The sequence below is a fragment of the Myripristis murdjan genome, chromosome 9, assembly GCF_902150065.1.
Source record: "Myripristis murdjan chromosome 9, fMyrMur1.1, whole genome shotgun sequence".
Lineage (NCBI taxonomy): Eukaryota > Metazoa > Chordata > Actinopteri > Holocentriformes > Holocentridae > Myripristis > Myripristis murdjan.
In genome coordinates, this window is record NC_043988.1 from 36,520,465 (window position 1) to 36,592,553 (window position 72,089).

The 72,089-nt window shown below is 43.2% G+C and overlaps 3 protein-coding genes and 1 long non-coding RNA gene across 5 annotated transcripts; all 4 read left to right on the forward strand.

The window, feature by feature from the left end:
* The first annotated feature begins 1,703 nt into the window (after nucleotides 1–1,703).
* On the forward strand, nucleotides 1,704–13,911 carry LOC115364885 (surfeit locus protein 4-like). Of its 2 annotated transcripts, XM_030059553.1 has the most exons (7): nucleotides 1,704–1,908; nucleotides 6,393–6,579; nucleotides 7,570–7,646; nucleotides 7,756–7,799; nucleotides 8,818–9,004; nucleotides 13,131–13,393; nucleotides 13,722–13,911. In XM_030059553.1, coding segments are annotated over exons 1-7 (807 nt in total). In that variant the 5' UTR covers nucleotides 1,704–1,860; the 3' UTR covers nucleotides 13,723–13,911. The 2 variants fall into 2 exon arrangements, with proteins under 2 accessions (XP_029915413.1, XP_029915412.1); XM_030059552.1 differs by lacking the exon at nucleotides 13,722–13,911 and having other exon boundaries at nucleotides 13,131–13,397.
* A 6,037-nt stretch (nucleotides 13,912–19,948) lies between these two features.
* Nucleotides 19,949–27,017, forward strand: LOC115365849 (interferon-induced very large GTPase 1-like). Its single transcript, XM_030061045.1, has 4 exons — nucleotides 19,949–19,954; nucleotides 20,151–20,262; nucleotides 20,973–21,025; nucleotides 21,122–27,017. The coding sequence occupies exons 1-4, from the start codon at nucleotides 19,949–19,951 to the stop codon at nucleotides 25,904–25,906; spliced, it is 4,956 nt and encodes a 1,651-aa protein (XP_029916905.1). The 3' UTR covers nucleotides 25,907–27,017.
* Nucleotides 27,018–48,332: 21,315 nt separating this feature from the next.
* On the forward strand, nucleotides 48,333–51,371 carry LOC115364904 (uncharacterized). Its single transcript, XR_003928737.1, has 3 exons — nucleotides 48,333–48,491; nucleotides 50,383–50,538; nucleotides 50,889–51,371. It is a non-coding gene; the product is annotated as an uncharacterized LOC115364904 (long non-coding RNA).
* A 13,985-nt stretch (nucleotides 51,372–65,356) lies between these two features.
* Nucleotides 65,357–71,295, forward strand: LOC115365850 (interferon-induced very large GTPase 1-like). The gene is made up of 2 exons (XM_030061046.1): nucleotides 65,357–65,383; nucleotides 65,497–71,295. The coding sequence occupies exons 1-2, from the start codon at nucleotides 65,357–65,359 to the stop codon at nucleotides 70,249–70,251; spliced, it is 4,782 nt and encodes a 1,593-aa protein (XP_029916906.1). The 3' UTR covers nucleotides 70,252–71,295.
* Nucleotides 71,296–72,089: the final 794 nt, after the last annotated feature.

Sequence of the window (72,089 nt, forward strand, 5' to 3'; positions counted from 1 at the left end):
TTACAGTTAAACCGCCTGAGTAAAACTCTTCAGCGTTATCGTCCGGTCTGAACATCCACTAGAAAAGTCGACTAAAAGTGATTACATTACTTTGTAACAGCTGCATTCCTTTTTTTTTTTTTTTTTTTTTTTTTAATACGTTATTGTGTCAGGAAATTCAGACATTACATCCAGATCTTATCATTTTGTACATATTTCATGTATCCTTTTTTGTTCTTAATGGACAAAACATTGACACTTTTTTTGTGCATTTGTGCTTCTATACCCTTCACCCACACGTAAAAATAATAACAACAATAATAATAATAATAATATTTTAAAATAATTGATAAAATAAAGTACAGATAACTGCTAATCAATCTCCTCCTTCATGTACTCACGTGCAAACAATTATGACTACAACAACTTAATAATAACAATGATAATAATAATACTAAATGCAGTAAAAAAAAAATAAAATAAGTTTATTAATAGTAACAAAAAAATATTCGATCATATTTGGTTTTGTTTGAAACAGCTGCATTACTGAATACATTACAAACAGGTGAACCACAGATCTGTCAGCTGCTCCTATGGCTGTGTGTAGGACAGCTTTAGCCTCTACAGCGCCCCCTGTGGGTAAAGTGAAGTTCATTTGGTGTTGGAGCTTTCACAGAACAAACGTCACAAAGTGCCTCACAAGAACACAATGTAAAAAAAAAACAAAACAAAAAAAAACACACAGGATAAGTGAGTTCTCTATCAGCGGTGAACAGAAGCGGCTTCATGTTCCCATCGGGCGTTTGTGTGTGTTTTAATAAAGTTTTACAGCCCCTCACCTGTCAGGGGAACAGGAAGTCAGGCAGACTTTATGAGACCTGCAGGACAGTTGGCTTGTGCTGCTCAGACGCCTTTCACATGAAATTATGACTTATGATAAATTTTACAGAATATATTGCAACTGTTTAGAGTGAATGTGCTGTTGATGGTTTATAATAAACTTGTTGAGCTGCTGTGTGTGTGTGTGTGTGTGTGTGTGTGTGTGTAAAAGAAGCAGGATCCTGTCAGACTGTCAGGTCAGCATCTCCCTGATATAATGAGTGTTTACAGCGGAGATCAGCAGCCTGATGGGACGGAACGGGGCGGGACGTCCTGCAGATGTATGCAGAAACAAACCGAACATTGCAAAGTCCTGAGAAGTTTGGAAATTGTACAAAAATGTGTAAGACTAAAAATCATGTGTAGTCCTGTTGTGGGGTTGAAAAGAAAGAAAAAGTAAGAAAATAAGTTGTGATGCTTGTTATTGATCAGAATAATCAAACTTTGCACCTCAGTCTGCAGCCCTGCTACATATCTGTCTATATACGTACATATTGATGTATAGATCTACTGTATAGATCTGTATAGACAAATGTATATGTATGATTTTATGTATGATTTTATTTTTGGCATTGATTTTAAACAACTGAATTGATTATTTTTTAAAAGAAATAAAGGGACTTTTGTGCCACTTTAGCTTCTTAGTGTGTTTTAAGCATCAGCTTAAATCAGTCACTCGGTTTACCTGCTTTGATTGCCGTAATCACACACACACACACACACACACACACACACACACACACACACACACACACACACACACACACACACACACAGAGCAGTCCACGTGGCATGCCTTCCCATGCCGCATCTACAGGCGGCGCCCTTCCTCTGGGCGCAGAGGATTGTGGGGCGGCGGCTGCGTAGCATCCTCAGTTGAGCGGCGCCAGGCGGACAGACAGCGGACCTGGACCTGGATCTGGATCTGGACCTGGACCTGGACCTGACCGAACCCTCACCTTCACCTCAGAGCCGAGCCGGAAGTGCCTTATCACCGCGGAGATGGTTCACGGAGACCTGATGAGCCAGGCGGAGGATGTAGCGGACCAGGTGAGCTCCTCTCCGCGGGGAAACACGCACCGTGAGCCGGCCAGGCGCAGGGCTGGAGCCGGGAGGGACAGGCGGCTCGGAGGCGCCCCTCTCCCTCCAGACTCCACTCAGAAATCTGACAGTTTCGTGTCGCTCTGTGCTTCCGTAAGCGACAGGAGTGGCACGGCCGTGATTGGAGAGTTCCTGCGGATGTGCTCTTGTCTGCGGGTAGACGGGTCTGACAGATGACTCACCAAACATCCACGTTCATCACACAGGAGCTAAACTTTTAGACTCGGCGCTGACTTCGCCTTGTATTCTGACGGAAGCGCACTGCGGAGTAAAACAGGAAAAGCCGCCCTGAAAGTTTAAATTGCAGTGAAATACGAGCTGCGTCGTTAATCAAATTCATGCCGATTTGAAGAGCGGGTCTCAAAGCCTCGGTAAAGCCCTAAAGTCTTGTTCTGCTGGTAGTCTGCCGCTGCCCATGAGCAAGGCAGTAGCGTAGTGCCGGTTTTCTGAACGGAGTCTGGTGTGGTGGGCGGACGGGTGGAACTTTTGTGGCTTGTGGAGCTGAACGGGCTTCTACTGTCCTCATCCAGAAATACTAACGTGTGTGTGTGTGTGTGTGTGTGTGTGTGTGTGTGTGTGTGTGTGTGTGTGTGTGTGTGTGTGTGGTTTTCATCTCTGTTACGGAAATGGTGCAATAAGTTAAGCGACGTGTTGCTTCTTGATGAAGCAGCGAGTGTTCCTGTCTGCCTCCTACATCCTGATGCCACATAGACAGTCTCTCTCTAATGAGGCTCATTAGCCTGGAGCTAGCTCCCGGCCTCATGAGCCACCAGCCGCCGGGTCTCCAGCTCACTGCCGAGCCGCACAGGAGCTCCAGGAAAAGTTCATTATGAGCCTCCAGTTTCAAGCTGTGGCTCTAATGAGCTTCCCCTCAGCCAATCAGCCACAGAACTAGAATGAACAGAGAGGATAGTCGTGCTGTATCCTTGAACTCACCGACCACAGGCAGCTGCTCCAGATGTGTAGATGCCAGAAGACAGACAGACAGACAGACAGATTAATTTAGTCCAAATTGGGGAAAGTCTAATGTTACAGCAGCAGATTATCCAGACAATAGCTGGCTAAACAAAATATACCTATCAGCACTAGGACAGGGAAATATATATCTCTAGAAAAATAAACACAACAAATGGCAAAATAAATGAAGTGGATCAATACAAAGATGTTTACCCTGTAAGAGTGATTAAAAATACACATACTAAAATATATCAATAGAGTACCCATAGACCAGGGGTGTCAAACTGGTGCCATGGAGGGCCAAGAGGCTGCAGGTTTTCATTCCAACCAACAACTCCACCAGGTGATTTCACTGATTAGTCCCGCCTCTCTGTTTCGAGGTATGGTGATCAGTGAAATCACCTGGTGGAGTTTTTGGTTGGAATGAAAACCTGCAGCCTCTTGGCCCTCCATGGCACCAGTTTGACACCCCTGCCATAGACCTTTCACCTTTGAATCCTTGCATTGACAATATGTTTAATGAAATATATCTGCACAGTATCCATAGAATAGAATATGGATTTGTATAAAACAGTCAGTCTCCTTGGTAGGTTGTCGGTGGCTTTGCCAGAGCATTTATCAGTAACATTATTAACAACAAAGCAGCTAATTAGGATTAGCCATCAACATCTAATTAGCTCATTTTAGAGTTAGATCCACCTCTGAACCCGGCCACGTCCTTGTTTTGTCACCATGCATGTCTCAATAAAGTTATTAATTATTATCTAGTGGCTACACTAGAGCGCCCCGTGCAATGCCCATTCTACTCAGTTCTATTTCTAGATAGAGAACTGGAGAGCCCATTTTCATTCACACATCTGGAGGTCAGATGTCAAGGGACCCCGCTGGAGACAGACAGGACACGCATTAATGAAAAGAACGTCCTGTTGGATGTTTCACCTCCAGCCTCGGCTCTGTTTCTTTTTGTCACATCATCACAGATCACATGAGGGGCTGTGTGTGATGTACACACCAATAACACACACACACACAGCACACACACTCCTGTGCACAATGACAGGTGAGGCTGAAGCAGCTGGACTGAAGTCATTTTTTTACTGAAAGAGATTTTGATTTAGTGGTCAGCACACACACACACACACGCACACATACACACACAATTGGGAAAATCAATAAGGTATAATTCGCCCCGTGTGTGTGTGTGTGTGTGTGTGTGTGTGTGTGTGTGTGTGTGTGTGTGTGTGTGTGTGTGGTGCAGCTGCTGCCCTTGGCTCTGATCTGCTGTTTATTAGTCATACTGAAGAAGAACTGGACAAAACCTGCTGGTTACTCTGTGTGTGTGTGTGTGTGTGTGTGTGTGTGTGTGTGTGTGTGTGTGTGTGTGTCACCAGCCTTGACGCAGTCCTTTCATGTCCTTGTCAGTGTCTCTCTTTCTTTCTCTCCCTCCTTCCTCCCTCGTCTCTGTAGTAAACAAACTACTCCGTCTCCACGGCGACGGCTCATTCATTCCCACTCTATCAGTCGGACTGACGCTGTAGTGACTCGCCGCGATGTGATTGGCCGAGACAGCCTGCTGCTGCTGATGTGGACAGCAGGTGGGAGGGGCTTAAGACTTGTAAAAACACGCTAACAGATGGCTGTGTGTGTGTGTGTGTGTGTGTGTGTGTGTGGGTCAGGTCTCCACAGGCCCTGCAAACCCCTGACAGTTTGTGGCTTTGACAGAAAGTGAAGGGAAGCGTCTCAGTGTGTTGGAAAATGAGCTCATGGCCCTGGAACTTTAATGTTTTTGTTTAATAAGATTTGTGGGAAAAATTAAAGCTCATTAACAAACCTCAGTTTCATTATAGAGACCTGCTGCAGTTTGATATTACAGTTACTACTACTACTAACTATTACTACACAACTACTGCTGTCTCTACTACTACTACGACTATCTATTACTACACGACGACGACTATCTCTACTACTGCTACTGCTATCACTACTACTACTGCTGCTACTACTACTACTATCTCTGCTACTACTACTACTACTGCTACTATCACTGCTACTGTTACTACTACTACTACTACTACCACTGCTGCTGCTACTACTACTACTACTGCTACTATCACTGCTACTGCTACTACTACTACTACTACTACTATCACTACTACTGCTACTCCTACTACTACTACTACTACTGCTACTACTATCTCTGCTACTAATACTACTACTACTGCTGCTGCTGCTACTACTACTACTATCACTTCTACTGCCATCACTACTACTGTTACTACTATCTCTACTACTGCTACTACTACTGTCACTACTACTACTGCTACTACTGCTACTACTGCTACTGCTATCACCTCTACTGCCATCACTACTACTGCTACTACTATCTCTACTACTGCTACCACTACTACTTATACTATCACTACTGCTACTGTCACCTCTACTACTATCTCTACTACTACTACTACTTCTACTATCAGTACTACTGCTGTCACTACTACAACTTTCTCTACTACTACTACCACTATCACTGCTACTGTTACTACTACTACTATCACTACTGCTACTGTCACTACTACTACTACTACCACTTCTACTACTTCTACACTGTTAAAAAGCTTCTATGTCTCGGTGGTGGCATCTGCAGTCTCCTCTGCAGTGTCTGCTGGGCTGTGAAGCTCTGAGAGGAAAAGACTGAACAAACTGGTCAGGAGAGCTGGCTCCGTCTCCGACTGTCCTCTGGACACCATCGAGGACGTGGGACAGAGACGGATGTTAGCCAAGCTGACATCAATCATCGACAACCCATCCCACCCCCTGCACGAGAGGGTGGGGGCCCTAAGCAGCACCTTCAGCAAGAAGGAACGCTTCCCCAGGTCCTTTATCCTCACTGCAGTCAGACTGTTCAGCTCCAGTACTGTGTAATGCGGCACTGTGCTGGTACACACCTACTGCTGTGATTTTTTGCAGACTGACTCTTGCACAAGATTACTGTTTTCTTCTTTGCACTACCTCATATTATGTATAGTGTATTATACTGTGTATATTGTATATTGTGTCCCTTGTTGTGAATCGTCTTCCTAATGCTGCTGCCTGTAACACCTGAATTTCCAGTGTTATCTATCTATCTATCTTATCTGCTACTACTACTACTACTACTACTACTACTACTACTACTACTACTACTATCACCTCTACTGTCATCACTACTACTGTTACTACTATCTCTACTACTGCTACTACTACTGTCACTACTACTACTACTACTGCTACTACTACTACTACTATCACTATCACCTCTACTGCTATCACTGAAATTTTTTTTACAGAAACAGGAAGTGGAGCCTTTGGAGGAAACACGCTCACATAAAGTTCAGCTGCCCTCATTTCCACATCAGCCACCACCTAATCTCTCTCTCTCTCTCTCTCTCTCTCTCTCTCTCTCTCTCTCTCTCTCTCTCTCTCTCTCTCTCTCTCAGTTCCTCAGGGTGACCAAACACTACCTGCCGCACGTTGCCAGGTTGTGTCTGGTCAGCACCTTCCTGGAGGACGGGATCAGGATGTGGTTCCAGTGGACGGAGCAAAGCGAATACATCGACTCCACCTGGAGCTGCGGACGCTTCCTGGCCACCATCTTCGTCCTGCTCAACCTGCTGGGGCAGCTGGGTAACACACACACACACACACACACACACACACACACAGTATACACTCACCTGACACTGTATTAGGTACACTTGCTCAACTTCATGTTAGCCCAAGTATGTAATCAGCCAATCACACGGCAGCAGCTCAGTGCGTTCAGGCCTGTAGACGTGGTCAAGACGATCTGCTGAGATTCAAACCGAGCATCAGGACGGCAAGGAAAGAGGATCTAGGTGACTCTGAACGTGGCGTGGTTGTTGGTCTGAGTGTTTCAGAAGCTGCTGATCTGCTGGGATTTTCACCAACAACCATCTCTGGGGTTCTCCAGAGAACGGTCCGGAAGAGAGAAAACCAGAGAAAAAAGTTCTCTGGTTCAGAACTCCTTGTTGATGCCAGAGGTCGCAGGAGAACAGCCAGACTGGTTGGAGCTGATAGAACGACAACAGGAACTCAAAGAACCTCTTGTTCCAGCCGAGGTCTGCAGGAGAACATCTCTGAAGGCAGAACCCGAGGAACCTTGCAGCAGACGGGCTGCAGCGACGTTGGGACGGTCGGGTCGGACTTTGGCGTCGGCAGCATGACGGCCTGGATCCGTCCTGCCTCGGGTCAGTGGCTCAGGAGCTGTTGCTGTGACTCTGTGGAGGAGGTTTTCTTTGTTTGAGCTCCACAGCCTGAGAGCTGCTGCTGACCACGTCCATCCCTTCAGGACCTCGGTGGACCGTCTTCTGCAGGGAACCTCCAGCAGGAGAACTCACCACGTCCCAGAGCTCAGATCATCTCAAACTGATTTCTTGAACATGACAGTGGGTTCACTGGCCTCACACGGCCTCCAGTCAGCAGATCTCAGGTCAATATGAGCCAAAATGTCTAAATCCTGACCAATCAGAGGTCGTTCCCCTGGGTCCTGTAACACACTGTAAACTGCTGGTCTAAGGGCCTGTACGTTTGAGAAAGTTGGTTTGTGTCTTAGTGTCGGTGTGTGTTCAGTTCCTGTCTCCTCTCTCTCTCCAGGTGGCTGTGTGTTGATTCTCAGCAGGAACTTTGTCCAGTACGCCTGCTTCGGCCTGTTTGGAGTCATCGCCCTGCAGGTAGAAACACAATACGCAGAAGCTACAGCAGCACGTAGACCTGCGACACATTCAGGGCCTAGAACAGCATCCGTCAGGTTGTTAACATGAGCATCTGTGTTCCCTGCAGACGGTGGCCTACAGCATCCTGTGGGACCTCAAGTTCCTCATGAGGTGAACCTTTTTTTTTCTGACCTTTGACCTCTCATCACACCCTTTATGGGCCCCCATGGGTCCTTTTTTAAGAAAATGTGTCATTTAGGGATCAACTGATACTGGACCAATATAGATTATCAGTAATTATAAGGATAAGTAATCCAGGACACTGATTTATAATGATTATAACAATATATTTTAATGTCAGGTGAGTGACGCTAGATCAGATTTCTTGTGTTTAAATCCAGTAAAACTGAGACAAAATTGTGACCTTTTGTGCTTAAGGCAGGTGTTTAGACGGAGAGGCAGAGTCTGACTGGTTTTCATAATAGAACTAACAATAGTAATTATAATACTCGATTTGTATAGCTCCTTTCATACAAGGGGTGCAGCTCAAAGTGCTTTACAATAAAGAGTATTAAACCCGCAATTTAAAACAAGTACAAATAGTGCACAAGAAAACTAGGCAATCAACTGAAAAACAAACAGGAGAGGCAGCAAAAACCAAAAGTTAATACAATATATAACAGATGAAGATGAAACAAATTATGATGTAGAAACAAAGGAAGACATAAAAATGCGAGACAGCAGAGGACATAAAAACAGTGTAAAAGAACAGAATAAGAAAATAAAACAAAGAAAGTGTGACAGTTAAAAATTATGTTGAGTAAATCAGTTTTCAGATATTGTTGATTTTAAAATGTTCACAGAGCTTGCTGCACCTCTTACAGTCTTGTGCAGGGAATTACATCATTTGAAAAAAAAAAGACTTTGCTGATGATTCTCCTTTTTATGTGACAGTTTGTATTTTAAAACCCGGCAGCAGAGGTTGTAAGAGGCTGTGACGGATTATAAGAGCCTGAAAACCAGCAGGAAACATTTAAAATCAATCCTACAAGACGCAGTACTGGTCCAAAGTCTGGCGGCAGAGTTGTGAATCAATATTTTGTCCGTCACTTAAATCAACATTGTGATATGAGTTGTGAGCAGTAAGCTGTGGGCGGGAGCTGACGGCGGTGTGTGTGTGTTCCTGCAGGAGCCTGGCTCTGGGCGGTGGCCTGCTGCTCCTCCTGGCTGAGAGCCGCGAGGAGGCGCGCAGCGTGTTCGCCGGCGTCCCCTCGCTGGGCCAGAGCTCGCCCAAACACCTGCTGCAGCTGGGAGGACGGGTGCTGCTGGTGCTCATGTTCATGACGCTGCTGCACCTCGACCTGAGCCTGTTCAGCGTGAGGCTCGCACACACACACACACACAGTCATGTTTCCATCACTTCAGAGGACATTACATTGACTTCATTTCCTGGAGATTTATCCTAACTTTCACCCTAACCACTACCTGCCTAACCTTAACCCTAACCTTAACCTAACCTGTCATTGTTTTTCCCCACAAGAATCAACTTGCTCGTTAGGAGCAAGTGGATGCACCTGTGGTGTCCACTCCCAGCTGAAGGTCTGATTAATCAGCAGGGCTGGGCGGATATAAAGGAGCAGTCGCTGCTCAGCTCAGTTGGGTTGTGAGTGTGTGAGAGTCAATACCCTCAGTTGGCTCTCTTGGTATTTAGTGAGGTTAAACTGACTTTGTGTGTTGTGTGGGGTTTTTTTTGTGTGTGTTTTTGCCTTCCCCTGGTCCACTGATTTCCACTCTTTTCTTTTACTGGGGTTTTTTTAGTTCTTCTATCATTTTGATAGATTTAGTGGGTGGCAGGAAGAAGTAACATTCCCCTGCCACCTTTTAGAACCCAAGACCCAGTTTTTTGTTACATGCAGTTTATGTTAGTTTCCCCTTTAGCAACCTTTGTTTTTCCAATTTGTGTTCTAGTTGGGAGGGGAACCGTAGCAAACCCTAAAGTTATCTTAGGAGGCTAACTAGTAGCCACAAAAAAAACCTAACAAATAGGACTCTAAAAAACATAGCAAAGTGGAGGTCAACCTAAACTTCACTAGCAAGGACCACACCAACAACAAGATACGATTGAACGATTTATTGCAAAGTGAATTGTGAACTTGATTGATAGTCTTGTAGTTCGGCTGCGTGTGGGGAAGCTTCTTAGGGAATCCGCCGTAGCTCAACCGACGACGCCGGTTCGCCAGAGGTGGACTCGTCCATCACCCAAGCCGAGGTCATCGGGGTGGTTTGTAAGCCCCTCAGTGGCAGGGCAGCGGGGGTGGATGAGATCCGCCCTGAGTATCTCAAGTCTCTGGATGTTGTGGGGCTGTCTTGGCTGACACGCCTCTGCAACATCGCGTGGTGGTTGGGGACAGTGCCTCTGGAGTGGCAGACCGGGGTGGTGGTCCCTCTTTATAAGAAGGGGGACCGGAGGGTGTGTTCCAAATATAGGGGAATCACACTTCTCAGCCTACCCGGGAAGGTCTACGCCAGGGTGCTGGAGAGGAGGATTCGGCCGATAGTCGAACCTTGGGTTCAGGAGGAACAATGCGGTTTTCGTCCCGGCCGCGGAACACTGGAGCAGCTCTATACCCTCTGGAGGGTGCTCGAGGGTTCGTGGGAGTTTGCCCAACCAGTCCACATGTGCTTTGTGGATCTGGAGAAGGCATTCGACCGTGTCCCTCATGATGCCCTGTGGGGGGTGCTCCGGGAGTATGGGGTCCGGGGCCCTTTGCTAAGGGCTGTTCGGTCCCTGTACGACCGGAGCAGGAGCTTGGTTCGCATTGCCGGCAATAAGTCAGACCTGTTCCCGGTGCATGTTGAACTCCGGCAGGGCTGCCCTTTATCACCGGTTCTGTTCATAATCTTTATGGACAGAATTTCTAGGCGCAGCCGGGGGCCGGAGGGAGTCCTGTTTGGGAGCCACAGTATTTCATTGCTGCTTTTTGCGGATGATGTTGTCCTGTTGGCCCCATCAGTGCAGGACCTTCAGCAGGCACTGGGGCGGTTTGCACCCGAGTGTGAAGCGGTGGGGATGAGAATCAGCACCTCCAAGTCCGACGCCATGGTTCTCGACCGGAAAAAGGTGGCATGCCCTCTCGGGGTTGATGGAGAAGTCCTGCCTCAAGTGGAGGAGTTCAAGTATCTCGGGGTCTTGTTCACGAGTGAGGGAAGGATGGAGCGTGAGATTGACAGGCGGATCGGTGCAGCCTCCGCAGTGATGCGGTCGGTGTACCGGTCCGTCGTGGTGAAGAAGGAGCTGAGCCGAAAGGCGAAGCTCTCGATTTACCAGTCAGTCTACGTTCTTGCCCTCACCTATGGTCATGAGCTTTGGGTAATGACCGAAAGGACAAGATCGTGGATACAAGCGGCTGAAATGAAATTCCTTCGTAGGGTGGCCGGGCGCTCTCTTAGAGATAGGGTGAGGAGCTCGGTCACTCGGGAGGAGCTTGGAGTAGAGCCACTGCTCCTCCGCATTGAGAGGAACCAGTTGAGGTGGCTCGGGCATCTGTTTCGGATGCCCCCTGGACACCTCCCTGGGGAGGTGTTCCGGGCATGCCCCACCGGGAGGAGGCCCCGGGGAAGACCCAGGACACACTGGAGGGACTATGTCTCTCGGCTGGCCTGGGAACACCTTGGGGTTCCTCCTGAGGAGCTGGCGGAAGTGTCTGGGGAGAGGGAAGTCTGGGCATCTCTGCTTAGACTGCTGCCCCCGCAACCTGGCCCCGGATAAGCGGCAGAAGATGTGGATGGATGGAAACTGTAAACCCTAACCTAACAAACTCACGTCAAAAGCCGCTCGTGTTACCAAAATTGAAGATGGGGTCAGTGTGAGATATCGATTTTATCGTTTCCTAACCTAACCCTAATCCTAAAAAACATAGAAAAGTGGAGGTCAACCAAAACTAAACTCTAAACCCAAACCTCAACCTCTAACCCTCACCTAATATCGTGCAATCGTGCAATATGCAATTTCGTTGAAACTACTTTTAGTACAATGACAATAAAGGATATTCTATTCTATTCTATTCTATTCTATTCTAACCAAAAACCACTTGAAAGGCGCAAGAGACCATTTCGTCTTTTCTGTTAAGGGGCCATCTTGTCAGGGCGCTATTTTGTAATTCACGGGAGGACGGTCATTTAGCAGCCACAAAAAAACTTAAACAAATAGGATTCTAAAAAACATAGAAATATTGGAAGTCAACCTAAACCTAACGCCAACCCTAACCCTAAAAACCTTAACTTTTACATAAAAAACCTAAAACCCTATTTTCAGTAGGGGGCTAACTAGTGGCCACAAAAATACTAACAAACATAGACTCTAAAAACATAAAAAATTGACGATCAACCGAAATTAAACCCTAACCCTAACCTTAAGCTAAAACCCAAAACTCTAACCCTAATCCTAAACCTCCAACCCTAACCTAAAACTTAACCTATTCCTGACCCTAAACCCTAACCCTAACCAGAGCCACTTTATTAGGGCTCAAATGGCCACTTTGCCCTTTCAGTCAAAAGGCCACTTTGTCAGGGAACCATTTCGCATCCTTGGATAGGTGGCCATTTAGAAGCCACAAAAAAAATTCAGATTTTTTTTTTTTGGCAACACAAAAAGACTGGGGGGGTGGCTGGCTCAAGTCTGACAGTTCCTGAATCCCAGTGCCGGGCATCAGGATCTGCCACATGGTTTCACACTAACTCTAAACCTGCCACATGGTTTCACACTAACTCTAAACCTTTGTCAAGGCGGGTTGTTCTTCAGGGTTTTGGTTGTACGGTAATGGACATGGATCAGTGCCTTTTCACGCAAAAACTCATGTCAAAAGCCACTTGTACTACCGAAATTGCAGATGGGGTCGGTGTGAGACATCAAGTGTATCGTTTCCTAACCTAACCTTAACCTAACCTTAACCTAACCCTAAAGTCATCTTACCTTTAAATCAAGTCTTCACCCTAACATTAATGATTTTCACTGAGGGGACTTGCTTTTTGTCCCCATAAAGGAGGCGAGTCCCTACAACATGACTGTGTAAACAGATTTATGTCCCCACAACATTAGCAATACCTAGACCACACACACACACACACACACACACACACACACACACACACACACACACAGAGGTATCCAAATCAGTAAAGGATGGATGTGTGTTCTGAACATCAGCACAAATCAGTACAAATAAGTGGAAAAGGGTTTTTTGTGTCTCAAAATGTTCTACTGTAACTCTCCTCCAAAGCCCAGAAGAAGAAAGCAAACATTTTGGCCTTCTTTGAGTGTGGACATCAGACTTCATCTTCCTCCTCTTCATCCTCCTCTAGCTCTCTTTGCTCTTCCTCTCTGTCCATTATCGGCCTCCATTGTTGTGTGAACATCCCCTCCTCCCCATTAAATCAGGAGAAGTGCTGAAAGCTGTGGTGAGAAGCCGAGCCGAGGCTGAGCGTGTCTCCTGTGGCCTGCAGGTGCTGCACAACCTGGTGGGCACGGCGCTGGTGGTGCTGGTGGCCGTGGGCCTGAAGACCAAGCTGGCCGCCCTGACGCTGGTGGCCTGGCTGCTCTGCATCAACTTCTACTTCAACGCCTTCTGGACCGTCGCCGCCTACAAGCCCATCCACGACTTCCTCAAGTACGACTTCTTCCAGACCACCTCGGTGATCGGGGGCCTCCTGCTGGTGGTGGCCCTGGGGCCCGGAGGGGTCAGCATGGACGAGAAGAAGAAGGAGTGGTGAGGGAGGATATAGGGAGCAGGGTGAGGGTTAGGGAGGAGGAGGAGGAAGAGGGAAACTCAGAATTTTCAAGATTCAAGTCACAAATTTATGACAAAAAACTTCTTCAGTTCTGAGATTGCTCACTCCTTCTACTCCTCCTCCTTTTTAAAGCGACCAATCAGAGATTTTCTGTGTCACCTGGTGTGTGTGTGTGTGTGTGTGTGTGTATGTATGTGTGTGTGTTGATGGATGTGACTTACAGACAGAAAACATTTTCATCCCTGATTCTGACCTCCTGTTTTTGTTGTTGTTGTTTCTTTCCTGCCTTCTCCTTTAAAACAAAAGAGGGTTTGAACCAACCAATCAGCTGCTGCCTTCACTGTGTGCTTTGGAGTTTGATTGACAGCTGAATCTGCCAATCAGAAATCCCCGTACTGCAGCTTTGGTTTACAGTGCAACACAGGCTGGAAAAACCTCAGCGAGAAATGAAAAAACAACGTTTTTTTTTTTTTTTTTAAATGACAGAGGATAATCCAACATGGCCGCCCTGCAGCCTGAGCAGTTCATTAAAGTGAGTTCAGCCTTGATGAGACGTTAGTGATGCCGCTGAGGGTGAACTCAGAGCCACGTGTGTGTCAACAAACAGGTTTTCAACTCCTCATTTACTGAACTTTCCCTTCAACTTCCTGAGTTCCTCCCAACTAAACTCTGGGAATAAAGTCAGACGTTTGAGATGAAAGTCAGAAATCTGACTTTTCTCACAAATTTGAGGAGAAAACATTCAGAGAATCAGAGAATTCAGGGATTGAAGTCAGAATTCTTCCTTTAATTCAAACAAATTTTAGAAAAATCTTGAAGATTATTCTAAATTCAATCCCCAAATTATTTTCTCAAAAGTAATTTTGAGGAGAAAAAGTTTGAATTCTGAGGAAAATGTTTCAGTCTCCCTTTGAAACCGGAGTCCCAGGCTGAGAAATTTCCGGAAAACTAATTGGGGGGGGGGGGGGGGGGGGGGGGGGGTTAGAGTTTCAGGTCATTTCTTTGCTTTTTTCTGATTTTTAGGTCGTTTCTGAGCTCATTTTCTTTCTTTCATGTTTTGGAAAGAAATCGAGTGAATCCGGATCTGAAACTTGTTTTTTAATCTTTCCAGAGAAATGAACCGTGTTGGACTTCTCTCATTCTGCTTTTTCTTGCTTGTTTGTTTGTTTGACATTTTCCAGCATGTCCACTGCTTTGTTTTGTTTTGACTTAATATTTCATTTTTGTACGGCTGCACGATCTGCCTGTTATTTATTGTTAATAATTGTGTTATTAGTATTATTATGATTATTATTTTCATCAGCATTATTGGTCTTCATCACTTTCCTGTGTTTTCATTTCGACTCTTAGATTTTCACACACACACACACACACACACACACACAGACACACACACACACACACAGAGTCACAGACTAAAGGACTATATTTGTATTTTTTATGTCAGAGATGAAATATTATTTTTGTCTAAGGTCTGTCTGTCTGTTCTGTTTCAGTGTTGATAAAGTTATGACAGATTCAAAGGATTTTCTATCATGTTTTTGGAGATGTTTAATAAATCCTGTCTGGCGTGGTGAGCTGCTCTGTGTCGTTTCTCTCACCCGGCCCGCTCACAAATTCACACAATAACAGAAATACATAAAAAATCATAAAATCAAGCAACTTAAAAAAAAAACAGGTATGTGTGAGCCTCAACATGCATTCTCATAATAGAACTAACAATACTAATACTACTACAATAATAGTAATGATAATAATGAGAATGATAATAATAATAAAAACAATAATGACAATAATAGTAGTAGTACTAATCATAATACTAATATTATTAAGGGGTTAAATAAATGACTGCAGGGGGTCTGATTACTTTTTCTTGATTTACTTTTATTCTCTTTTTTTCTTTCACTGTTTAAGCTCTTTATCACATTTGTATGTGAAAACCAAACTCCACTTTTATCTGACGTCTCCTGCTCGAGTGTTTTTAAAATAGGCTGTGTAAAGTTTCTTCTTCATTTTATAGTTATCATTATGATAATAATGATCATTATTCTTATTGACTCCAGGGGGCGCTGCTCTGCAGATGGCCCTGAGCTCTGACCAGGAGAAACAGGAAACTAGTGGGAATCAAAGGAGCTCAGAGAAATCAGATGACTGAACAGTTTTTATGGTTTCCTGATTTTGTCAAACTGTGTGTCAGTGAAGAGCTTTCTCTCTCACACTGACTCTCACTGTCTGCAGTTCAACCTGCTGAGTCAGCGTGTCATCACACAGTAAAACACTGATGGAGGCACAGAGACAAGCCGACTCCTCACTTTGGATCATGTGACTGCAAGATATGAACTCACTATCAGGGGTGGTGGACTTTCAGGCTAGAGGTTTTTTTTCTGTTTGTTTCTTTTTTTTATCAGCGATGATAATTTTCCTGATGACCTTTTATCCCATACTGCACCTGAAGGCATCTCTCCAGGCTGCCTCCCCTGCTCTGATTGGCTCCCCGCCTCTGGGCTTCCCTGTGTGTTGACCACAACTCAGCAGAGACTCAGCAGCTAAATATGTTCTCAAGCACTTTTCAAATTACAAATGAAGTTACTGTGGGGTTCAAATATAAAACAGAACATTTGTGGCTCTTTGCTAAAAGTCATGTGGCTTCAGGCAGAACCCACTTTCAAAAAGAGCATGAAATTTAAAAAAAAAAAAAAAAGCTAAATTCAAATCAAATCTTTTTTTTCTCTCTCTCTCTCTCTCTCTCTCTCTCTCTCTCTCTCACACACAAACACACACACACACACACACACACACACTAAAGACCCATGAGTTTGAGGCAAACAGTTCCTGAAACACAGCACAGTAACAGTTGTTTTATGGCTCATTTTTTACAGTGCAGATGTCAGGCTGCAGGTGTTTGTGCTGCTGCTCCCACATTTTTTACAGTGTTGTGTTTATCAGCAGCAGGAACCTCGCCTGAAAACTCAAACTCTGTGCACCTTGGACTTTTCAGAGAGGACACACCTAACAGGTGGGGGGCTGTGGTCTACATACAGGAATCAGCCATTTATGTGCACACACACACACACACACACACACCCTGAAACACAGAGGTATGTGCAGATGTAATCTGGGATGTGATAAATTCAGTCGCCAGGCTCCTTTCATTCATAAAATTAAAGTTCAAATCAGAAAACAAGAAGAAGAAGGAGCAGATAAATGTTCAGCTCAGGCAAATCTCTTTAGAAGAGACACATGAACCTGGTGATTTTCAGACATTTCTCAGCCCTTCATCTGTCAGCGTGGCTTTCACTGCAGTATTTAGCAGTTTACTTCACAACATTTGGAATGTGTTTGATTTCAGTTTTCATTTGATGTTTCTGTTTTTTTCTGCAGACAAACTGCAGACCAGCTTTCCTTGAAATCACGTGGTTTTCAGAATGGGATGGCGTGTGGGGATGTGGGGGGCGTGTGCTGTATAAATAGGAGGTGCTGTCCGGGGGGCAGGGAGGCAGCCTGCAGACGGTCCAGGCCTCACGCTGAGCACAGCTGACAGGACACACAGCCAAAGTGAGGAGAAGCTTCTCTTTACCGATCAGCTGATTCTTCTACATCTGAAATGTGAATTTTCAGCGCATTAAGAACCGGACAGAGCCCTTCCTGCTCGGCTCATCATGTAAGCATACTGTACCTGTTTATGGATTAAAAAAAAAAAAAAAAAACTTTCATTGGCTTTATTGATTAGAGTATTTTTTTTAATGGATTACTTAACAATGACAATACTGAGATTTTTATGTTTATATTACATAAATAGGCTACATTTAAATAGTATCCATATATTATTAAATAGTTATTATATGGTAGCAGTGTTAGTATTTATCAGATATCAAATATTATTTATAATATGTAAATGCGTTTTCTTATACTCTTATACTTGTAAATTTTTGACTTTATAGTTTTTCGGGGTTTTTCTCGTAAATTTACCTCTTTAATCTTTGAAATTCAGAGTTTTTCCTCTGATTATTGCCGCCTCCCTCCGTATTAGTCGCCGCCTGCAGCGGCTCTAAAAGCCGCACACAGCTGCTCAGCTGGGAGAACAGCTGGGAGGCTGACAGCAGACAAACCTTTGCCTTTGAGCAAAGGAATCGCACCAGCAGTCAGTCAGTGAGCTCCCGGCTGCAGGCGTGGAGGCGTTTGCAGCGGAGCGTCGTGCTCTCTGCTCGGCTCTCACTGAAGCTCCGTCCGGACTTTGTCAAGCTGCCCGGAGCCTCCGAGCCTCTTCCAGCTCCCTCTGAGCAAACTGCACACACAAACACACTTTTCAGTTCAACACGCAAAATGAGCAAATATCCTTCAGTGTCCTGTCATGTGATTTGGGTGCCTAAGCAGCTGTCCTCATGTCCTTGTCTTGCAGTCCGAGGTGAGCCGGGCAGAGTGCAGCTGGAGCCCAGACAAGGCAAGAGCTTTTCATTTTCCTCCGTCATCATCCAACCTCTCTTGTGTCCGTCTCAAACACGTTTGTGGCTCAAGTTACAAGCTGCAGTCTCTTCATCTGGTAGCTTTTTTAATCCCACCGTCCAGGCACATCTGGCTGAGCTTCAAAGAGTTCAGCATTCAACATTTTCTGTTGTCTGTTGTGTTCAGGCGCTTTGGCCCGGAGACTCTGCTCCACAATGAGAGCAACAAAGAGCAGAGTCAAATCTGTTAAAACAGTCAGACTAATGTGTGTCTGTGTGTGTGTGTGTGTGAGTGTGTGTGTGCGTGTGCGTGTGTGCGTGTGCGTGTGTGTGTGTGTGTGTGTGTGTGTGTGTGTGTGCGCGCGCGTGTGCGTGTGCGTGCAGGGCCGGCTCTTGGCATAGGAAGCATAGGCGGTCGCCTAGGGCGCCATCTGCTGGACGGGCGCCGCAAACGCCAGTCACCCTCGGGGAAACATAATAATAATAATAATAATAATAATAATAATGATAATAATTGGCGCCCTTCCTTTGTGTTCTGTCTTGAAAATAACAAATAAAATAACCAAATAAACAAAGAAATAAACAAAGACATGTTTGTCACTTGCGGGGCCGAGTCACATGACGTGTTGGGGGGGGGGGGGGGAGGGGGGGGGGGGCGATCTCAGGGTCAGAGGAGTCCTGGGGCTTCCACACAGCGCGTGCACGGCACAGACCTCGGCCCGCGAGCCATTCACTATGTATGTGATCGCGGCGCGCCGGTCTGTGATTTTTTTCTGCAATCAAAGACCAATACTGTTGTAAGCTGAAGCAAATGATTTGCTCAAGGCTGTAGGTTTGATTCTGACATTGGTGGGGACATGAAAGTGCTCCAGGTCGGCGCCCCTGAGAGTTGATGTGTTTTGAATTTAAGTCTGCAGTTTCACATCATGTAGAGCTGTTTAGAGCTGGATCAGCGTCCTGAGAAATAAAACAATATATGCAACTGGCAAATCTGTAAAAACTACTGCAAACACATATACAATCTGGTAATACATTTACACATGATGAGACCTCTTAGTACGCCAGTAGCCCTAATATAAAACTGCACAAAATAATTAGCCATGATTACTCTTATTATCACATTGTTATAAGCCAATGCTTCTTTGCCTGTGAGTCTCCTGCCTCTCTACCTGCATCTCCTCCTCCTGCCTCTCTACCTGGCAGCTTTGCTTCTGTCACCTGACAGAAGACACTGATGATGGTTTATGAACCTGAAGCTCTGATTTCAAAGCCACATGGATGAACCATTTATACAGATCATCATCACCCTAACATCTGTCACAATGCTGAATCTCACTACTAACATGTCTCTGTCATTATTCAAACTCACCTGTGAGCCTTCAACCTCTCCTCCTCTACCTCCTCCAGCCTCTCCTCCTCCACGTCCTCCAGCCTCTCCTCCTCCATCTCCTCCTCCAACTTCTCCTCCTCCATGTCCTCCAGCCTCTCCTCCTCATCTCCTCCTCCAGCCTCTCCTCCTCTCCTCCTCCAGCCTCTCCTCCTCCATCTCCTCCAGCCTCTCCTCCTCCATCTCCTCCAGCCTCTCCACCTGTAACTCTACTACCTGCCACCTGACAAAAATATATTGATGCATGACACATGAACAGTGGGACAATTTAGGATGCAACAACCATAGACTTTGATGGTATGGTTATAGTCTAGATATAGAAAAACAACAGGCAATGTGCCTGATAAAAGCTCTCATTTCAGAGAAGCATGCTGAACTATTGTTCTAACTGCCACCTGACAAAATAAACATTGAAGAAAAACATCAGTAGCTTAGTTGACTATTATTGTTATCACCATTATTATCAACTACACATCAGATATAATAAATAAAGTGGGCCTATTTTCTTTGAGTAACTTACACTTTGACTTCAAAAGCAACACACTGGAACGTCCGAGAGGCTGAGAGAACATGAGACAAACTGAACCATGAAGGTTCTGGAGTTTTGCCGAGTTTTGGAGAAACATGACTCTACTTTCTGGGAAGTTTATTGAAATGAATGATGTCAGGGGAGAAACACACTCGTTGGGTAAAGCCAAAGGCCCATGGAGGTGTGTTACAGAGGTTTGACTGGTGGCCGAGAAAAGGGTGTGGTCCTTGGAAAGACAGGGGAGGTTTATGCTATAAAAATCCTATGCAGGCATATGAATGTTGGTGACGTCTGCTGCAGCGACAACACACAGGTCTTTTCTGAATAAAAGATCTTTCAAGTGAAGAAGTCTTCTAATGTGTTTTATTCCTCCACAGAAAGTCTGGGCTCAGACGTGGGACTGGAAGGAGCAAAAAACAAAGAGGTTTCCTCTCGGCATCGAGGCTCAGGCTCGTTGGAGGCAGCGCTCCTTCCCACAGACGGAGAAAAGTAGCCACTACAAAACAAGGTAAGTGCTTTTGCTTATTTTTCTGCATGTGAGGGAGTTTCCCTCTCTCTTCACAATATGAGGCTTAAAAAGCAATAATAACCAAGAACCACTGGAATCACACTGTTGACAAAAAGGAGATTATTCTAATCCTCGTGGTTTTTGTGCAGGTTAGAAAACTCTTCTGCCCTCTAATGGCTGTTCTTTTAACTGCAGGCTGCACTCAAATCAAAGACTTGGACTGACCCATTTAAACAGAATAATTTGTTTTCTAGCTGTGATCCAGTGAGTGAACCTGGTTGGGTCAAACGCCCGGAGACTGAAGCTGCTGCTGCTGACAAGGAGAAAATCTGAGGTCAGTTCTGATGATGCATCTGCTACAAATGAGAAAAGTAATGGCGAACTGATAACTTGAATGTTTTTACAATTAATTAAACATGTGGTTGGAAAAACAGAAAATAAGGAAATGCTAATGTGTTAATATGCCAAAATATTAACAATAATGACAACAACAAAAAATAATACTCCTTCTGCTACTGTTTCTCACGCTGTGAGACAATAAAGGTAATCTTGATCTTGATCTTCTCTTATACAACTACTGACGCAAATACTACCCCAAATACTATGACAACTACTGCTACTGTCACTACTACTACTACCTATGATAATAATAATAATAAAAATAATAATAATAATAATAATTTATCAATAGGTACCATAGATGAAGACAGGACAGGTGAAGATACAGGTGAAGACAAGGACAAGGTAAGAAACTTGAAATTAAATGAAAAAGCTCTCCCTTGGAGGATACTCCTCATGCCTGAAGTCACATTTAGACAAATATGATTATTTACTTTAAAGGTTGGACAAAAACAGAACTTGGTGAAGACTCCTGAAGCAATCACCACAATGGAGCAAAGAAGCAAAGAAGTGGAGGCCCTCTTCAGCAGACTTCACCTTGAAAACTACAAAAGTCAACAGAAGCTGACACCTGCAGTTTTTCTTAAAATAGGGCCAAGTGTAAAACAGCAACATGAGACATCTGAGAAGGATTTAGCAGATACTTACATCCAGAGGTTGATGACGCTGGATCATAGAGCCAGATACATCGCTGTAAAAGAAGACCCAGCAGTCAGTCATCCAAACCAAGTTCAAACACCTGACAGTGCTGGTACAGATGAAAGTGTTTTTGATGCTTTTTTCAGCACAGAGCAAGAAACTGAGCAAAGAAAACAAAGTCATGTTCATCCAATGGATGTTCAGATGGCAGTATTTCACTGCTCAGACAGTTTTCTCAAGCTGGACATCATTTCCAAGTTATCCCAATGTCAGTATGCTTTACCTTTGCTTGTCCCTGACCCGTTTAAAATGGATATTGTGTGTCCTATGTGGACATTTAGACAAATAAGAAAAAGCTGGAAGCAGACAGATGACTCAAACCTTGTGACAATGAAGAGTGTGCCGATCTGCAAAGCTGAGACACCCATGGTGGCATTTCTCCGGCTTGGTTCAGTGTCAACATCTAAATCTCAGCTGATGAGCAGCTTAATCAATGAGCGTCACAACACATTCTTTCATAGAAACTGCCCAGGCAGCACCAAATCTCGCTACTTGATTGATGGCTTGGCTGAGATTGCCTGGTACTGCCCTTCTGGAAAACCCAATGATGTATTCACTGACTGCATTGCTTTCTGTAATCTCCATGGTGATGCTCTGTCATGTGAGACACAGCGGGACATACTGATTGAAAAATCCTCAGTCAATGTTATTTTGTTACCAAGTCTGGAAAAAAGTGGAAAAAGTTCTACAATATTGTCAGACCTTCTCAAGTCTCCAAAGCCCCTCATTTGTCTGATTGCTGATAATGCTAGTGCTGCAGTTGAGGTCAAAGAAGGCACAAGAAAGTACAAAATGGGTCTAAAAGACAAAAGTCTGTCAGAAGTATCTGAAGAGCTGAAAGCAATCATCAAAAAGATTTTGTCCAGTCAATACAACACATTCAAGCTTGAAAGCATGACCGAGGTCCGTGGGATCAGGATGGATGAAGATGATGAGGCCTGCCAGAGAGGGAAATCTGTTGCTTTGCAGATACAGAATTTGCTTGAGGAGAAGGACATCTCAAAGATCAAAGACACATTCCTCCAGTGTCAAGGGAAATTGTGGAAAAAGTGGTGCGAAAAACACAAAGGCCTGTATCGCCTCCAAGGACAGATTGAGAAGGAAAAATGTCAAACAGAAAAAGAACTGAAACAAATACGAGAAAAACAATGTGATGTTGCATCCAATGAACTTATGAACTTGTTTTTGAAGAACCTCCGGTATCTGCATTCACATGAGAAAAAGTATTTCCTGAAGTGGACTGGAATCTTGCTGGATGATCTCTCCACAGATGACCTTTCTGGGATTCTGCAAGCATATGATGAAAAGTGGACTGAAGTCTTGAATTTGAAAAAGAAAGATGAAAAAGGAGAGAAACACAACCAGACAAAAAAACAAAGTGTTGAAAAACAGAGAGCTGAACTTGAAGAATTATCAGCAAAACTGCAGTCAGCGACCTTTGGCTTGGAGCACATGTTTAGGGAAATGGGGCAGATCTATGAGGCCCATGCATCTGTCAACAGAACGACAGGAGAGCTGAACTGGTCCAACTACCCTGAACTGGCTGCAGAGCTGATGATATCAGGACACCCAATGGAGCTGATGGATGGTGACGCTGGTCACGTGCCTTTAACATGGATCACCTGTCTACTAGACGCTGTCATCAAGAAACTGGGAGACAAGCGAATTTTTGTTTTGTCAGTTCTAGGCATCCAAAGCAGTGGAAAATCAACAATGCTGAATGCCATGTTTGGCTTACAGTTTGCTGTCAGCGCTGGCAGGTGCACGAGAGGTGCCTTCATGCAGCTAGTCAAAGTTTCAGCAGAGATCCAGAAAGACTTTAAATTTGACTATGTTTTAGTTGTGGACACTGAGGGACTGCGTGCTCTTGAGTTGGCAGAGAACACCAATCTTCACCATGACAATGAATTGGCAACGTTTGTCATTGGTCTGGGAAACCTGACTTTGATCAACATCTTTGGGGAGAATCCAGCAGACATGCAAGACATTCTTCAGATTGTTGTACAGGCTTTCATGAGGATGAAGGAGGTAAATCTCTCTCCAAGTTGTGTGTTTGTTCACCAGAATGTTACAGATATTGCAGCTGGAGAGAGAAACATGGAAGGAAAGAGACGCTTACAAGAAAAACTGGACAAGATGGCCCAGCTAGCTGCCAAAGAGGAAGTGTGCAATGCTGACTGCTTTAGTGACATCATTACATTCAATGTACAAACAGATGTTCAATACTTTGCCCAGTTATGGGAGGGAAGTCCACCCATGGCGCCTCCGAACCCAGGCTACAGCGAGAGCATCCAAGAGCTGAAGAACATCATCCTCACAAAAGCATCAAAATCTGAAGGACTGACTCTCTCACAGTTCAGAAGCCGCATTTCAGACCTCTGGAACGCCTTGCTGAATGAACATTTTGTTTTCAGCTTCAAAAACACACAGGAAATTGCAGTGTACAGAAAACTTGAGGTCCAGTATGGGAAATGGACCTGGGCCTTGAGATGTGCCCTGTTGAACATTGAACACCAGCTTCATAACAGAATTGAAATTGGAAAACTTGACAAGGTTGCTCACAGTTATCTTGTTAAGGAGATGACCACTACTCAAGAAGATGTCCAAAAGGCCATGAAGACATACTTTGACGATGATGAAGATAAAGAGATGTTGGTTCAATGGCGAGGTCGATTTGAAAGCAAAATAAAGGAGTTTCATGATGAACAGGTGAAAGAAGTTAAAAGAAAGCTGGAGGAAGTTATCCAGCAGAGGAAAGCCTGCAAAGAGCTGGATGACAAAAAGGCCGAGTTTGAGAACAAGCTACTGCAAAAAAGCAAAGAGCTCGCTCATGAGTTAAAAGACAAGGCAAAAGATGAAAAGGAACTTCAAAAGCAATTCAACAGAATTTGGGACGCTCGAGTCAGGGAATTAGAAGCAGCTGCACCCAAAATTAAGGATATTTACATTGAAGATGATTTGTTTTGTATCCTTACTGACCTTGGCATTGAATGGTCTCTTATATTTGAATGCAAGAAACGGGGTAAATACAAAAACATGCCAAAGATAGGTAACTATTTTGGTTATGTAACCATAACCAAGGGCAATTTGGCAGCCAAAGCATGGGAGAATCTTAAGGCTGCCCTTAGAATGAATACTCTTCCTTATGAAGAGAACCAACAGATCAGATCCTTCATCACTGAGGTTGAGAGACAGTCCATAGAGAAAATTCAGACCAAGCCTGTTGCTAGTAGAGGCTACACTTCCACCTACTTGCATGAAGTAGCCAGTAATGTCAAAGACAAAGTCAAAGCTTTTGAATCAGAGACAAAGACATACACTTTCAAGAATGACTTTACAGTCGATCTTTTACTGTATGTATGTCACATTGCAGGGAATCAGCTATTAAAGTCTCATGAGGAATTCAAGACCAATAATGATCCACTGACTTATTTAGAAAGCAAGAAAGACCATCATTACAGGATATTTGTGAGCTATTGTGAAGGTAACTCCTCTGCTGCTGTGCTTGGTGAACTGATCTGTAACAAACTGAAGGACTCCACAGTTCAGGCTGTGTACAACATGACTGCCATGCAGCTGGCTGACGAGATGATGCACAGTTACCCACCCCTCAGTGGAAACAAGGCTAACTTGGAGAAACACATTTTAAAGTCACTGGCAGAGAAAGAGGACTTTGACAGCTACATAAACTACCTCAGGCGCCCAAGATCCCACATGGAGTCTTTCATAATAGAAGAAGTAGAGAAATACATCCTCACTGAACACAAGGACAAAGCACTCAGTGCTCTAGAGAAAAACGTGAAACGTATAGAGAAGCTTGTGAGTGATGCAGTGGAAACTGCAACTGAGAATGTCAAAACTCAGGGAGGAGACATTGACACGTGGCTGGAGGAGTTCTCCAGTTCTCTGGAAGATGAGCTGGCATTTTCTACAAACTATGGTCAAAATTTTGGTGACATAAACGACTTTGATTTTTTCAAGGAAGAGCTAGACAAAGGCATTAAATCCATTGTTGAGGAGATGAGTAGCCTCACGATAGTCAGTATGGAACAATTCAGTGAGAGGCCTGATCAACTGCTTATCGACCACAAATGTAAGACCTGCTGGACTCAATGTCCTTTCTGTGGAGCCGTTTGCACCAACACATATGAGGATCACAGTCCTAATGATCATATGGTCACTTTTCATCGCCCCGATGGGATCAAGGGGTGGCATTTTAGAGGTACAGTAGAACTATCCATTGATTTCTGCTCAACATTAGTTACAAGCAATCAGGCGTTTTACCCTAATTCTTCTTCAGATCAGGCTGTTCCTTATAAAGTGTACAAAACTGCTGGAGGTAAATATGCTGAGTGGAGCATCACACCTGATAATTCTACACTGGCATACTGGAAGTGGTTTGTATGCCGATTTCAAAAGGACCTAGAAGATTACCATGAAAAAAAATTTAAGGGCAAAGGAGAGATTCCCAGTGAATGGAAACGTTTCACCAAAGAAGACGCCATCAAAAGTTTGGAGAGCCTGTAAAACCTGTGAGTGACCCAGGGACAAAAAGAGCCCTTCTCAAAGTAACGAGGCTCTCTGATCTTCACCTGAAAACTCATGAGGGGAATTCTAACAGCAAGAGATTCATAAAGACTTCGTCACAGAGAGAGCGAGTGGTCGGTGAATGAGAAATGAGAACAGGCAGTAAAATATTACACAGGCGCTTTGGCTGTTGAAAAGAAATATTAGTTCTTCAATAAAATGACCAAATAATTCAAAAGAAGGCAAGATTAGTTCCTAAAAGGACTGTTAGATATTAAATGTGATTTTTCTTAAAATGAACTCACGGTGTTGTATTCCAGATCCATAAAGTGAGTCATTGTTATTAAGTCGTGGGTTTTCCTGAAAATGAAGCTGCTCTACATGGCAGCAAAACAGAAGAGAAAACTTTATCAATGTAAATGTTGAGTTTGTTGTCAATAAAAGAGAATGACAAAAAGTATTTTACACAGGAAAAAGAAGTCATGACATGTCCTTGTTTCTGTCCACGTGACAATGTGTTTTTTATTTTTAGCAAAATGGATAAAGTTTGTATGTGAAGTTTCATGCACAAGGAACGAGTGCAGAAGTTGAGATGTTCATTGTCTGAAATCACAGAAAGAGTTTCATTCACATCAAACAAGGAATGGAAGCCATGATTTCATTTGTGTTTTTTTTTTTTTTTTTTTTTTTGTTGCTTTTTTCTTTCTTTTCTTATAAGTGTATCGTTATCATACTATTACAACATTATCCACTTTGTATTTTAACATAACGCAACTGCATGATCTGATACATACAATTTAGTTTATGTGTTTGAAATGACAGACTGGCCATTTTATGTGTCCTCTTTTTGACTTGTATGGTTTTAGTAAAGAATTGATAAACCATGATGAAGAATGTAATGCTTTCTTTTAAATATTTTCAACTGTTTTGTCTTTCTCTCTCATTTGAACCAGCTATTCGGTTTATTGTAGTTTTAGGATTGATATTACTGCAACTCATGTATTTCTTTATTTGACATATTTTTCAGAGCCAGAAATGCACCATTTATAAAACTTACTCTTCAATGACAACATAACCAGATCATTTGAATTTGAAGTTGTTCTCATATTGTGCATGCTAAATAAAAATACTTTACTCAATTGCCATTGAAAGACTGGATTGTTCATTTCAGTGTCATAAATTAAGTCTTTAACTCAGGTCATCAATATAATATGAATGTAAACATCAGATGATCAAACTTCATCATCTTCAGTCCCCTAACAGATTTTGTATATTTAAGATGAGTTTAAAACAACTGGATGAAATTTTGATTTGGACAGTACCCACTGTTTATGTTTATGTTTTTTTTGTTTGTTTGTTTGTTTGTTTTAATTAATGAATTCTATTGGTCTACTGATCTATTGGTTTGAAATGCTTTTGCCTTTAAACAGAGGAAACCTGACATCCATCTAGGTTTCAAACGACGATGGCAAAACTCTGACTTTTTGAGGGAAATCAAACAAATCAGATTTCAGATTTCAAAAGTTTGGATTACGACAATATTTGTAATAAGAAATGTCCATGTAAAATACATACATATATATATGTGTGTGTGTGTGTGTGTGTGTGTGTGTGTTTATACACACACACACACACACACACACACATATATATGTATGTGTATACATATATACACTATATTACCAAAAGTATCCGCTCACCCATTCAAATGATCAGAATCAGGTGTCCTAATCACTTGGCCTGGCCACAGGTGTATAAAATCAAGCACTCAGGCATGCAGACTGTGAAACAAGACATTTGTGAAAGAATGGGCCGCTCTCAGGAGCTCAGTGAATTCCAGCGTGGAACTGTCACAGGATGCCACCTGTGCAACAAATCCAGTCGTGAAATTTCCTCGCTCCTAAATATTCCACAGTCAACTGTCAGCTCTATTATAACAAAATGGAAGTATTTGGGAACGACAGCAACTCAGCCACGAAGTGGTAGGCCACGTAAAGTGACGGAGAGGGGTCAGCGGATGCTGAAGCGCATAGTGCAAAGAGGTCGCCGACTTTCTGCACAGTCAATTGCTACAGAGCTACAAACTTCATGTGACCTTCAGATTAGCCCAAGTACAGTACGCAGAGAGCTTCATGGAATGGGTTTCCATGGCCGAGCAGCTGCAGCCAAGCCACACATCACCAAGTGCAATGCAAAGCGTCGGATGCAATGGTGTAAAGCACGCCGCCACTGGCCTCTAGAGCAGTGGAGACGCGTTCTCTGGAGTGATGAATCACGCTTTTCCATCTGGCAATCTGATGGACGAGTCTGGGTTTGGAGGTTGCCAGGAGAACGGTACATTTCAGACTGCATTGTGCCGACTGTGAAATTTGGTGGAGGAGGAATTATGGTGTGGGGTTGTTTTTCAGGAGCTGGGCTTGGCCCCTTAGTTCCAGTGAAAGGAACTTTGAATGCTTCAGGATACCAAAACATTTTGGACAATTCCATGCTCCCAACCTTGTGGGAACAGTTTGGAGCGGGCCCCTTCCTCTTCCAACATGACTGTGCACCAGTGCACAAAGCAAGGTCCATAAAGACATGGATGACAGAGTCTGGTGTAGATGAACTTGACTGGCCTGCACAGAGTCCTGACCTGAACCCGATAGAACACCTTTGGGATGAATTAGGGTGGAGACTGAGAGCCAGGCCTTCTCGACCAACATCAGTGTGTGACCTCACCAATGCGCTTTTGGAAGAATGGTCAAAAATTCCTATAAACACTCTCCTCAACCTTGTGGACAGTCTTCCCAGAAGAGTTGAAGCTGTAATAGCTGCAAAAGGTGGACCGACATCATATTGAACTCTGTGGGTTAGGAATGGGATGGCACTTCAGTTCATAGTATGAGTAAAGGCAGGTGAGCGAATACTTTTGGTAATATAGTGTGTATATATATATATATATATATATATATATATATATATATATATATATATACATTCTACAATTTAAATAGTTCAATTTCAATTTTATTTATTTATATAGCCCAGAATCACAAATTACAAATTTGTCCAAAGGGCTTTACAGGAAATACAACATCCTCTGTCCTTGGACCCTCACATCGGATGAGGAACAACTCCCTAAAAAACCTCTTTAACACGGAGAAAAATAGGAAGAAACCTCAGGGGAGCAATAGTTCCATTTGTAAAACATATAACTAGGCTGCTGTCTATATAAAATACTTTTGTGTCAAAGTTTTCAATATTTATCTGTTCTAAAGGCAAAAACACGCAGAGTTAAAAAGTCATTCACATTATTAGAGCACTTAGTGGACAGAGACTGGCAGCTAGGCTAAACAGTGTCAGGAAAATCATCTTAAATAAAAGAATGGAGTCACAGGCACAGCTTCATGCATGAATCAGTATCTTTATATAGAAAGAGGCACAGCTTGTCTACAGAGAGTCGGCCAGTGAAGCAGTGTAGCAGAGCAAAGAGGGCCCAGGAGTGTGTGAGAGCCACAGTCTTACAGTGGAAAAGCACAGGGTCTGGGTTTTCCCAGAGTGATGAGAAAAGGTTTACAGTGTGAGCTTTGTGTTCTCAAGCGGCTGCATGGCCTTGAACATTGTCTCAACTCTACTGCTGTTTAATAATGAACACAGACACGTCTTTATGAAAGGACATAGTCTTACACTAGGATAACATATAAGGTACATCATTCCCTCCTTTTATCATGAAATGAAACCCATAAGTGAGTACAAAGGGCCCTATCTTGTGCCACCCGCTATCCGCTGCCACTACCCGCTACCCGCAAATTGCGGATTTAGGAGCTTCCGCTATCCCTAAACGGTATCTTGCGCCACCCGCTACCCGCTATCCTTATGCCGACTCCGTCATTTGCGCCTGGAGGTGTGTCCGTGGGCGTGTTTCATGCGCTATCCCTAAAGTTGCTATCTTGCGCACACACTTTAGGGGCCCTATCTTGCGCCAGACTCCCTAAACCCGCTATTTGCGGATTTAGGATTTAGGAAGAGGCGTTCCCCCGTAAAAGTTGCTATCTTGTGCACCTCCCGCTATCCGCAAAACACCTCCGCTACCCGCTATATTATGTATAGGCGTGTTTTGGGCGTTACGCCAGTTAAACCAATCAGTGTGCCAGGTGCCATTGCCTTTAAGGGCAGGCTGCGCTATCCTAAATCCTAAATCCTAAACCCGCGATGGAGAGAGGGAGGTAGATTTTCTCAGGGCTTCTACTGAGGCTAAAGCAAGTTGGCTTTATATACATATTATATATTATATTATAGGCGAGTTAATTCGGGAGATGGAGCCACATGTGTCCAAGTGGACGTGTCACAAGGTTGTACTGATTGAGTAAAATCCCCGGGTCACACACCACACACAAGAGGCAGAGGGGGAACTATGTGTAAACTAATTTATTGACAAGGTAGATTGGGCAAATAAAATATTAAAATAATAATAAAAATATAGCACAGCTGCTGGCTTATGTTAAAACAATAAAACGTGCTGGCGTTAGTGTCCAATTAAAACAGTCTTTCCTCTAAACAGTCTATATGAGTAATATACTCAGTCCATTCCGGCGGCGTCCCGGTATCAGTCCGACCGTGTGCGTGGCGAGGCTCCGTCGGGGTGCGCATTGAAGCCGCCTGGGCGCGCTCTCCTAACAGCCCAAACGGTCAGGACCACCCGCTATCCCCTTTCCCTAAAGTGTGTGCGCAAGATAGCAACTTTAGGGATAGCGCATGAAACACGCCCACGACGCACCTCCAGGCGCAAATGATGCAGTCGGCATAACGGATAGCGGGTAGCGGGTGGCACAAGATACCGTTTAGGGATAGCGGAAGCTCCTAAATCCGCAATTTGCGGGTAGCGGGTAGTGGCAGCGGATAGCGGGTGGCACAAGATAGGGCCCTAGGGATAGTGGATAGCGGGTGGTCCTGACCACCCGCTATCCCCTTTCCCTAAAGTTTGGGCTGTTATGAGAGCGCGCCCAGGCGGCTTCAGTGCGCGCCCTGACGGAGCCTCGCCACACACACGGTCGGACTGATACCGGGACGCCGCCGGAATGGACTGAGTATATTACTCATATAGACTGTTTAGAGGAAAGACTGTTTTAATTGGACACTTAGGCCAGCACGTTTTATTGTTTTATCATAAGCCAGCAGCTGTGCTATATTTTTATTTTTAATATTTTATTTGCCCAATCTACCTTGTCAATAAATTAGTTTATACATAGTTCCACCTCTGCCTCTTGTGTGTGTGGTGTGACCCGGGGATTTTACTCAATCAGTACAACCTTGTGACACGTCCACTTGGACACATGTGGCTCCACCTCCCGAATTAACTCGCCTATAATATAATATATCATATGTATATAAAGCCAACTTGCTTTAGCCTCAGTAGAAGCCCTGAGAAAATCTACCTCCCTCTCTCCATCGCGGGTTTAGGATTTAGGATTTAGGATAGCGCATCCTGCCCTTAAAGGCAATGGCACCTGGCACACTGATTGGTGTAACTGGCATAACGCCCAAAACACGCCTATGCATAATATAGCGGGTAGCGCAGGTGTTTTGCGGATAGCGGGAGGTGCACAAGATAGCAACTTTTACGGGGAACGCCTCTTCCTAAATCCTAAATCCGCAAATAGCGGGTTTAGGGAGTCTGGCGCAAGATAGGGCCCAAAGTCTTCAGCACATCAACTCCTGCCCTCTCCTGCCCTTTATATAGGAACATCATAAAGCAGACGGCACATCATTCAAGGTCAATCATCTCAGACGTTGATAAGCTTGGATGATAGCAGTGTGGATAAAATGCATCAGCAGCTGTTTTGCAAGGGGCACAAAGCAAGCAAAAAAAACAATATGTCACTAAGTTGAAGTTTGTGTCTCACATCAACACGTGGATCTCCTGTGGTTGACTCTTGTATGGTTTCTAAAATCAAACAGCAATATTGGACTTTTTAATATTGCTACATGCAGACCTACGATTAAATAGTGGAAAAAAAGATAACGTGGGGCAGTCAGTGCTGATGATTGCAACAACCCACCACAAAGTTTGCTATGTGTGTTAAACCCTGGAGTCCCAATAAAAGACACAAGTGTCTTAAAGCAGATCAGTGGAAAAGGGAAGCGGAAAAAATGTAAAAATTATCAGGGGCTGCAGTGCTGCACCTGAGTGGGCACAGCGGCCGTATCTGTAATAGCACCTGTTAAATTCCTGCCTGATTAAACGACATCACACATGACACTTTCTGGTGAAAATGATAGAAATGTAAGCCACTTGGCCTTTTGTGTTGTTTGTGTTGGCCTTTTGTGTTGTCAGATCCCAGGGCAGCACAACCACCAAAAAAAGAGGATTAATAAATTACCTTGACAGTTAAGGGTGACTGTTTTTATTCTTTTATTCTTAAGTTTTTTGATATATAGGCCAATATCAATAAAGGATCCCATTACCTGACTGACTGGTAAACTACTTAATATAGGCTTCTACGATTTAAATAGTTCCATTTGTAAAACATATAACTTAATGCAACTTGAAGGAGTAGTAACATGGAAGGGCGCAAGGCAGGAAAAACAAGGGCGCGCAAAAATTGCACCCAAATCGACACATAACCCCCTCACTAAATTGGCCGTATCTCAAAAAGTATCCATCCGAGCAAACTAAAATTTTACAGTGTGCCAATTTGATACATAAGGAACATTGGAAAAGACCTGTGGGTAATTATAGAGAACCTAAACCTGAAATACTAAGAAAAATTTCCACTGTTACCCATCAACTCAACGAGGCGCCGTGGATTTGTAAGCGCTTTCATATACACTACCAGTCGAAAGTTTGGACACACCTTCTCATTCAATGTTTTTTCTTTATTTTTACTACTTTCTACATTGTAAATACAAACTGAAGACATCAAATATGAAGCAAGATATATGGAATTATGTAGCAAAGAAAAAAATGTTAAATAACTCCAAATATGTTTTATATTTTAGATTCCTCAAAGTAGCCACCCTTTGTGTTAAATCACAAGCATGTCAATCACCAGTAGACACCGCCCACAAGTTTTAAAGCTCCTCCCCACAGGTCAACAACCCCTATTTCCCTCCACACCAGGGGAACAAAGGAGAGAAATGGACTTTTTCCCTTTTCTGATTATTCATGTGATTTATTATCTATGGTAAAGCAACATTGTTTCCTTGTTTAGTACCAAGTACCAATACCTAAATTCGAAGAAGTGATAATATTCAGTTGGTGGATGCGTTAATGACGTAAGTCAAATAATATCCTATTTTTATTTGTATTATCTGTTTGATATTATAAACTGTAACACTTGTTTTCTTTATTTGAATTCCTGTATAGAAAAAACAACCTGATCTCACAGAAATCCGTGAAATGAGCACGACCTCTTAACAACGCATTGCGTGCTCCTGGCACATAACCTGTTATAATTACGTGTGGCCACCACAGAAACAGCGTCCACTGAAAGTCAATTAGGATCCGTGTCGTATGGCCACCACGCAAACGCTGTCCACTGAAAGTCAATTTCATGTGGGTGGTAGTTCATAGATCCCGGAAGTGCAAATTTAATCAAAATAAAATAATAAAATAAAAAATAAAAAATCGCCGGTTTTCTAGACTAGGCCTACCATATTGACCCGCATAAATGACGACCCTGATTTTAAGATGACCCCTCTTTTTCAAGACCATTTTTTGGAAAACAGGCTACTTTTTATATGGACAAAATCTTCTTTGAATAAAAAAGCCACCGGGCTGCATCAGGCGGGTCGGCCGCGGCACCGGCTGGTACCGCGCCCACCCGGTCAGGTCTGCGGGATCTGACAGGTGAGTGGTCAGTGCCGCGGTCGGCCCGCCTGGTGCCATGGTCGGTAGGAGTAGTATCTAACATGGAAGGGCGCAAGCCAGTAATTTCGCCTAGGGCGGCAACATAGGCAGAACCGCCACTGTATAGTTTATAATGTCATCATTTTCATATTTTTCTAGTCCACAAAAATCACATTTTAAGCCATTTTGAAATCAATGAATGAAATTTTATTTTAATCTGAAAAACACCGGCGTTACCAAGGCAACGCGCTTCATGCAACCTGATGACTCCCGGCTTCTCGGCTTCAAAGACGTCACACCGTGGGTGGTGGTTCATAGATCCCGGAAGTGCAAATTTAATCGGTATTCTGAAAAAAAGGTCTGATTATTAGCCATAACGTTGTAACCACCCAAGGCAGACTTACCACGAGCTATGAGGATGTGTAACGATGGCATGTGTCCACAAGTCCCGTATAATATCAACTTTATTTTAAGAAAACATGTTTTATTTGCGATATCATATCACGGAGAAGCACTAGGCCTACATTACCCATAATCCTAGTGTTTATCAGCGACGTGTCTGAATTGACAGCTTTCATCAATAAAGTCAATAAAATCTAATAAAGTGCATGAAAGTTGATAATATGCTGATATGTTACGCCATTGAACACAACCCTTTCAGTCAGCGAAACAGAGCGGGTGGAAAAACCGCAGAAACACGTCAAAATAGCACTAAAGATTTATATATATATATAGGCTATATATTTATTTTTCATAACACATCTTTATTCATGATATAAACATGGGCTACATGTTAAGGTTATGCTTTTGCTGTTGAAAAACTACCGTATGTATGGTTTTTAAACCTAAATTCACAATGTTTATCCTAACCCGGAAGAGGCGTACCAGAACTACAATTCGTGCAGAGTTGCAACACACAGAGCTGTCCTGCGCCATAGCTTTTGTAGTTCTAACATGTTATGTCTATTATATGAAGTGGTGATCACTAATTTTGCAATCTTAATCAAAGTTTTTGGGTGTGGGAAGAACGCCTGAATGGTCAGATTTTAATTTTTTTTTTTCTTAAGATAGTGAAATCATGTTTTTTCCATGTTTTGACACTAGTCGGTGGCGCCCCCTATTGGTTTGCCATCGGACATGATAGTAGAGGTCAAGAGCTTTCCAAAAATGTTGACCCCATGTCTGTGCCATTTTTTGTTGCTGCACTGTAAGCCTTTAAAAGTGTCTCAGGTGCAAGGTTCAAAGGGCACTTGTGGGGAGCAGGAACTGCCCACTGGTCTCACACTGAGATATGTTACTCCATAGGTCAAGACCTTTCAAACGATGTCTTCATTGTTGTTCTGTGACAAAGTTTGATTTTCATCATGCTCCAAGCCAAGGCTGTGTCAGGTGTACATCTGCAGACCTCTTTTAGGGCCAAGCTTGATAAAATCAGTCAAACTTCTTTAAGGGGGTATGTAATGGCCAAATTTATTTAGAATATTGATGTTAGTCATATACACAGTCATACTTTTCAATTTGGACCATTTCAAAGCTTTTTTTCCCCATAAAATACTCAATGTTTCATATTTCATATTTTCCCATTGACTTAATATGGCAACCTGAGACACTTTTAAAGGCTTACAGTGCAGCAACAAAAAATGGCACAGACATGGGGTCAACATTTTTGGAAAGCTCTTGACCTCTACTATCATGTCCGATGGCAAACCAATAGGGGGCGCCACCGACTAGTGTCAAAACATGGAAAAAACATGATTTCACTATCTTAAGAAAAAAAAAATTAAAATCTGACCATTCAGGCGTTCTTCCCACACCCAAAAACTATAATAAAGATTGAAAAATTAGTGATCACCACTTCATATAATAGACATAACATGTTAGAACTACAAAAGCTATGGCGCAGGACACCTCTGTGTGTTGCAACTCTACACGAATTGTAGTTCTGGTACCCCTCTTCCGGGTTAGGATAAACATTGTGAATTTAGGTTTAAAAACCATACATACGGTAGTTTTTCAACAGCAAAAGCATAACCTTAACATGTAGCCCATGTTTATATCATGAATAAAGATGTGTTATGAAAAATAAATATATAGCCTATATATATATAAATCTTTAGTGCTATTTTGACGTGTTTCTGCGGTTTTTCCACCCGCTCTGTTTCGCTGACTGAAAGGGTTGTGTTCAATGGCGTAACATATCAGCATATTATCAACTTTCATGCACTTTATTAGATTTTATTGACTTTATTGATGAAAGCTGTCAATTCAGACACGTCGCTGATAAACACTAGGATTAGCCTATGGGTAATGTAGTGCTTCTCCGTGATATGATATTGCAAATAAAACATGTTTTCTTAAAATAAAGTTGATATTATACGGGACTTGTGGACACATGCCATCGTTACACATCCTCATAGCTCGTGGTAAGTCTGCCTTGGGTGGTTACAACGTTATGGCTAATAATCAGACCTTTTTTTCAGAATACCGATTAAATTTGCACTTCCGGGATCTATGAACCACCACCCACGGCGTGACGTCTTTGAAGCCGAGAAGCCGGGAGTCATCAGGTTGCATGAAACGCGTTGCCTTGGTAACGCCGGTGTTTTTCAGATTAAAATAAAATTTCATTCATTGATTTCAAAATGGCCTAAAATGTGATTTCTGTGGACAAAAAAATATGAAAATGATGACATTACAAACTATACAGTGGCGGTTCTGCCTATGTGCCGCCCTAGGCGAAATTACTGGCTTACGCCCTTCCATGTTAGATACTACTCCTACCGACCATGGCACCAGGCGGGCCGACCGCGGCACTGACCGCTCACCTGTCAGATCCCGCAGACCTGACCGGGTGGGCGCGGTACCAGCCGGTGCCGCGGCCGACCCGCCTGATGCAGGCCGGTGGCTTTTTTATTCAAAGAAGATTTTGTCCATATAAAAAGTAGCCTGTTTTCCAAAAAATGGTCTTGAAAAAGAGGGGTCATCTTAAAATCAGGGTCGTCTTTTATGCGGGTCAATATGGTAGGCCTAGTCTAGAAAACTGGCGATTTTTTATTTTATTATTTTATTTTAATTAAATTTGCACTTCCGGGATCTATGAACTACCACCCACATGAAATTGACTTTCAGTGGACACTGTTTGTGTGGTGACCACACGACACGGATCCTAATTGACTTTCAGTGACACTGTTTGCGTGGTGGCCACACGTAATTATAACAGGTTATGTGCCAGGAGCACGCAATGCGTTGTTAAGAGGTCGTGCTCATTTCACGGATTTCTGTGAGATCAGGTTGCAAACACAGAAATGTTTAAAAAATATGAAAGAAATGAAGAAAAAGGAAGAAGTTTGAGGATGTCAGGGTGTGTGCCTCCCTCTAGTGGACAGTCTGGGCTCCTGCAGCTGACTGGACCTGCTGGCAGCACAAACCAGATTGAACCGGTTTTCCTGCTCAGCTCCTGTTGACGCTGAGGCTCTGTCATGGCGGGGGGGCGGCTGGACCACAGCTGAAGACAGAGGACGGCAGGTGAGTGGGCGGTCCTTCGGTCCGTCCTGGGTCACCTGTCTGTTTACACCTGTAATGCCATGTGGACAAAAGCGTCCCAGGCCTCAGAGTGTGTCCTGAGAGACACTGAGGACAAGGGTTGGGTACCGAAACACAATGCGAGTAGGGCACCGGTTCCGACGTAAACGGTAGTAATGAGACCAAATAAGAACAAAAATTTCGGTGCTGCCCCCTGGTGTTCCGGTGTCAACTTGCGGTTGTGGAACGTGACGTCAGCGCCGCTACTCAGCACACTTGTTGGTCAGAACTGATAGTGAGAGGATCAATAAAGATGCCGAAGGCAAAATGTTCTGAGGTTTGGCTCCATTTCACGTCTAAAGAGGCTGCAGACTCTGCGACATGCAACAGACGCCTTAAAGCGACGTCATGCAAGGGAGGTAACACGTCGAATTTAATGAAACATCTGGAGACACATGGGCTGTGTCCGAAATCACTCACTCCTCCCTACTCACTCTATAGGGAATTCAATGTAGTGGACTATATAGTGACTCAATAGTGGACTGTTTCGGACACGACTTCGCCCGTTGTTCGGCGCCGTTCCACAAGGCATGATGGGATATATTGCCTGGTTAGTGACCATCGGATGTCCACTACATTTTGCGGTGGATTGTGGGATACATCTAGTGGACTATATAGTGAACATAAATAATCACTAGACATTCGGACACCCCTACAAAATGGCGTAATCACTATATAGTGCACTATATAGTGGTTAGGGAGTGATTTCGGACACAGCCATGGAGTTTATTTAAAAGCCCCACAATGCACCGTGTTTGATAATCTACATCAGCGGTCCCCAACCACCAGTCCACAGACCGGTACCGGGCCGTGAGACATTCCCGACCGGGCCATGCAGCCCGACTGTAACCCCCCTCACCCCACCCCCCACCCCCCACGGTTGTGCACAAATGGCACGACTTTATTATTACCATGTTACTTATATTTATATTGTTTAAATATTTTTTATGAGCACTGCAGCACTTTCCATGAGCACTGTAGCACTTTATACACTGTATATCTTTGGTTTCGTTGTGTTCCTTAATCCATCTTAGCACAACTCCAGCAAGAAACCCTGCTCTGGTCTTTGCATTGCTGCATCTCCATCTCATTTATCCATCCTTGACAGTTCATCTTGGCCAATTTTATTTAACTGCATGATTGATGTCTCTCTTTTAGTGTCATTGTCTGCCGGTCTCTGTTTCCTACATGGATATGTTGTATTTTTACTGTAAATTTTATCTCTCCTGTGTCCTTGTTTTTATGTATTATGACCCGTGTGTCCCGTTTTTGTATATTTTAATGGTTCTTTAACATCATGCCGGAGGACTGCGGTTGTAAACTAGCCTCTGGCTAACACTGGCACATTTACAGTAATGTCAATCAATGTGCATTGTCCTCTCTAAATAAATAAATAAATAAAAATAAAAAATAAATAAGTCAATATTGTGTTCAATTTGGCCCTGGAAGTAAAAAGGTATTGTTTTTTGACAAAGGGAATGCGTTTTTTTTTTTTTTTTTTAAGTACCAGTTTGAGAACCATTTAAGCACCGGAACCATTTAAAAAATACCGAGTAGGCACCGGGATCGGATAAAACCCAACCGATACCCAACCCTACTGAGGACACACTGCTGCTGCTCAGCTGAGGTGGTCAGATCACACAGGACGGAGGATGATGCCAGGTGGAAACAGGGTCTCTCTCTCTTTCTCTCACACACACACACACACACACACACACACACACACACACACACACACACACACACACACTACAGACCCATGAGGATTAGACAAACAGTTCCTAAAATATGGCACAATAACTGTTGTTTTACTCCTCAGTTTTTACAGTGCAGATGTCAGGCTGCAGGTGTTTGTGATGCTGCTCCATCATTTTTTACAGTGTTGTGTTTATCAGCAGCAGGAACCTCACCCTGAAATCTCAAACAGTGTGTACACACACACACACACACACACACACACACACACACACACACACTGAAACTGCAGCCCAGCTTTCCTTGAAATCACGTGGTTTTCAGGATGGGTGTGGGTGGGGGGGTGTGGGAGGATGTGTGCTGTATAAACAGGAGGTGCTGTGAGGGAGGCAGGGGGGCAGCCTGCAGACGGTCCAGGACACACAGCCAAAGTGAGGAGAAGCTTCTCTGAGCCGCCAGAGGAACTGAACAGGTGATTTACTCCAAAGACATGAGGTGAAGGCAGAAGGTCAAAAACAGGCAGAAGGTCAATGAAAAAGACTTTCTAATATTATCCAGCTGGATATGGTGGGGAGGGCTGGGTCCTAGAATTGTTGAATGGTGTGAACATTCAAACTCAGGGATTCAAGAGCGGTTTAGCCATTTGAGCACTGGATGACAGTGGGGTAGATGGATGGATGGATGATTTCCTGTACAAATAACAAAAGGTTCAGTGCATTGCTACACACATCACTAAATTACAATTTGAAATAAATGTGATGCTAACATTTTAATGCATCCACAAGGTAAAGGTTAGGCCTGGGCTTTTTATTACAATCCTCAAGAGTCTACTCACAAACAAGACACATCAACAATAACTAACAGATAAAGTTATATAAACTTAAAACTAGAATTCTTTCGTTCTACTCACATTTTCTTTACAAATAGATCCTCAACATTAATGCAGACTGTCAACTCTAATACCTGGGTTTTGCCCGATTTACCCCGACTCTGTAAATAATATACAAAAATAGGATGAAGTTCAAACTCAAGACCCTTTAACACATCAAGAAACTAGGGTTTAACATCAAATGAAATATGACAAAATGCACAAAAGGCTCAGACAAAGGCAATCCAGCTGGACCCCCCTCTCCTTAAATCACCTCCCCATCTATAGCTCCTCCCAGTGCACAGCCAGGTGAGACACCCCACACAGAGAACACCAGCTTGAGATTCTTGAACAGTCAAAAAGATCCAAACTGGCAAAAACACAAGAAGGAGCCAAAGCTACGATCTGGGAAACTACAAAGCCCAGCTGATGGTATCAATGCTGCCAGGTAAACCAGTTAACAAGCCACAGGTGTGGCAGAGTGAGCAGACTGACACTGCAGGAGGAGGGTCAGAGGGCGTGGTCGCTGTGGTGGAGGGAACAAGCCGGCAGATGTTGACTGGAGACTGAGCAGAGGGGAGTGTGAGGAGAAGCTGCAGGAAGGTGGGGATTAAGAGGAGCAGGAAGCTACAGCAGTGTCCATGACCATTCCACTGTTTTGGGTTAGGGTTAGGGTTAATCCTAATCCTAACCCAGCAGCTCTGAAGCTGTCATTGACACAGAGGATCATGTGGATCTGAAATTCACAGCGTGGATTCTTTTAGAGTGGTGTGCCAGTTTGCTAAACACACACATTTTGTCTGGATGGTGTCTGTGTGTGTGTGTGTGTGTGTGTGTGTGTGTGTGTGTGTGTGTGTGTGTGTGTAACATGTTCAGTATCAGTTTGTTCCTTATTACACACAGAACTTTACTGAGCCTTGTGGTGGAGACAAACATGGGTTGTTGAAAATTCCAGGTAAAAGCAAGACATGCAGATCTTTTCTATGTGACGTGATTCTGCATCTTGGAGTTTTGCAGTTTTGTTTCACACACACACACACACACACACTGTAGGTCTGAGAAAGGCTCAGGAAATTCAAAGGGAAGTTAGGAGCAGCTTGGGAACAACATAGTGAGCGGGTCAGGATGGCCTGCTCTCCAAAGAGCTCTGAGGAAATCTGGGACTCAAAAAGGGAAATGACTAATGTGGAAACTGAAAGGAAAGTAAAGCACATGATAAATGAAAGTGAGAAGCCAAATGAGCTAAACAACTATTATAAAAGATTCGACTCAATGCTGAGACTAACATTGAGAAGTGCAGGGACCTGCTGGCTACAGTATGTGATCCAGATGACAGAATAATAATAGACACTGACGATGTGGCTAAAGTCTAAAAGAAAGTGAACATGAAACAAGCCCACAGACGGTATCTCAGCCTTTCTGCTTTAAACATTTGCAGAGGATCTGACCCCAGCTCTCAGCCGACACAGGAGAAATACGCAGACTGTGGACATCAGCGATAATTATTCCAACTCCCAAGAATCCCTGCCCACAGGATCATAGTGATTTCAGACTAGTAGCGCTTACTTTGACAGTTATGAAGTCGTTTCAATGCATATCTTATATTAAAACTCTTGGAAAATAACATAGCACTGTGAATTTTGGTCACTGAATTTTTTCAGACCGAATTTTTTTGCACTGAATTTTTTGAGACATTGAATTTTTTTGCACTGAATTTTTTGAGACATCGAATTTTTTTGCACTGAATTTTTTGAGACATTGAATTTTTTTTACACTGAATTATTTTAAACATTAGAAAAAATTCAGAGGCAAATAAAATTCAATGCTTGAAATTTGATGGATTTTAAAATTCATAGTCTGATTTCGATGCAAAAAAAAATTCAGTGCTAGAAATTCGATGCAAAAAAATTCAGTGCTAAAAATTCAAATTCAAACTCTGATGGCACAGATTTGCTTCCATATACAACAGTCAATAAGCATTGTGGAACAGGCTGCTTGTAATCCTGTACTTTGTTATGGCAGGAACTGTCAGAAAAGATGCACGCATAATGTTCAGAGAAGTTTCCATCTGAAATCTGTAGATTTGTTTGGCAGCTTATGCAATCAACTAGGTCATACACTGTAATAACTCTATTTTCCTTTCACAGGGAGCACCTGGAGGCTGAGGGAAGCAGCCTACCACAAAACCTACAGGTGCTGAACCAACGGATCAAGAAAAGTAAAGACTCAAAGAAGATGTTGTGGGCAGACCTTGCTGCAAGCGCAGAGTGACAGAGATGGTAGTGTAGAAAGTCAGTGCACATGGTCTCAGAGGGTGGGAGCAAGGGGGGCAAGGGGTCTGGAAAGGCTCCTTCAGCTTTCAGGGGAGGCAAGTGAGAGAAGGCACAGTGAGCTAATAGAGGAAATGAAAGCTCAGCGGTTATCATTTGAGACTTTGATGCAAGAGTTTCTCAATAAACAGTAGATTGCTATAATATAATATTATGATAATACTAATAATAATTAATAAAATTAGTTATTATTATTATTATTATTATACTATAATTACAATAAACACTAGATTACTATAATTACCATTACTGTTATTTATTACTATTACTGTTATTATAATTACTATTACTATATTCTGTTCATAATACATATCCTGTTCTGTTCATAATACATTACAATTTTTTTTTTACCTTCATTACTGTGTGGTTATAGTCTATTTTTGATCTGATAAATTCAGCATGTTATGTAATAATGTGCAAATAGAGTCAGAATCAACCAGATATTTTCTACTGACATTATATTAAGCGTGAGATATTACTAATAAATAATAATATAATAAATAATAAGAACAAAGAACAAAATTAAATATTTTCATCCTCATGACGAGGGCAGCCATTGGGATGGTCGTTGCATATGTCGGTAGGTCCAGCACAGAGGTTGTGAAGCATGCATGCAGACATGATGAGCATGATGACCACGTCCAGCCTGGTGTTCTGGAGGTCTCTGAGCCTCCCCCATTTGCATTTCAGTCTGCCAAAAGATTACAGAGGTGGTTAGAGGAGGACCAGCTTATTGACTTTATTGTGTCAGAGTCTACCCTGAGATTGTAAGTTTGATTGTCAATGCCTCCTTGCCTAACACTCAATATCAAGGGCTAAATAGACATGATGTTTTGCATGTATACAGGAAATTCCTGGGACCATGAACATGAGTGTCACTGCATGAGTTACTTACCTGCCAAATGCTTGCTCCACCACAACATGCCCTTTGCTTATTTTTGTGTTCGTCTGTTGATCGTGGATGTTAAGGGCCCCGATGTCCCGCTTCAGTGTCATTATGAACAGGTATTCACGGCTGATGTATGCACTATCGCCAAGTAAAGTGTACCTTGACATAATAAGACAGATTTTATTCAGTACATTTAAAGACTGCGTTTTAGTATTTGGCCAATGCAGTTGGTATATACAGATAAAATGAATGTGCAAGGGAGAGGAAAAGGAGGAAAATACTCACAGGCCCATTTTTTGTTCCCATGTCTCAAAGAAACTTGATTTCTTGAGAATCCTTGAGTCATGAACCCTGCCTGAATTGATACAAGAAGTGATTCATTGTGTATGCTATGCATAAGATGAGTGTGCTACATGATACAGTTATGTTTGCAATTCAATTCAATTAATAATTACCAGGTGCTCCAACAAATATGTCGCGGAACCTGCCTCGGTCATCCACAATTGCCTGGAGGACTATAGAATAATAACCTTTACGATTAAGGTAATCCCCTCCTCTGACATGGGGCCACTGAATTTCTATGTGGCACCCATCTATGGCACCTGCAATCCACGATGCAGTTAATGTGTAGATAAGTTCATCAATATCTAACCTTACCCATATGTCATTATCTGTGGTATTTAATAGTTGTGTGTGTCTGTGCAGACACAAATTGCATTTACACTTTTCAACTGTGGAAAAACAACTGGCTCACAATAAAACACTTCCCAATCTTTACTCCCCCAAGATATGTAAAAACTTACCTATGACACCATCGATGCCACATGTTGTTCTGAATGATGTTGCCGTAACCATCTTCTCACAGGTTGAAGGCCAGGTGATGAAGTGAAAAATCCTTGCAGAAAATGCTTTCAAGATTTCCACAACACACCTGTAGAATAGAAAAGAATACATCTTTACATTCGATAGTAGTTTCTAACAGCAATATAACATTTAGGCCTACTAAGTAGCCTACTAGACCTACCTTGTGCAGATGACTGGGACACATTGAATTTGTCCGATATCTCATGAAAAGACTTTGGTTTGCCATATACCAGAGGAATATAGCAACCTGGATGTTTTAAAGGAATATTGTATGTGTAAGTGCATTTATTTAAACTATGGTATAGAACATTGGTTCCCAAATGGTGTGCCGCGGCACACTGGTGTGCCGTGAGGCAAGTGCGGGTGTGCCGTGGGATTTTGTGACAACCATACATTATTATTGCAATGTACAATTACAGAAAAATTATTATTTTTTAATTTACTATATCACTACTTTGTATGCACTCATTTCATAATACAGAGGCAAACTCTACCGAAAAACAATTCATAAAAAAAAAACCTCAAAGAGAACCCCATATTTCAGTTAATTCCCACCTGCAGTGGGAATTATGAGACTGAGAAACATAACGAGAGGGAAAATGGAGCGCTTTGCCGATTTGACGGGTCACCATGGCAACGGGGAAGCGTCGGGCTGCGTTTTTCACCCCAGCTGAATTGGAAATCTTAACGCATTCATACAGCGAGTCTGAACTTTTTTTTTTTTTTTTTTTTTTTTTTTTTTTTTTTTTGTGCAACACCGCTGCAGCAGCAAAGGAGAGGGGAACGTCGTGGGAGCTCATTGCTGCTCGGGTCAATGCGTAGGCTATTAAATTATTTCATTTAGGTGCAATCCCGCGGGGGAGGAACGTTAACGTTCAAAAAGATAGGCTAATTGTCTGGAAATGCTAAAACATCTATGCGCGGTGTTATAACCCGACGAATATTTAATTCTCTGCGCAGTAACACTGCACCTTCATCCACAGGATCGCTGTCGGAAGGACATGCCATGTTCGTGAAAAAAAAAAAAAGTCGCCACCTAACTACTAATGGACGTCTAATAAAGGCCTACTGACTGTTTTTTTTGTTCTTCTTTTTTTTTTTCTTATAACAGACGGCAGAACTAATATGCCACGCCAAAATTCGCCTGCTGACTGAATGAATGAGGAAGTTAAATACGGTGTGTGGCTGAAAGAGGGCGGACACAGAGAGAAACTCGAGGTTTCATGAGAAAAACCTGGTCCCGACCAGGTTAGTTTCATGGAGTCTGTTACTGCGGTAACTGACCGAGAGCTTAAGTTCCCTCCCTCTGTGAAACAGGCTACAGTTACCCCTCTGTCTCTGCTTTGACTTACCTCCCTTTGTGAAACAGAAAACTCAGTTTCCCTCATTTCAGTGTTAACAGACTCAGAGTTTTCACTAAACCTGTTTTGGGAAACGAACCCCAGGACCATGGACAGTGCAGCTTCCTTGCATTGACAGTTCTTTGTGCTTCATTTCTGCTGAGTTTTCTTTGCCTCGTTTCTAATTTTGCGACCTGTCTGGTTTAAATGGGTGTGTTGCTGCTTTGATGAAGCCTAATTTGATGAAGTTTCAAGTTAATTTTTGAAATATTTCGTTAATAAATATTTCATGAGTAATATAGTTGTCTTTGTCACATTTTATTTGGCATTAGTAAATAATTATGCACATTTACAGATATTTTACATGATATGAGTGATAACACATGTTATAAAGGCTATTTGGCACAATTGGTGTGCCTTGAGATTTTTACTTGTCCTTTGGTGTGCCTTGGGCACAAAAAGTTTGGGAACCACTGGATAGAATACTAAAATGCCTTACATTGATTCAATAAACCACAGCCACGGTGCACATCATAAGCATAGCCTACCTTTTGTTTGAGAGGGATCTCAAGACTCTGCCTCAAGTTCCCCATGAAGGCCCTGCTGTTCAAGAAAATCCAGAAGAAACTGGGGGTAGGGATTTTGTGGATTGTTTTGAAAACATTAGCTTCGCGAATTTTTTGTCCTAGAAACATTCAAGTAACACCACTGTAAGCAAACGCTATTGCTCCAGTGCAATAATAAATAGCCTAGACCTACAATATAGCCTACGCTGGAAACCATAAACATCGTTAAGTAAAAAGTTTACAAAGTATAAAAGGACGTCTTACCTTATCCACAGTTTCTCCTCCTCCTCCTCTCTGAGATGTAGGCTACCAAAAGACGGTTCCATTGATTACAAAAATCACTGAATAACATTGGCAAGCCCACACGTTCCGCCATTGCCGTTTGTAACAAGAATGTTTGTCGGTTATGCCTGGAACGGTTTGAAGTCGTGACTCGTGACTTTGATTCACAGGTTCAATTCCCTGCTGGAATGCAACATAACATGTTCAGCATCAGTGTGTTCCTCATTACAAACGCACAGAACTTTATTGAGCCTTGTGGTGTTAATAATAAAGTAAATAAAGTTAATTGCAGTGTAGTAACATTTCATGATAATTACATTATCATTTCAAACTCTGACTATAGTAAGTATATGTGCGCAAATATAGGCTATATATATGTGTATATATATCCATTCATACAATATACTTTAAATTGTTTTAACATCTGAAAAAAAAAAAAACATTCCGAAGGCGTGACGGCTTTTATTTTGCCGTGGCAGTGCGCCGCCTTCAATTAGCCTACATTGTAGAGGAAACCCTGTACACTGTGTATTTAGTCTTTTACGTCATGTTGTAATCCGTGTAGGTTTAGGGGAGTAACGAGCCCGCCCGCCCCCACCAAAAAGAGAGACAGAGGGAGAGAGAAGTAACGAGCCTGTTTTGACATAAGGAGTAAAAAGTACAGATATTTGTGTTCAAATGTAGGGAGTAAAAGTAAAAAGTCGGCAGAAAGTTAAATAGGCCTACTCAAGTAAAGTACAGATAGGCTACCTGAAAAATCTACTTAAGTACGGTAATGAAGTATTTGTACTGTATCTGTGTAGATCCATTTGACATTAGGGACGCCTGTGTGTGTGCGTGTGTGTGTGTGTGTGTGTGTGTGTGTGTGTGTGTGTGTGTGTGTGTGTGTGTGTGTGTGTGTGCGTAGGCGTGCGTGTAACATGTTCAGCATTAGTTTGTTCCTCATTACAAATCCACAGAACTCTGTTGAGCCTTGTGGTGGAGACAAACATGGGTTGTTGAATTCCAGGTAAAAACAAGGCATGCAGATCTTATCTATGTGACGTGATTCTACATCTTGGAGATTTTCAGTTTCGTGTTTTTGCTCCGACTCTGAAGTTTTGAAAATTGGCGGGAAAATGAGGATGAAAGCAGATTTTAACTGGATGAATCATCGAAACAAGCGCGAAGACGTGTGTTTGTCCTGATATGACTGCAGCTTCCTCACACACACACACACACACACACACACGCACACACACACACACACACACACACACACACACACACACACACACACACAGCAGTGTGTGTGTGTGTGTGTGTGTGTGTGTGTGTGTGAGAGAGAGAGAGAGAGAGAGAGAGAGAGAGAGTGAGAGAGAGAGAGAGAGAGAGAGAGAGAGAGAGAGAGAGAGAGAGAGAGAGAAAGTGTAGTGGAAACTGTGTCGGTTGGTGGTTCGTGTCCTGTGGTGGGGGTGTTGCAGCTGCAGACCCACCTCAGCTCTGCCTTCACAGGAAACACTTCCTCTTTCTGCTCAGGGAGAAAAAACAACCAAACACAAACCAAAAAAATCTGCAAAGAGAAGCTGCTGTTGTCTGAAAGAGACTTGTGCCGTCTGATTTTCTTCCAACAAGGACAGTTACTGCTACTGTCCTCCATCACACCTCATCCCCTCTCTCTCTCTCTCTCTCTCTCTCTGTCTGTCTCTCTCTCTCTCTCTCTCTCTCTCTCACACACACACACACACACACACACACACACACACAAATTCAGTCGCATGGCTCCTTTCAGTTTGGGGCTCACTCATCAAGTTCAAGTTATTCATTCTGCTGGAGCTGCTTCACCACGGTGGAGTGTCCCAGCCGCTCCTCTGAAATCAAATCAAGGAGCAGATAAATGTTGAGCTCATGCAAATCTCTTTAGAAGAGTCACATGAAACTGGTGATTTTCAGACATTTCTCAGCCCTTCATCTGTCAGCGTGGCTTTCACTGGCAGTATTTAGCAGTTTACTTCACAACATTTGGAATGTGTTTAATTTCAGTTTTCATTTGGTGTTTCTGTTTTTTTCTGCAGACAAACTGCAGCCCCACTTTCCTTGAAATCACGTGGTTTTCAGAATGGGTGTGGGTGGGGGGGTGTGGGAGGATGTGTGCTGTATAAATAGGAGGTGCTGTCAGGGAGGCAGGGAGGCAGCCTGCAGACGGTCCAGGCCTCACGCTGAGCACAGCTGACAGGACACACAGCCAAAGTGAGGAGAAGCTTCTCTTTACCGATCAGCTGATTCTTCTTTGGGCCAGCTGCTCATCTGAAATGTGAATTTTCAGCGCATTAAGAACCGGACAGAGCCCTTCCTGCATCATGTAAGCATACTGTACCTGTTAATGGATAAAAAAAAGACTTTCATTGGCTTTATTGATGAGTATATATATATATATATATATATATAATTTGTATTACTTAACAATGACAATACTGTGAGATTTTCATGCTTATATTACATAGGCTACATATATTTAAATAGTATCTATATATTATTAAATAGTTATTATATGGTAGTAGTGTTAGTATTTATCAGATATCAAATATTATTTATAGTAGGATATGTAAATGCGTTTTCCCTCTGATTATCGCCGCCTCCCTCCGTATTAGTCGCCGCCTGCAGCGGCTCTAAAAGCCGCACACAGCTGCTCAGCTGGGAGAACAGCTGGGAGGCTGACAGCAGACAAACCTTTGCCTTTGAGCAAAGGAATCGCACCAGCAGTCAGTCAGTGAGCTCCCGGCTGCAGGCGTGGAGGCGTTTGCAGCAGAGCGTCGTGCTCTCTGCTCGGCTCTCACTGAAGCTCCGTCCGGACTTTGTCAAGCTGCCCGGAGCCTCCGAGCCTCTTTCAGCTCCCTCTGAGCAAACTGCACACACAAACACACTTTTCAGTTCAACACGCAAAATGAGCAAATATCCTTCAGTGTCCTGTCATGTGATTTGGGTGCCTAAGCAGCAGGGCTGGACTGGGACACTTTTTCAGGCCACGTGTCAGTCAGATATCAGACAAGGGCGGTGGTGGGAAGGGTGGGGTGGGGTGGGGAGGTGGGGGGGGTTTATTGCGGTGCCACTCGGATGCGGTCTGTGGGGCGGGGGGGCACTGCGGGACCACATCTTCCTTCCTTTTTTTTCTTTGTCCCTTTCCCTTTCTTTTTTCCCTCACCTTTCCTCTTTTTCCCCAGACTTGGGTTATTACTTTACTAACTAAATTGCCAGTTTTCTTGACTACCGTACACATACCGTGGCACCAGCCGGCATCAGGCCAGGCATCCGCTATTTTCAATTTAGTTTTAGTCTTAGTCTTGTGTTAGTTTTAATCGAAGAAAATCCAAAGTAGCCTATTTTAGTCTAGTTTTAGTCAATAGACTTTTTAGTCTTTGACCTGCATCATGTTGGCTTTTTTTTTTATTATTATTACTGTTCTTGTTGTTGTTGTTGTTATTACATGCAAATTTTGGTTTATTTTTGCTTTAACCACGGATGCAGTTCTATTTTTATAATCATTTACAGGCCATCATATGGAACCCCTAAAGGGACATGGGGAAAAAATTTTTTTAGATATGTTTCTCGTGCGCACGAGAAACTTTCTCGTGCGCACGAGAAAACACATGGAGATTTTTTTTTTTTTTTTTTTAGATATGTTTCTCGTGCGCACGAGAAAACACATGGAGATTTTTTTTTTTTTTTTTTAGATATGTTTTTCGTGCGCACGAGAAAACACATGGAGATTTTTTTTTTTTTTTTTTTAGATATGTTTCTCGTGCGCACGAGAAAGTTTCTCGTGCGCACGAGAAAGCGTTGGATGCGCGCGCATGCCTATATGACACGTCCTTCCGCTCCACGGCGTCAGCCACCACATAAACCTCTGGTTTGCGGCACCGCAACAGCAGCAGCTGCCTTTTTCACCCGCTCCCTCCTTGATCTCCCTAAAATTACTGTGACAGACGTTAACCGAATCATTCAGGCTAATTCCGCCACAGCCAACAAGGGAAAGGACAAAGGATTTACACTCTACGTGTCAAATTACTTCCATAACTATGACGGTAAGTTAAGTGTTTTACGTTAGCCTCAGACTAGACTAGCGGACATGTTAGCGAGTGGCTAACAACGTTAACCTTCAGCGGCATCAGCTGCACTAATGATGTTACTGTTGTAGTTTGTCCGGTGTCTTTTTGATAGAACGTATTTAACCCATATGTACATGTTGATCACAGTTTCAAACAAGGCGTGTGTGGCCGGCCCCGCCCTGTGGAACCACGGAGCAGCTCTCTTGTACCAGACTGCCCACTACTCCCAGAAGAAGCTCACCTCTGTCCCACCAGTGCACAGCTGCACAGTCAGAACAGAGGTGGCACAAGCCAAGAACCATGGTAACTTGTTAAACTTGACTAGACAGTCGTATTTGTGTGTAGGTGTGTATAGTGTGTTTACATAATACTAAATAATTATCTTATCTCACTGCAAGGTATTAACCCAGATCCGGTTAAGGCATAAAGTTTGTATTGTTACTTACTGTGTCACCTAAATGCTGTCAAACTTGAATCACAATGTCTCTTTGGTTTTATGAGGATTTAAAAGCAGACACATTTCCCAGTCTGATTGCAACTAGCTGTAATGACCTACAGTATATTTACATGGTGATGAAAACCTCAGTGTCTGACCTTTCTGACCTCAATGCTCAAATTTCTGACCTTTGCGTTGTTTTGCCCTTTTTTCACAGGAGTAACCATTGCATCCTTCATATTGTTAAGTGCAAAGCTAGTCAACTCTATCCTTACCACAGAGAAGATGAAAAAGTTCAAATATCAGCGAACATCTGGTACAACTGCTGAACACTGTTGTGTGTCTTTATGCCAGACTACTACATGCTGGAAGTGTACCATATTAATTTGTCTAGCTTTGTACTAGAACATAGAAGTCTGTGGATGGACAACAACCATAATTTGTGTGCGTTTGGAGAATAGTTTCAATGCAATCACATGACATCACTTTCTTTCACTGTCATCTGTATGTTCACCTATTAAGGATATTTCATTGTTAACTTTGAATTAACTACTATTTGTTGAAATACTTGTTTCTTTTTCAACTGATGTGTATGTTTTACTTAATGTAACTTCAACTTTACTGCTTTTTGTGTTAACATTTTGGTACTTTGACATAAACACTTTGGTATCAAGGCCTGTCATATTTTCTCATTACTTCATTTTAAAATATGCACATATTTTAGGGCTGCACGATTATGGCCAAAATGATAATCACGATTATTTTGATCAATATTGTAATCACGATTAGGCTATTCATCACGATTATTCACCATGTTAGGGAAAAGCATGTGTATTTTTATTGCACTACTTTTAAACAAACAATATATGAACAGTTTTCAATGCAAAATGAAACTTTAAATAAGAATAAATGCTTAATAATAAATAAATAAATAAAATTGTTTGACTAGTGTGATCGCTCCGTTCCGTGCTTGAATACAGTACACTTCCCTCGCTCTGGCACGGTTGGAGGGGGTGTGGTGTGCTCCAGCACGATACGGGTGTTCATGCACGAGCACATGCACGGTCACGCACGCAGCGCGCGAACGTGGATACGATGTAAATCATGCAACTTTCCTCCTGCCTCCGCAAAATCGTTTAATGTGCACAGCGATTACCGGCGAATGGCCGGCCCGCCCACCTAACGAACGGCCGGCCCACCTAATGCCCGCCGGCATTAGGTGGGCCGGCCGGTGTGCGCGGCAGCCAGCTGACATGCCGCTCCGGCTGTCAGTTGGACCTTTCTGAAGGAGGAAGTTACCTTCGAAACTGTCAAGGTAAATAAACATCCCGTGTCTGATTAAAAGAAACAAAAACGTCTTTTAGTTAAAAGAAGACATAATGAATGTATTTGCACTATATTGATTCATGATGACGTCGGAACATGCCTGTTGTCGTATTTGAACGTGATGATGTGTATACCAGGGGCAATCGCACTTGGGCACGTTTGGGCTTTAGGTAATGTGAGTGCAGGCCAGCCAGGGACTGGGGAGAGGGGCTTTTTTGTTTTAGTACGATACGCAGCAAATGGCCCTATGTGAGCAGGCCCTGAGGAGCCTCTCTGACAGGGAACTTGTTGCAGGAACTGCCGTAGCCTACCTTCTTCTCCCGACATGACTCGCTCTCATCAGTCCACTGAGTAACTTGAGGCTGCTGCTGCAGAGTGCGCTCGCTTGTTATTTAGGCAGCTTAATGAAGCCCTAACCATGCGTTCGCCCCCTGGTGGTTGGCTGACTACTGGCTTAGAAAGTGCTTGATTAGATATGCAGCAAAGTCCGCATTTTTAATGTAAATATCGCCGACGATCAGGCTCATTTAATCGTGGCAGCCAAAATCGTGATCACGATTAAATTTCGATTAATTGTGCAGCCCTAACATATTTGTATATTTGATAGACAACTAATCAACACCAGCCATTTGTAATTCAATCAGTATGTTTTTAATTCAAATCATAGTTGGAGGTTTATGACATTTCATTCAGTAAGTTGGAGGTTTATGACATTTCATTCAGTCAACATAGTGGAAAACTACAATCAATGAAATCTCACACAGCCACAGGTAGTCAGGTGCTGGAAGGCAGCAGGAACGTGCGACACACTAAGACAAACAGATCCCCCGCACACTGACACAGACAGTCCAGTGAAATAAAGTGATTAAGTAAAAGTCTGCGTCAGTGTGCGGAGGATCTGTTTGCCTTATAGTGGAAAACTAATTAGACAAATATATGCTGAGAAAGACATAAAAAAAGAAAAAGTCAACCCTCTCCTTCATGATATTTGTGATATCATTGTCACAGGTAATCCTCTGGATAAACATGTCCTCTTGTGTGTAAACAATTGGGACAGAGGTGAGCTTCTTCTGGGAGTAGTGGGCAGTCTGGCACAAGAGAGCTGCTCCGTGGTTCCACAGGGCGGGGCCGGCCACACACCAACACTGGCAGCTGTGAGCTCTACAGGACGTGAATCCCTCAGTACAATCTGTTACAATACACACATGTTAAGACAAAAGAAAATACTGCATTTGCAACACATTACAGCTACAGTGAGCATAAAGAGGAGATGTGTAAGCAAATAAACAGGAGCATTCACCTGATAAGACCCCTATAATTCTCTAGCCTCCTGTTCTATAAATACCATAAACTGTTAAAAATAAATAAAGACTAGTTGAATCCATTGTAAGCCGAACCGACGTTTATCACAATGGTATGTCTCACAAAAACTTGATCTGAGTAAGTTGTTTTCTCAGGAACCTGAAGTGAACCTGCATGAGGACTCTCCCTTACACTCAGGCTGTGAGGAGGTTAACTTTTCCTCACTGACCTGTAGCACTGACATCTACCTGTCAGCCCTGTCGGAGCCTTGTTTGAAACTGTGATCAACATGTAGATATGGGTTAAATACGTTCTATCAAAAAGACACCAGACAAACTACAACAGTAACATCATTAGTGCAGCTGATGCCGCTGAAGGTTAACGTTGTTAGCCACTCGCTAACATGTCCGCTAGTCTAGTCTGAGGCTAACGTAAAACACTTAACTTACCTTCATAGTTATGGAAGTAATTTGACACGTAGAGTGTAAATCCTTTGTCCTTTCCCTTGTTGGCTGTGGCGGAATTAGCCTGAATGATTCGGTTAACGTCTGTCACAGTAATTTTAGTGAGATCAAGGAGGGAGCGGGTGAAAAAGGCAGCTGCTGCTGTTGCGGTGCCGCAAACCGGAGGTTTATGTGGTGGCTGACGCCGTGGAGCGGAAGGACGTGTCATATAGGCATGCGCGCGCATCCAACGCTTTCTCGTGCGCACGAGAAAAAAAAATTCCCCATGTGTTTTCTCGTGCGCACGAGAAACATGTCTTAAAAAAAAAATTCCCCATGTGTTTTCTCGTGCGCACGAGAAACAAACCTAAAAAAAAAAATTCTCCATGTCCCTTTAGGGGCTCTGTACCATCAAGTGATATAGCCTATAACCTAATTTTTATACATTTTCTGGTCCATTTTTATTCATACAGTGTACTTCCTGGTTTAAATAAACAGTTTGATAATTTTTCTCATCTTAGCAACAGTTTTGAACAAAATGAATTAACATGATGTCATAGAAATACTCAGTGATGATCGGCTTTGAAAAATATTACATTTCTATGAATTGTATTGTTTTTGTGGTTGTAACACAGCTTTTTTTAAATCATCATTTGCAATCAATTGATATGTTATGAGGTAGCCTCATATTTGTACAGGTAGTATTGTGATGTACAGATTTAAATAATCATTCTAAAATAATTATGCATATAATGCACTGATAATATATCAACATTTGTTGTTCTGATTTTAACTATTGTCAAATCCTTTTTCCATTTTTTTTTTTTTTTTTTTTAAATTTTACTCAAAAATGAGGTATATTTCTGGTAACTGAGTCAGTTCCACAAAGAAGTGTAAAACTTGATGATGTTGAGTTGGAATGAATTTGGCTAAAAAGATGGAACACAGAATTATGGTGATAATTTGGACTTTATGCTTCATAAACAGTCAAATCAGAGCGGCTCAGACCACAGGAATGTGGTGGGAGACGTGTTCAGCTCCAGTCTCAGTACTTCTCTTCACATATCATTCCATATTAATCCATATAATCTATCAAAACACTCAAGTACGAAGATAATTGTATGACTTATGGCTAAAGGATAAAAATTCATATAGTCAGTTGACTTAAAGAGAGAATTCATATATGTGTACACATTCATACATATAGACAGTCCGCCTGCATGAACTTTGGACCTGCTCGGAACACACTGTGTGTGTGTGTGTGAATTGCTTAAGTTACTGTAACACACTAGAACGTCCGTGAGGCCAAGAGAACATGAGACAAACTGAACCATGAAGGTTATCAAAAAGTGATTTCTGAATGGGTTCTGTTCTTGCCAGGAATGAGGGGGGCGTCGGTTTCTGGGAAGTCTGTTGAAATGACTGATGTCTGCGGCAGGAGAAACACACTCGCTGGGTAAAGCCAAAGGCCCATGGAGGTGTGTTACAGAGGTTTGAGTGGTGGCTGAGAAAAGGGTGTGGTCCTTGGAAAGACAGGGGAGGTTTATGCTTATAAAATCCTATGCAGGCATATGAACTGTTGGTGACGTCACTGCAGCGACAACACACAGGTCTTTTCTGAATAAAAGATCTTTCAAGTGAAGGATGTCTTCTAATGTGTTTTATTCCTCCACAGAAAGTCTGGGCTCAGACGTGGGACTGGAAGGAGCAAAAAACAAAGAGGTTTCTTCTCGGCATCGAGGCTCAGGCTCGTCGGAGGCAGCGCTCCTTCCCACAGACGGAGAAAAGTAGCCACTACAAAACAAGGTAAGTGCTTTTGCTTATTTGTCTGCATGTGAGGGAGTTTCCCTCTCTCTTCACAATATGAGGCTTAAAATGCAATAATAACCAAGAACCTGTGGAATCACACTGTTGACAAAAAGATTATTCTAATCGTGGTGGTTTTTGTGCAGGTGAGAAAACTCTTCTGCCCTCTAGTGGCTGTTCTTTTAACTGCAGGCTGCACTCAAATCAAAGACTTGGACTGACCCACTTAAACAGAATAATTTGTTTTCTAGCTGTGATCCAGTGAGTGAACCTGGTCGGGTCAAACTGTTAACTTGAATGTTTTTACAATGAATTACACATGTGGTTGGAAACATGGCCATAACTACCATTGAGGACACCAAGGTCATGTCCTCAGTATTTTTTCCAAGTGAAAGATAGATGATATAACTGACTGCAAATATACTTTGTGTGGGAAACCGCTGGTGCCTCTACGTCACCGTGCCTTATGAAGCAGATGTGGGTAGGCTGCCTCAACAACAGGAAGAGGGAAACCTGCCAGATTTGAGTACAGACCGCTACAGTCTCCAGCCAAGGTAATGCAATAGAATTTCACTTTTACATTTAACAGTTACTGTAATGTAGGAGGTTCGATTTTCTTATTGAGACTATCATTACAGAAACATTTTGTCAGGAATGTAAAGCATTGTCAGGAGATGCATATTATTTAAAGGATTTATTCTGTTAAGTTCAGCGTGAGAAAAGGGGGAAAACAGACACATGGGTCATCAGGTCTGAAAGAAAGCAATCAAAAGATTAAAACTGAACATAAACTGACCTCATTGCACAAAATAAAGATAAATGTCAATAAGGTTGAGGTTACTAATTAAAATAAGGAAACAAACAAAACTCACCAGGTCTGCCGCCCCATGTGAAAGTGAAAAGAAGGAGTGAAGGGAAGTGCAGTCTTAAATAAGGGAGTGAACAGGTGAACTCAATCAATGCTGTAAAAACTTGCTTGCTATTGGCTGGGTTGCACACTGAGCTTCTACATCGGCATATCAGTCAAAATATGAGGACCAGAGGAGAGCCTTTCAATACTTATTCTCTTCTTTAATAAAGTTGATTGTTGTACAGATGGTCGTGATGATGATTCAACAGCTACAAACAAATTAGAGCAATAATAAATCACCAACAATATAGGAATGAATCTATTGAAATACTTGTTTTTCAGCATATAAATAACCAGCATGAACTCACTCATATAATGCATCGAGATGAACAATCAACAGGAAATTTGCAGCTCCACAACCAGGCAGCATGCTTCAACAACAGTGGAAAGAGGCAGAGCAATGCCTGATTGAAGCTTTTAACACCTCAGGTGAGGTCTGTTTGGCTGATGTGTGTGGGTCCCGCCTACCAATACCTGGGCAGGTGGGAGGATTTTCTACAGCCGCCCCTCAAATATGGTGACATATTTGATAATTACCTTAGTCTTTACCAGACTGAGTGGGTTCAGGATCCGTTATTGGGGGGAGGGGTATTAATCTTGCAACAGGCCTAATGTACAGTTTCCCTTTGATGTTCACTTCCACAGTACGGATACGCCCATCCTCACTGGGAATAAGGCGAGTTACCTTCCCAATAGGCCAGAGTCCTCTGGGCAGCTGTGGGTCTACCATCATTACTACATCCGACACCGTTAGGCTGATCTTGTCCCTTTGCCATTTCTGGCGGGTTTGAAGGCTGGGTAAATAGTCTTTTATAAAGCGATTCCAGAAGTGGTCTGCGAGGACCTGGCTGTGTCTCCATCTTCTCCTACCAACAAGATCTGAGTCACCATACACTGCTTGGGGGAGGGAGGCATCCCGCCGCCCCATAAGGAGCAAATTTGGGGTCACAGGGTCAGGATCAGCCAGGTCCGATGACACATACCCCAGAGGTTTCGAGTTGAGAATGCCTTCTATTTCTATCAGAACAGTGTTTAGTACCTCCTCTGTAACGGTTTGTGCCCCCAGTGTCACTCGTAATGCTGTTTTAATAGATCTCACCTCTCTCTCCCATGAGCCTCCAAAGTGGGGAGCATTTGGAGGGTTGAACCTGAAGTGGATCTTCCTTTTACCCAGCTGCTCCTTCAATACTGGATTCAATGCCTCAAAAGCATCACTGAGTTCCTTCGCTCCTCCTTTGAAGTTTGTCCCACAATCTGATAAAAGTTCGAAGGGCTGACCTCGGCGTGCTGTAAAACGTCGCAGGGCCATAAGAAAACTATCTGTGTCAAGGCTTGTTAAGATTTCTATATGGAGGCAGTGGGTTGTAAGACATTTGAACAGAAGCCCCCATCTTTTATCTGTTTTGCGACCCAGCTTTATGAGCAATGGACCAAAACAGTCCATCCCCGTAGACCAGAATGGAGGCTGGGTCAAACGGACCCGGGGAGGGGGCAGGTCTGCCATTTTGGGAATAATGGGTTTAGCTCGCCATTTCCTGCATTCTGTACAAGTCCATTGATGCTGCTTAATAGCTTGTCGGCCTCGAAGAATCCAATATGAACGTCTGATCTCTGCAAAAACTCTCTCGGGACCGGGATGGAGAAGGCGGATATCATAGTCCTTGATTATTAGACGGGTTATTGGATGTTTAGGATCCAGGACAATAGGGTACATTGTTCCTGGTTCAAGTTGTTCTGCCATTCGCAGTCTGCCTCCTACTTGGATAAGATTTAACTTGTGCACAAACTGTGGAGAGAGGGAAGAGAGGCGACTATTTACAGGAAGTTCTCTACCTGACTTTAGGGCATGGAAATCCTCTGGGAAGCTTTCTGATTGAGCTTTTGAAACAAGAAGTATTTCAACTTCAGCCTGGGTGTAAGAAGGGATTCCAGCAGGGCTGTGTTTGGCAGTATCCTGAAGGCTTTGGTGGGTTGCCTCAACAAGGTCTTGCCAAGTAGTGAACCGACTCGGGTCTGGTAGATCTGAGGGCGTGTTGATATGTGTGAGGCCACAAAACATGGACTTCCTTAGGTCCGGAACTGGAACCTGAGTGTGTGGTGGAACAGGCCATTGATTAGGAGGTTTAACAAGGAATGCTGGGCCTCTGTTCCATCTGCATAGTTCTGTCAACTCCATTAGTCTCTTGCCTCTGGTGATATCGTCAGCAGGATTGTGACATGTGTCGACATAACGCCACTGGTCAGGGGAGGTTAGATCAAGGATTTCTGTGATGCGGTTAGCAACAAACACTTTATACCTACAGGACTCTGACTGTAGCCAAGTCAGGACTACAGTGGAATCTGACCAGAGCACAGTTTTGTCAATAGGGATTGTTAACTCACTCTTCAACAGCTGTGCCAGTTGTGCTCCTGTCAGGGCAGCCGACAGCTCAAGGCGAGGGATTGTTAGCTGTTTTTTGGGAGCTACCCGAGATCTAGCCATAACAAATGTAACATGAGTCCCCCCTTGCTCATCCTCCATTCTCAAATAGGCTACAGAGCCATATGCTCTTTCAGAGGCATCACAAAATATATGCAACTGTCTTTTCTTTACAGAACAAGGTACTCTGGATTCATACCATCTGGGATACTGGATGCTGGCCAAGTGGGGGAGCTCGTTTTCCCACTCCTTCCATGCTTGCTGAAGTTCACCTGGGGGTATGGGTTCATCCCACTCCCTTCTTTTCATCCAGAGCTGTTGGAGGAGGACTTTAGCTCTGGTGGTGTAAGGGATTATATATCCAATGGGATCGTACTGAGTGGCAAGTACTTTGTATACATTCCTCATGGTTAAAACATTATACACTACTGGCCTATGCTTGTACCCCAGGGCATCAGATGGAAAGTGCCAACTTAACCCTAAAGTGCCCTCTGTTGGTTCGATCCTGTCATGGCTCAGCCAACGTTCTGTGCTGTCAGACTGGGCCTCAGAGGGTAAATGGTCTACAACAGACTGGATGTTACTGGCCCACTGCCTGATGTCGAAGCCCCCAGTGGATAACACATCCCTCAACTTGATAACCAGTTCCTTTGCCTCGTGAGGGCATGGAAGGGAATGCAGACAGTTGTCAACATAGAAAGACTGGTTGACTATGGCTGTGACCTCGGGGTTGTGCTCTTGATATTCCTGTGCATGTCTTTGTACAGCATAAATCGCACAGCAGGGGCTACAGGTGGTGCCAAATGGCAGTACTTGCCACTCATACACATCAGGAGGGTCCTGCCTTTTTAGGTCACGCCACAGGAATCTTAGCAGTGGTCTGTCTTCTGGGAGGAGTCTTATTTGGTGAAACATGGATTTAATGTCCCCACTGATTGCCACTCGGTGTTGTCGAAAGCGGAGCAACACACCTAGCAGTGATGGGCCTAATATTGGTCCTGGGAGGAGTTGACTATTCAAAACTTGGCCTTGGTAGGAGAATGAACAATTAAAAACAATGCGGGACTTCCCATTGTGTTGCACTAGGTGATGGGGAATGTACCAGGACTCTAATGATTTGGATATTTTCTCAGTAGTCAGTTTGGATACATAACCTGCCTGCACCAACTTGTCTATCTCTTTGGTGTAGGTTTGGCCTAGCTCTGGGTTTTTGACTAAGTGGCGTTCAGTCTGGCGCAGCAGGGGCATAACTGAATCCTTGGGAGCTTGGAGACTGGGGGCATTGTGTATACGAAGTAGTGGTGTTGCATAGCGTTCAGTACCATCCATTTCAATCCTAACTGTTTTGGCCTCCAACAGTTTCATAGCCTCCTTGTCTTGTTTGGATCTTGTGATTAACTTTTCATTTTTAAAGGGGAGAACGTCTATTTGCCATAATTTCTCCACATTACGGCTGAGGTCTGCATAAGTGGTGCCGGTTGAGGTGAAGAGAGCTTGGGTGGCATCTGATTGGTCATGCAGGAAGGTTGGACCCTGCAGTGTCCAACCAAGCTTGGTATGGAGAGCCGCTGGTGCCCCCGGGGGACCTGAGCAAACTTTCTTTGTTGGGGTTATGAGATGACAGTTATCTGCTCCTATCAAAAGAAGAGGCTGCACTTTGGAGAAGGACTGGAGGGGAAGGCCCTGTAGATGGCGGTAGCGCTTCTGGAGCTTATCCACTGGATAACTCTGGTCCACCAGTGACAGCTTATCAGATGTAAAAGCATCTTTAATCATGAATGTTTTCTGTGGGTTCAGAGCAGGGGAAATCTCAAAGCTGACTGCAGCACCATCCAAGCTTTCGGTTCTTTGTCTGATGGTGCGTACAACAAGATGTTCCCTGGGCCCTTCAAGCCCTAGTTGTTTACAGGCGGCTGGGAGGAGCATTGTACGCTGGGAGCCATCATCCAAGATGGCATAGGTGTCTAATGTGCGGTGTTTATTCCGTAGGATCACTTTAACCACCTTTAGAAGGACTTTAGGGGAGCCAGACTGAGGGTTCAGATATAGGACTTTGGAGTCTGTTTCTCTTTGGTTCACTCGGTGGAGAATGCCCAGGTGTTTCCTATTGCAAAGGGGACATGACTTTTTCAGATTACAATTCATCGCCATATGTGGGCCTGCGCACCTCCAACATCTCTTTTCCCGCCTAATCCAGGCTTTTATGTCCTCTGTCTTCTGGTCCTTCAGTTCTTTACATTTGATTATTGAGTGATCAGTCGTGTTGCAGTATTGGCATATTAGTGTTCTCATTCCCGGTTCCATTAAAGGAGATCGGGGTTGGGGGTTGGTATTGGTGCCATGTAATATGGTGGCAGTTGTAGGAGCAGATCTTGGCATAGACCTCCTGATTTGCATGGAGCTCTCAGGGGTTAGATGTCTTACTTGGGCTGCTACAGACTGACACTCTGCTTCACCCTGGAGCCATGTAGCAAAATCTACTAAAGTATAGTGGGTGCCTGGCCGGACCGAACGGTTATAGCGGATGAAGTTGGCAACTGAATCAGCCGGCAGCTTACTGAGGAGGTGTTGCACATGCGACGAACAGGCTAACTCAGCTGCTCCCTCATTCTGCCCCATAGCTTGCAACATTCCGACCAGGGACTGGACTCTGACTGCAAAGTTATGAAATGCTTTAGCATCACCAGGTTGAACTTTGGGAAGATTTATTATTGTGGTTATTTCCTTCAGTGCTAAATGGTGGGGCTGCCCATACTGCTGGTCTAGGGCAGCTAAAGACTTGGTATAAGGCTGGGGATCATGGGCATAGGCCAGTGCAATATGGCGTGCTGAGGGTAGCTTAAGGTGGTCTAGCAAGACATGATACTTATAAATTTCTGTCTCCCACGGAGGTAAGAGGTTTCTAAGGGCCATCTTAAGCATTGTATACTCATGAGGATCATCTTTATTAAAACTAGGAAAAGTAGGTCCCTCAACACGTGACTTGTACCCAGGTGGGGGGACTGAGTACAGTGGCATTGGGCCTGTGGGACATAATGAGTAGGGAGAGTTACTAGAGTATTGATATGCTTGGTTAATATGCTGGGGCTGCATATCAGGGGCTGGCCCACCTGAGGGAGCAAGAGGCACCTCAGAGAGGTGGGGTGCTATGGTGTCTTGAGATACTGGAAGCACCTGCTGAGCTGAAGGTGCTAGGGGCCATTGAAATGGGGGAAACGCAGTGGGCCACTGGAGATAAGGAGGCATAAAGGGCCACTGATGATGAGGAGGCATTTGCTGGGGGGGAGGTGCTAGAGGCACCTGGAATGGAGGAGGCACTTGCTGTGGGGGAGGTGCTGGAGGCACCTGGAATGGAGGAGGCACTTGCTGTGGGGGAGGTGCTGGGGGCACCTGGAGTGGAGGAGGCACTTGCTGTGGGGGAGGTGCTGGGGGCACCTGGAATGGAGGAGGCACTTGCTGGGGAGGAGGTGCTGGGGGCACCTGGAGTGGAGGAGGCACTTGCTGTGGGGGAGGTGCTGGGGGCACCTGGAGTGGAGGAGGCACTTGCTGGGGAGGAGGTGCTGGGGGCACCTGGAGTGGAGGAGGCACTTGCTGGGGGGGAGGTGCTGAGGGCACCTGGAGTGGAGGAGGCACTTGCTGGGGAGGAGGTGCTGGGGGCACCTGGAATGGAGGAGGCACTTGCTGGGGGGGAGGTGCTGGGGGCACCTGGAGTGGAGGAGGCACTTGCTGGGGGGGAGGTGCTGAGGGCACCTGGAGTGGAGGAGGCACTTGCTGGGGAGGAGGTGCTGGGGGCACCTGGAATGGAGGAGGCACTTGCTGGGGGGGAGGTGCTGGGGGCACCTGGAGTGGAGGAGGCACTTGCTGGGGAGGAGGTGCTGGGGGCACCTGGAATGGAGGAGGCACTTGGTGGGGAGGAGGTGCTGGGGGCACCTGGAATGGAGGAGGCACTTGCTGGGGAGGAGGTGCTGGGGGCACCTGGAGTGGAGGAGGCACTTGCTGGGGGGGAGGTGCTGGGGGCACCTGGAATGAAGGATGCACTTGCTGGGGGGGAGGTGCTGGGGGCACCTGGAGTGAAGGATGCACTTGCTGGGGGGGAGGTGCTGGGGGCACCTGGAATGGTGGAGGCACTTGGAGTGCAGACTCTGAGCATGCTTTGGTAGGGAGATTGGGCATGTGATCATCATGTTGGTGTAACAGACATGCACTACGCGCACGTGGTTGAATGTGCTTACACTGTGGTGGGTTGGGCTCACATTCTTCACAGTCTGTCTCTGAATCTCCACCATCATAACGTGTGGAATAAGAATCATTCTGCCCCTCCATTGCATCCTGCCTACTGAGAAGCTGCATAACCATATCTCTTATTTGCTCAACTTGTTCATTTATAGGGGGTGGGCCAGACTGTCTCTCATTCGTAGGTTCAGCAACATGAGGATGTGCTTGGTTCGATGAGGGAGGGAGAGAAACTTGATAATGTTCATAATCTTGGAGATATGAAGGTGCTGTCCTCTGTCGCTCTCCTCTCCTAATTCTGTCCTCACCATGCTGCTCTCTCTGATCCATATCCAATGCCTAAGCAATCCGGCTCGAAGGACCATGTAAAAACTTGCTTGCTATTGGCTGGGTTGCACACTGAGCTTCTACATCGGCATATCAGTCAAAATATGAGGACCAGAGGAGAGCCTTTCAATACTTATTCTCTTCTTTAATAAAGTTGATTGTTGTACAGATGGTCGTGATGATGATTCAACAGCTACAAACAAATTAGAGCAATAATAAATCACCAACAATATAGGAATGAATCTATTGAAATACTTGTTTTTCAGCATATAAATAACCAGCATGAACTCACTCATATAATGCATCGAGATGAACAATCAACAGGAAATTTGCAGCTCCACAACCAGGCAGCATGCTTCAACAACAGTGGAAAGAGGCAGAGCAATGCCTGATTGAAGCTTTTAACACCTCAGGTGAGGTCTGTTTGGCTGATGTGTGTGGGTCCCGCCTACCAATACCTGGGCAGGTGGGAGGATTTTCTACAAATGCAATTAGGTGGTGGCAAAGCTAGAAACATCTAGTGAGTATAAAGGAAGTGAGACACCAAAGAGGAAAAGGTTAACAAAATAAGAGCTTCACAACAGTTACAGTTTTACAGTTATTCCCACCCCAGACAAACATCATCCGATCTGACCAAAATGTGCTGCCAACGTCACGTTAACATTACGGTATGCTTTCACTTGAATGAAATGAACGTTAACTTTGTCGGTATAATTACCGTTATATTTATAGCTCAATAGGTCTCTATGTGGACAGCGGTCATGTTACCCCATGCTGACTGAGTCGATGGGTTATTATTTTGTTCACAGACATGAAGAGAATTTTTCAGTACCTCAACCCCTTTGGGAAAACAACAGAGCAAGAAGAGGATGAGAGGGAGAGGAAAAGAAAGAAAAGTGGTGAGTAAGCAGACAAGTGCTGCCCACTGTTCCTCACCCAGGACAGGATTCTCCTCGTCCCATATACACACTGATGTTAAACAGACAATACTGTCCTCTGATCCAATTCAAACAATGTCATGACCACAGAGGTTTTCTTTGGCATTCATAATGGAACTTATAAAGGCTAAATTTAACAACATACCAACTATAAGAGTAATACTATCACTGTATAACTTAAATTTTGCTTTTACTCATGTGCTGTTTGTATTTCAGTTTTTATTATTTAGTATTTGAATTATTTAAATGTGTTTCTTTAACTTTATATTAAGGAGATGCATTTTATTTTACTTAATTATCCTCCTTACAATTTGGCAGGGCAGGCAAGTAGGGAGGAGTTTGAAAGACAGGGACAGACAGAGGATGAGAGAACACAAAGAGGAGAGGGTGGAGGCAGAAATATTGAAGATGCAGCGAGAGGAAATGAAAAAGTAAGAGCAGATCATCAACAGCAGAGAGACACAGAAAAGGAGGCTGAGGGAAAGAGTGAAGCAGACTCCCAGGGACAAGAGAGGGAGAGCAGACCTGGGGGAGACAAGGCTGGAAGAAAGGAGAGGGCATGTCTCAATGCCGACCCCCCCTCCGCTGCCCCGGGACCAACAAATACTGACCTCTGTTTTTGTAAAATCCTGGTCACAGCGCTGGTTGGAAAAACAGAAAATAAAGAAATGCTAATGTATTAAGATGACAAGATATTAACAATAATGACAGCAAACAAAAATAATGCTCCCGCTACTACAACAATTACCACAACTACTACCATGAATACAACTCCAAATACTATGACTACTACTGCTACAGTCACTACTACTACTGCCACCTATCATAACAACAATATTATTATTATTATTATTATTAATAATAATAATGACAACAACAACAACAACAACAACAATAATAATAATAATACTTAATATTATAATTATTCTTGTTGTTGTTGTTATAATAATAATTATAATATTACATCAATAGATACCATAGATGAGGACAGGACAGGTGAAGATACAGGTGAAGCCAAGAACCAGGTAAGAAACTTGAAATTAAATGAAAAAGCTCTCCCTTGGAGGATTCTCCACATGCCTAAAGTCACATTTAGACAAATATGATTATTTACTTTAAAGGTTGGACAAAAACAGAACTTGGAGCAAAAAAGCAAAGAAGTGGAGGCCCTCTTCAGCAGACTTCACCTTCAAAATTACAAAAGTCAACAGAAGCTGACACCTGCAGTTTTTCTTGAAATAGGGCCAAGTATAAAACAGCAACATGTGACATCTGAGAAGGATTTAGCAAATACTTTCATCCAGAGGTTGATGACGCTGGATTATAGAGCCAGATACATCCCTGTAAAAGAAGACCCAGAAGTCAGTCATCCAAACCAAGTTCAAACACCTGACAGTGCTGGTACAGATGAAAGTGTTCTTGAAGCTTTGTTCAGCACAGACCAAAAAACTGAGCAAAGAAAACAAAGCCATGTTCATCCAATGGATGTTCAGATGGCAGTTTTTCACTGCTCAGACAGTTTTCTCAAGCAGATTATCATTTCCAAGTTATCCCAATGTCAGTATGCTTTACCTTTGCTTGTCCCTGACCCGTTCAAAATGGATATTGAGTGTCCTATGTGGACATTTAGACAAATAAGAAAAAGCTGGAAGCAGACAGATAACTCAAACCTCGTGACAATGAAGAGTGTGCCGATCTGCAAAGCTGAGACACCCATGGTGGCATTTCTCCGGCTTGGTTCAGTGTCATCATCTAAATCTCAGCTGATGAGCAGCTTAATCAATGAGCGTCACAACACATTCTTTCATAGAAATTGTCCAGGCAGCACCAAAACTCGCTACTTGATTGATGGCTTGGCTGAGATTGCCTGGTACTGCCCTTCTGGAAAACCCAATGATGCGTTTAATGACTGCATTGCCTTCTGTAATCTCCATGGTGATGCTCTGTCATGTGAAACACAGCGCGACATATTGATTGAAAAATCCTCAGTCAATGTTATTTTGTTACCAAGTCTGGAAAAAGGTGGAAAACGTTCTGAAATATTGTCAGACCTTCTCAAGTCTCCAAAGCCCCTCATTTGTCTGATTGCTGATAATGATAGTGCTGCAGTTGAGGTCAAAGAAGGCACAAGAAAGTACAAGATGGGTCTAAAAGACAAAAGTCTGTCAGACGTATCTAAAGAACTGAAAACAATCATCAAAAATATTTTGTCCACTCAATACAACGTCTTCAAGCTTGAAAGCATGACCGAGGTCCGTGGGATCAGGATGGATGAAGATGATGAGGCCTGCCAGAGAGGGAAATCTGCTGCTTTGCAGATACAGAATTTGCTTAAGAAGAAGGACATCTCAAAGATCAAAGACACATTCCTCCAGTGTCAAGGGAAATTGTGGAAAAAGTGGTGCGAAAAACACAAAGGCCTGTATCGCCTCCAAGGACAGATTGAGAAGGAAAAATGTCAAACAGAAGAAGAACTGAAACAAATACGAGAAAAACAATGTGATGTTTCATTTAGTGAACTTATGAAGTTGTTTTTGAAGAACCTTTGGTCTCTGAATTCACATGAGAAAATGTATTTCCTGAAGTGGACTGGAATCTTGCTGGATGACCTCTCCACAGACGACCTTTCTGGGATTCTGCAAGCATATGATGAAAAGTGGACTGAAGTCTTGAATTTGAAAAAGAAACACGACAAAGGAGAGAAACCCAATCAGACAAAGAAACAAAGTGTTAAAAAACAGAGAGCTGAACTTGAAAAACTATCAGCAAAACTGCAGTCAGCGACCTTTGGCTTGGAGCACATGTTTAGGGAGATGGGGCAGATCTATGAGGCCCATGAGTCTGTGAACAGAACGACAGGAGAGCTGAACTGGTCCAACTACCCTGAACTGGCTGCAGAGCTGATGATATCAGGACACCCAATGGAGCTGATGGATGGTGATGCTGGTCACGTGCCTTTAATATGGATCACTCGTCTTCTAGACGCTGTCATCGAGAAACTGGGAGACAAGAGAATTTTTGTTTTGTCAGTTCTAGGCATCCAAAGCAGTGGGAAATCAACAATGCTGAATGCCATGTTTGGCTTACAGTTTGCTGTCAGTGCTGGCAGGTGCACGAGAGGTGCCTTCATGCAGCTAGTCAAAGTTTCAGCAGAGATCCAGAAAGACTTTGAATTTGACTATGTTTTAGTTGTGGACACTGAGGGACTGCGTGCTCTTGAGTTGGCAGAGAACGCCAGTCTTCACCATGACAATGAATTGGCAACGTTTGTCATTGGTCTGGGAAACCTGACTTTGATCAACATCTTTGGAGAGAATCCAGCAGACATGCAAGACATTCTTCAGATTGTTGTACAGGCTTTCATGAGGATGAAGGAGGTAAATCTCTCTCCAAGTTGTGTGTTTGTTCACCAGAATGTTACAGATATTGCAGCTGGAGAGAAAAACATGGAAGGAAAGAGACGCTTACAAGAAAAACTGGACAAGATGGCCCAGCTAGCTGCCAAAGAGGAAGTGAGCAATGCTGACTGCTTTAGTGACATCATTGCATTTGATGTACAAACAGATGTTCAATACTTTGCCCAGCTATGGGAGGGAAGTCCACCCATGGCCCCTCCGAACCCAGGTTACAGCGAGAGCATCCAAGAACTGAAGAACATCATCCTTACAAAAGCATCAAAATCTGAAGGACTGACTCTCTCGCAGTTCAAAAGCCGCATTTCAGACCTCTGGAACGCCTTGCTGAATGAACACTTTGTTTTCAGCTTCAAAAACACACAGGAAATTGCAGTGTACAGAAACCTTGAGGTCCAGTACGGGAATTGGACCTGGGCCTTGAGATGTGCCCTGTTGAATATTCAACACCAGCTTCATAACAGAATTGAAACTGGAAAACTTAACAAGGTTGATCAGAGTTATCTTGTTAAGGAGATGACCACTACTCGAAAAGATGTCGAAAAGGCCATGAAGACATACTTTGATGATGATGAAGATAAAGAGATGGTGGTTCAATGGCGAGGTCGATTTGAAAGCAAAATAAAGGAGTTTCATGATGAACAGGTTAAAGAAGTTAAAAGAAAGCTGGTGGAAGTTATCCAGCAGAGGAACGCCTGCAAAGAGCTGGACGACAAAAAGGCCGAGTTTGAGAACAAGCTACTGCAGAAAAGCAAAGAGCTCGCTCATGAGTTAAAAGACAAGGCAAAAGATGAAAAGGAACTTAAAAAGCAATTCAACAGAATTTGGGACACACGAGTCAGGGAATTAGCAGGAGCTGCACCCAAAATTAAGGATATTTACATTGAAGATGATTTGTTTTCTGTCCTTACTGACCTTGGCATTGAAGGGTCTCTTATAAATGAATGCAAGAAATGTGGTAAATACAAAAACATGCCAAAGATAGGTAACTATTTTGGTTATGTAACCATAACCAAGGGTAGTTTGGCAGCCAAAGCATGGGAGAATCTTAAGGCTGCCCTTAGAATGAATACTCTTCCTTATGAGGAGGACCAACGGATCAGATCCTTCATCGCTGAGGTTGAGAGACAGTCCATAGAGAAAATTAAGACCAAGCCTGTTGCTAGTAGAGGCTACACTTCCACCTACTTGCATGAAGTAGCCAGTAATGTCAAAGACAAAGTCAAAGCTTTTGAATCAGAGACAAAGACATACACTTTCAAGAATGACTTTACAGTTGATCTTTTACTGTATGTATGTCACATTGCAGGGAATCAGCTATTAAAGTCTCATGAGGAATTCAAGACCAATAATGATCCACTGACTTATTTAGAAAGCAAGAAAGACCATCATTACAGGATATTTGTGAGCTATTGTGAAGGTAACTCCTCTGCTGCTGTGCTTGGTGAACTGATCTGTAACAAACTGAAGGACTCCACAGTTCAGGCTGTGTACAACATGACTGCCATGGAGCTGGCTGATGAGATGATGCACAGTTACCCACCCCTCAGTGGAAACAAGGCCAACATGGAGAAACACATTTTAAAGTCACTGGCAGAGAAAGAGGACTTTGACAGCTACATAAACTACCTCAGGCGCCCAAGATCCCACATGGAGTCTTTCATAATAGAAGAAGTCGAGAAATACATCCTCACTGAACACAAGGACAGAGCACTCAGTACTCTCAAGAAAAACGTGAAACGTATAGAGAAGCTTGTGAGTGATGCAGTGGAAATTGCAACTGAGTATGTCAAAACTCAGGGAGGAGACATCGACACGTGGCTGGAGGAGTTCTCCAGTTCTCTGGAAGATGAGCTGGCATTTTCTACAAACTATGGTCAAAATTTTGGTGACATAAATGACTTTGACTTTTTCAAGGAAGAGCTAGACAAAGGCATTAAATCCATTGTTAAGAAGATGAGTAGCCTCACGATAGACAGTATGGAACAATTCAGTGAGAGGCCTGATCAACTGCTTATCGACCACAAATGTAAGACCTGCTGGACTCAATGTCCTTTCTGTGGAGCCGTTTGCACCAACACAGACGAGGATCACAGTCCCAATGATCATATGGTCACTTTTCATCGCCCTAGTGGGATCAAGGGGGCACATTTTAGAAGTTCAGTAGAACTATCCATTGATTTCTGCTCAACATTAGTTGCAAGTGATAATAGCTTTTACCCTAATCCTTCTTCAGATGAGTCTGTTCCTTTTAAAGAGTACAAAAATGCTGGAGGTAAATATGCTGAGTGGAGCATCACACCTGATAATTCTACGCTGGCATACTGGAAGTGGTTTGTATGCAAATATCAAAAGAAGATGGAAGATTACCATAAAAAAAATTTTGAGGGCAAAGGAGAGATTCCCAGTGAATGGAGACGTTTCACCAAAGAAGACGCCATCAAAAGTTTGGAGAGCCTGTAAAACCTGAGAGTGACCCAGGGTCAAAAAGAGCCCTTCTCAAAGTAACGAGGCTCTCTGATCTTCACCTGAAAACTCATGAGGGGAATTCTGACAGCAAGAGATTCATGAAGACTTTGTCACAGAGAGAGTGAGAAGTCAGTGAATGAGAAATGAGAACAGGCAGTAAAAAATTACACAGGCGCTTTGACTGTTGAAAAGAAATATTAGTTCCTCAATAAAATGACCAAATAATTCCAAAGAAGGCAAGATTAGTTCCTAAGAGGACTGTTATGTATTAAATGTGATTTTTCTTTAAATGAACTCACAGTGTTTTATTTCAGATCCATAAAGTGAGTCATTGTTATTAAGTCGTGGGTTTTCCTGAAAATGAAGCTGCTCTACATGACAGCAAAGCAGAAGAGAAAACTTTATCAATGTAAATCGTGAGTTTGTTGTCAATAAAAGAGAATTACAAAAAGTATTTTCAGGAATAAGAAGTCATGACATGTCCTTGTTTCTGTCTACTTTAGAATGTGTGTTTTATTTTTAGCAAAATGGATAAAGTTTGTATGTGAAGTTTCATGCATAAGGAACGAGTGCAGAAGTCGAGATGTTCATTGTCTGAAATCACAGAAAGAGTTTCATTCACATCAAACAAGGAATGGAAGCCATGATTTCATTTGTTTTTGGCATTTTTTTCTTTCTCACTAGTATATCATTATCATACTATTACAACATTATCCACTCTGTATTTTTAACATAAGGCAACTGCATGATCTGATACATACAATTTAGTTTATTTGTTTGAAATGACAGACTGGCCATTTTATGTGTCCTCTTTTTGACTTGTATGGTTTTAGTAAAGAATTGATAAACCATGATGAAGAATGTAATGCTTTCTTTTAAACATTTTCAACTGTTTTGTCTTTCTCTCTCATTTGAACCAGCTAATCAGTTTATCATAGTTTTAAGATTGATATTACTGCATCTCATGTATTTCTTTATTAGACATATTTTTCAGAGCCAGAAATGCACCATTTACAAAACTTACTCTTCAATGACAACATAACCAGATCATTTGAATTTGAAGTTCTTCTCATATTGTGCATGCTAAATAAAATACTTTCCTTAATTGCCATTGAAAGACTGGATCGCTCATTTCAGTGTCATCAATTAAGTCTTTAACTCAGGTTATCAATTTAATATGAATGTAAATTTAAGACGAGTTTACAACAACAGGATGAAATTTTGATTTTTGACTACTCACTGTTTATGTTTATTTTTTTTTTTAAAAAATCAATGAAATCTATTGGTCTATTGATCTATTGGTTTTAAATGCTTTTGCCTTTAAACAGAAGAAACCTGACATACATCCAGATTCAAATGGCAATGGCTTAAATCATATTTCAGATTTCAAAAGTTTGGATTAAGATAATATTTGTAATCAGAAATGTCCATGTAAACAGCTTTTTGTTGACTTTAAGCTGAATAAGGTCAAAAGTCAGAGTGCACAACACTTTAGTTTGGTTATTGAAGGCCTTTTTAATCCATGTGAATACCTTAATCCTAACATGACATCCTATTTGAGTTTGAGCAGCAGATTAGGACACATACAGCGAGCTGAGGCAAACCAACATGTTCTCTCAGAAAAACACTGGTTCTTAAATGGCTCTTCAGAATGCTCTGTGGTTCTACAGAAAACCATCAGCAGCTGAAGAACCTCTTTATTTAGTTATTTGGTGGCGGCAGCAACTAACAGTTCTTTTCCTTGTGGATTAATGTGCAGATTATTTCCTCAGTGAATGGATTAATGTCTCGCTCTATAAACCATCAGAAAACATTTTTAATAGCTCGTCTGG

Bases quoted from the DNA above. Each gene is read 5' to 3' on its own strand.
- LOC115365850 (XM_030061046.1), top strand. From the start codon at position 65,357: ATGAGGACAGGACAGGTGAAGATACAG. The intron at 65,384-65,496 runs GTGAAGCCAAGA...TTTACTTTAAAG, and splicing joins CAGGACAGGTGAAGATACAG to GTTGGACAAAAACAGAACTT.
- LOC115365849 (XM_030061045.1), top strand. The intron at 20,263-20,972 runs GTAGCCACTACA...ATTTATCAATAG, and splicing joins CTTCCCACAGACGGAGAAAA to GTACCATAGATGAAGACAGG. The intron at 21,026-21,121 runs GTAAGAAACTTG...TTTACTTTAAAG, and splicing joins CAGGTGAAGACAAGGACAAG to GTTGGACAAAAACAGAACTT.
- LOC115364885 (XM_030059552.1), top strand. From the start codon at position 1,861: ATGGTTCACGGAGACCTGATGAGCCAGGCGGAGGATGTAGCGGACCAG. The intron at 1,909-6,392 runs GTGAGCTCCTCT...TCTCTCTCTCAG, and splicing joins CGGAGGATGTAGCGGACCAG to TTCCTCAGGGTGACCAAACA. The intron at 9,005-13,130 runs GTGAGGCTCGCA...TGTGGCCTGCAG, and splicing joins TCGACCTGAGCCTGTTCAGC to GTGCTGCACAACCTGGTGGG.